A 64,363-nucleotide genomic window follows, 5' to 3' on the forward strand; every position below is an offset into this window, starting at 1 on the left:
TTGACCAATAGTTGGGTCAGGCAGAGTAAGACACTCCTCCAGGAAGTCCCAACTGTCTTCATGATAAAGCTTGGCTAGAGTAAAAACAACCATAGCTTGACAATATCTAAGCCTCCAGTATCCTGTGAGACTTTAGCATGTGAAAGTCCCTTTGGAAACGTCCCCTTGCTTTTACCGCCCTCCCCCAATGTAATCAGTCTCTCCTCACAATCCCAGGGAAGCTCCTCCTGCCCCTGGGCCCTGTCCCCATGCTTTAATAAAACCACCCTTTGCACCAAAGATGTCTCAAGATTTTGTTCTTGGCCGTCGGTTGTGAACCCCAACATCTTCCACATCAAATATCACCTCCAGATGGAAACACAATTGTAGGTGCACATTTCTCCAGTGGTACCCTCTTGCTGTGGTGATCGCGAAAGCACAGCCAGAGCATCCACGACATGGAAGAAGCCTGAATTCTCACCACTCAAAGCAATCACCCCAAACCTCGGTAGATTTTGCTTAAAAAGCTTTGATTGTTCTAAACTCCTAAGATTCTAAATTTTGTTCAAGCAGCATAATCTAGTTATTCTTTATGTGGTTTATCATGCCTAATTTGGGAGGGTGTTCATGTAAGCAGGAGTCCCACAAGTAGTATCTGAGCCCTGCAAGTTTTACGACGAGCTCACGGGTGTTCATGGTATTGGTGGACTTTCTGGTACGTGGAAGAGGCTTGGGAATATTTTGAGGTACTCATGATTCTGGGGCAGGCAGTTCTCAGCTCAAGAATTTGGAAAGAAGTGTAACCTCTCCTTTGGCCAGGTGTCTTTCTTTCTAATAAACATGTTGATATTGAAGTATATATAATGTAAATACAGATAAACGCACAAATCCTAAGTGTTCCTATCCGTGAATTATCACAAAGTTAGCAATTTCATGTAACTCTCACCCAGATCAAAAAATAAAACATCACCAGGTACACAGCAATCAAGACCCTTTGATCACTGCTCAAGTCTGTGTCAGCTCAGTCCACTTGAATCAGAGCCTGAAACAGGAAGACTGGGAGAGGAGTGTTCTGAGGAGAAGAGTGGACACAACATTTGAGAGCGAGGAAACAGCTACAGAATATGGTCCCAGATTGCTCCAATCTAATGATTCAAAACTTGAATCACAGCTAATCCCATCTCAAGGCAAAGGGACCAGCTTTTGTACCCCTGTGTCCTCAGTCATCAGCCGAGGTCTGGTTTGGGGGGGTGGGGAGGGTGCATAGCTCCCAGGCAAGATGGCTTCTCTTTGGCAAAGAAATGGGACAACTGAGAATTGCAAGCCACCAACTCTTGAAGAAGCAGGAGGATGGGCACACTGGTGCTAATGGGGGTCTGGAGACACGACCAACCGTGTGTCCAGTACATTCTCCATTTCCCAGAGGCAACCCTCATGCTGACCTGGAACATCTGAGATTAAATCTGCCTGTTTTTGAACTAAATTAGATCCAGTATATATTCTCCCGTATCTCCCTTGCTGTGTTCAACATCATGTTCCTGCACTTCATCCACTGATGATGGACTTTGATTTGTGACCATCTGGGGGCTCTCATACACTACTGCTCTTATGTAGGCACTTCTGTTGATTTTATACCTAAGAGTGCAATTGCGGAGTCATCCAGATTCCCCGTGCAAACACCCTCTTCAGATTCTCCCTTGGCCTCCTGTCTTGTGTTCCAGCCACAGCAGCAGTGACTGGTTCTGTCCAGGTTTTAAAGCAGCTTCTAAGCCTCTAGCTGTTCTCATCAGGCCTCTGCTTTCTGCTCTAGGGCTCCTGGCCTTTCCTGTTGATGTTGCATCAAGCACTGCTGTGGAACTCACTCAGAACACAAGCAGTCTGTGCAAAGAGCAGTCACTCGTGGAACAATCATAGTACCAGTGTGACAGACACAGATGAGTAAGTGGATCTCCCTCTTTCCTCAGTGGGATGTTCCCAAGATGGGTTCCAAGTGGGTCCTTGGTGCCATTCTGAGCAAGATATTTCTCATCTCTGCCTGGCTGACAATTCATCTTTGTATTGTCTCTTCCACTTTCCCTGTTTTGCTCTCCCCAACCCTCAATCCAGCCCTCCCTCCACATCACATGCCTTAATAGGCACTTATCTTTAAAATTTTTTTCAAGTTCTGCTTTATGAAAATATCAGATTAAGTCCATTTGTACTAGAAGTGGGGCAGTGATAACCTTGGTATGTAGTGTCATCACAGTGGTGGAGATTCTCATCTGTGGTTGATTGTGAAGGAATAAAGGTGAATCATGAGTAATGGGTGATCAGTTGGCCATAACCCCTGAATGACATGGCAGGAGTGGTGGTTATAGGAAGTGGGGAGCGGGCTGGTTAACCACCCTTGGAATTTGATAAAAAGGAAGTAATTAGTTCGGGGCAGCTAAATGTCAACTGAAGAGCCACTGTGAAAGTCAAAAGACATTAATGACATTTAAGGAAATTCTCATCTATTGCAGGCTGTGCTGAAAATCAACCCCAGATCTCATTGCAAATTTGGGCACTTCCTAGCTGGAATAATGGGGGTACCAATCTGAAAATATGGAACACCTAAATTCTCCTGAAAGTTCCACATGGGCAGCAGTCCCTTTGCCAGAGGAAGGCAACGTCCCCTTGCATAGGGAATCAACAAAGCCCTTACTGAGTCAGTACCTCACAAGATAATGTTCATCCTCCTCTCAAATTCCTTCCTTCACTAGTTCCCAAGCAAATAACTAGGGTCAGGTCTCAGTATAGTTCAAATTCTAGCTATGGCAGGAAATTGCTTATAAACCAAAGGCATTAGAGGATATGGCCCTTGAGTGCCATCAGGAACTAGGGGAACATGCATGAGAATGGACTTTAAAGGCATTGGACCAGGGTGGGAGGATGTAAGCCTGGACTGAGAAGAATTTATTAACATGGTGCACTCATTCTGGGCTCAAGAGTCAGTTTTCTGGCAAGGAAACTGGGACTTTGTCCAATACTCAGCTGATGTAAAGTCTCTAATCTTGAATGCAATGATGTCCTACAGTGTATGAGGTAGAGATGCCAGCCCTTTTTGTAGCACGGTGTTAGGGAATGAGCCAGAAGGCACAAGGAGATGGGAATCTTGAATGGATTTCCCATCCATTCATTTCCCATCCCCCATGAGATTGGGGGACTCACCCCCAGATCCTTTCTGGTCCACATGGCTCTCCATTCATTGAGGCTGTACAGAATGCACTAGTGAGGGGATGTACTGGTGTCTGAGATACACAATGATGGTTGCTCTCTGTGGGCTGGGGTGACAGTATGAGGTGTGGCTTGGCATTGGGCTCTCTAGCATCATAGGGATGCTGTGATTTCAGGATGTCAAGGGCAGGTGTCCCACCTAACCATCAAAGGCAAGGTAAACTAAAGCAACTCTCATTAACGTGGAGACTAGACTAGGACTAGAAGGCCTTCATTTCCACAGATCATGTGTTTCTAGCAGTAAGTAGATGAGTACACGGTAAAGGTGCTGCTGAACTGATATTTTAAAAATTAAAAACTGCCAGTATCAGTTACTGCAACAGAAAAATCCTTCTCAATTTCCAAATCTAAAAAGATTTACAAACTCAAGCTCATTGATTGCAGAGGAGTCTAGGTCTCCTTGAAGAAGGATCCTTCTTCATACTTACGTATTTGTATGGCTTAAACAACACAAGTTTACTTTCTCATGATTCTGGAGGCTATGATTTTTTTGTTGGTTGGTTCTATTTATTTTTGAGAGACAGAGCGTGAGTGGGGAAGGGGCAGACAGAGAGGGGGACAGAGGATCTGGAGCGGGCTCTGCCCGTACAACAGAGAGCCCGATGTGGGGCTCAAGCTCACAAACCAAGAGATCATGACCTGAGCCGAAGTCAGATGCTCATGTGACTGAGCCACCCAGGTGTCCTGGAGGCTGTAATTCTGAGATCAAGGTGTTGACAGGGTTGGGTTCTTCTGAGGCTTCTCTCCTTGGCTTGCAGATGACCATCTTCTCCCTGGTTTTTCCTGTGGTCTCTCCTTTGTATGCACTGGTGTCCTAATCTTCTCTTCTAAATACAGACCCCAGTTATATTGGATTAGGGCCACCCTAATGATCCCATTCTAACTCAATTGGCTCTTTAGAGACCCTATGTCCAAATTCAGTCCCATCCTGAGGCATGGAGGGGCTAGGACTTCAACATATAAATTTTGGAGACAAAATTCAGCCCACAATACGCAGCCTGTGTGCCTGTGTGTGTGTGTGTGTGTGTGTAGTAAATTATCCCACAAAAGGACTTGTGTCCATTGACCAAGGTAACTGTGCTCTGGGGAAAGAGAAACATCCAGATTTTTCAAAAACAACTGGATACTAGATCTGAACTGACAATGACAAAGAGGCCACAAAATAGCAACTTGATCTTCTACTTTAGAAAGGAGCCTTATGATACACCTGAAACTAAGAGTACACTGTATGTTAACTAACTGGAATTTAAATTAAAAACTTAAAAAAAACTAAAGAAGCCTTATGAAAGTTTAATGAACAAAGTTCTGACTCAAGCTCATCGTGGGTCCAGTGGGTCCATGGACACATCCTGTGGCCATTTTCTTGGTCAAACTTTCCTCTTGGTTTGCTTACTTGTGGCATCAGAACCTTATGTGGGAAGGATCAAATGAAAGCCTCTGAAACTGCTCCTCCCTAAATTCTCTGGCAAGATGATAACTTAGAAACACCAAAAAAAAACAGTACCACATCCTGGAGGATTGCATAGACAGGTAATAAAATCAAAGACTTCAAAACAACAAGGAGAGTGGTCCCTATTGGAACTCCATTCGATTTCTCCCTCTGGCCCCGGCACAAAGTGGATGGATCATGGTGGGTGATGGCAGACTTCTGTAAACTTAACCAAGCAGGTGGCATGCCCTGTGGCTCTTGTATCAGACACAATTGCTTTACTGGAGCAAATCAACAGAGCCACAGAATCTCAGCATGGAGTGATTTAGGAGGAAGGTTTGAAGATTTCCCTTCTTCTATGAGCCCAGATGCACTTTGAAAAATAGAGTATTTGCTTCTTAGTGTTTTGGTTCGGTTTTAGCCCCAAATCTAACTTTTCCAGTTGGAAGCCTTGGGAGAATTTAGAATTTAGAATTTACCATGATAAGGGGCAATAGTAGCTTTTTTTTTCTAGACCTCTTCTATGCGTGTTGAAGAGGCAGCATTCTGGCCAAGAAATTGCAGCGAAAGCCAGATCTGCTCTACTCAACTCTCTGTGATGTTAAGCAAATGATCTGGCCTTTCTGAATCTTCATTTCTTATCTGTGACAAAAGAAACATAATGCAGGGTTTTCCTGAAGATGGACAAGTCTACATTGCCCAGCAGAGACCTGTCACATAGAAAATATCAAATAAATGAGAACTGCCTGTTCCTTCCCACACCCTCCTAAGCCCAGAGTTTTTCATCACTGTTACTTGCATCACTAACAAGTTTCTTTCTACCAAAAAAGCGCACGATACTAATGACCCAACCCAACAATGAACCAGAATCCAGATTGAAAATACAGTAACATTATTTTGCGTATCCAACAAGTATTAATAATAGTGCTTATTATAGGTCACCATGTATAATCATGCCTCTGAATATTTACAAGAGGCACTGAAGCCACAATTCTGAAACTTGTCTAACCCCTGCTTTGACATTTTGCCTCCTTAGCCGATAGTCTTTATCAGGTCAGAAACTTGTTATCTAAAATACTTACCTAAATACCAGGAAGGAAATACAATGGGTGAAAATTCAGCAATAAACTATGTTCCCACTCTGCAACAAAGTGCTATTTAAAAGCATGGGAAAGGAAGTGGACTTCTCATTGTCCTCACCTTTGACCCAGAATGATAACCCCAACCTGTAATAACATCAAGACTTTCCAATGAAAGAAGAAATTGCACATTATTGTAGCTGGTATCATGACACAGCTCACTTAGGGTTATGTGTGTATCTACAGTCTTGGAATCAGAGGTTGCTGGATGTTGAAAATTGATAGGTAACCAGTTTTTCCAAGAACTGGACCATTTCTAAGTGGGGAGCGTCCTACATTTCTCAGGCTTGGTTACAGGACAAGATGAATCATAGACAGGTTCTATCTGGATGGCATCCGTACAACCCCCACATAAGGGTGCAGGCCACACTGAGTCCATTTCTCGCCCCCCCACCAGTGCACAGGTGGCATCCACCTTAGAGAACTACCCTGTGACTGCACCACTGTGCCCCTCGCTTCCTAAGAGCTGGGGATAAGGAGCAGAGAATGGGAGAGAGGAGGGAGGGGAGAATAGCTGTGTGGTAGGGCCGCACGGTACCTCCCACCTGGGTCATCCACCCAGCTGCCTTGTCAGTAAGTTACCCTGAATAAAACTCCACGTGAATGGTGCGCAGTGGCTTGCCTTGTTTTTCGGCATTACAGTGACTTCTCAGGCTGGAGGATACATCACTGGCCTCCCTCCGCCTTCCGGCACCAGAAGGTCAGGTGATGGAGCAGGTGGACACAGACCAAAGGAAAAGCCCGGATTCACAGGATGGTCAGAGCATTGAGAAGACAACACAAGCTACAGAGGTCAGTTGAAGGCCCTTTCCCAGGTGTCGAGAATGAGAAAAACCAACAAAAAGTGTACAGAGGTGAGAGAAAGGCATTGGGGGCAGAGCCAAGGTTCAAGCCGAAAGGCTCGTTGATGGAAATGTAAGTTGCAGTGGTTAGGATTCTGAGTAATCACTTATCACTTGTTTGCTGGTTTACTTCATTTTTCTGATACTAATCTACACCACGGCATTGTTTTGAGCATGGGAAATAACACACTTTTAGGGCCTGACATATCCCTAGAAAGGTTTCTCCTTTCTTTAAGGAGCAGTTCTATACTTGCCTGACCATACATACGCTTTAAGAAGCTTGACAAAGCCACGAATGACTTACGGACAAACCTATAGCGCTCTTCCCGCCCCAGGTCATCAATTCCTTCGCAGTGTGGTGGGTGAGTGGAGGACACGGTACATACCAGCACCGCTCGTGTGAGGCCTGTGCTCTGGTGTTTCGACTGTTGTAATCACAGCACTTACCACCACATTAATTCTCATTGTGTCATGACCACATCATAAGATCCATCAACAGGATGCTTGACAGCAATAAAATTATGACTCAGATAAAGACGAGGACTCCCAGAGTGTGCCCCATCCGTGCCTGGGACCATTGCCACGGAGCTGTCAGGCCAACAAGCTTTGTCTGGTAAGAGACTTGTTCCAAGCCTAAAACAACCTCCCTGCGAGTCGGGTTACATCCACCCTGCTTCTACAGAGGCCCAAACAGTGGTCCACAAAAATGATACTCTAAGTCCCACTGACTTTCTCAGAGCCCCACGTCCCTCATTCTCCAGCTGAGGTCCGTTCCATGCCACTGTGGTAGAGCCGACCCTGTGGCTCCATCAGCCACAGGTGGACGGGACTGGCTCAGGGCACCCCCACGCTTCTTCCAGCTCTGTCTGCCTCGGTGGGGCTTAAATGGCAGGTGGGCTGATGGGTGATTCCTGCACACTCATGAACTTAGACTCCTATCATGTAGAGTTAATTTGTCTGTAGCGAGAGAAAATCCTAATTCTACTCTACAAGAATTTTAGGGCTGTCTGTATTAATAGGTTAACTGGGTAAAAATAAGGTGTTGCAGACGTACTATGTGAAAAACACTGCATTTGGCTGAGAAAAGGAAAGAAAGAGACAAAGTGCTGTTTGTGTGCAGAGGTGAGTGGCTGCATGGGGAGGGTCTGACATCATTCCCCGTGACATATCTCAGTCCGTCTTCTTGCCCTGTGTACTTGCAGACGAGGAACCGAGGAGATTTTTCTTAAAGCCAAGAAGGTAGGAGGTATTTCCGTTCCAATTTAATGGGTTTTTACGGACTGGTTTCTGTGAGCGTGTCTTTCCTTCTGAAATCCACAGCCTCCATCCAGCACAAGCCGGGCCACAGGGGAATCAGTACGTGCTCCGTCCTCCCCTCTGCGGACCTTCCTTTCCACCACCTGCTTCCTTCCCAAGCAAGCCCCACCCCAGGGACAGCAAATCCATCTGAAAAGCAGTGGTGACTGGGTTTTACGACTCAAGAAATGAAATATCTCTTCTAATATCTTCTAGATAACAATGCCCACATTTAGACCAAAGCGGTGTCTGTCCTTTATTTCCATTCATCTACTTCTACCTAACCTGCTTATATTTGAGTTTAAAATAAAGTCTTTTTTTTTTAACGTTTATTTATTTTTGAGACAGAGAGAGACAGAGCATGAGTGGGGGAGGGTCAGAGAGAGAGAGGGAGACACAGAATCTGAGACAGGCTCCAGGCTCTGAGCTGTCAGCCCAGAGCCCGACGCGGGGCTCGAACTCACGAACTGCGAGATCATGACCTGAGTCGAAGTCGGACGCTTAACCGACTGAGCCACCCAGGCGCCCCAAAATACAGTCTTTTTAAAAGAAAAGGTCACTGCTTCCAAATGTCTCTACATATGATGTGTTACTAGGCTTTTCAACTACTTCTCAGGAAACACACAGAGGTGAACAGTCCTTTATTTTTCCTCTTTCCAAACACAGAAACCATTTCTTGAAAATTAATCACGATTACATTACCCAAGTTGAAAAGTTGAAGGGAAGGGAAATTCTGATGTAGACCAGATCAGCTTTACATTAAATTTTTAAGAATATTCTTGATGTTCAGATAAAAAAAAAAAAACAACAAAACACGAGCATGAATCATGCTCTTCGGATATAAGCACCATCACCCTAGAAAGGGACAGCCCCTGGAGGGTAGACACCCAAGCCAATAGGCAAGATATTTTCCTGAGCTATGAAGCATCCTGCAATCCTTGTGCTGTTTTGTCTGCCAGTCTGCTCTGCTTATCCACTGAATGGAGCAGTGAGGGAAAAGGACCCGAGCACGGATCTTGTCCAGGTACATCGTGATGGCGGCCACTGCAGCCGCTGGCCAGTCCTCCAGGGAAAAGGAAGCTGCCTGCTTGGTCTTGCAACACAAACTAGGCTGGTTTGATTGTCAGTCACTGTGTTGGACTAAGGTAGCATCGGGCACCTCGAGTGCTAGAGGTGGGTGTCCCTACGTTTGAGCAGAGAGGGAAGAGAGGTGCAGGAAGGGAACAGGGACTAGAAGTCTGAGCTCCTCGAGGTTGTAGGAACACACCGGCAGCTGCTTTGGCGCTAAGGGGAGGAACAAATGGGAAGTGCTCGAAACTTCTCTGGCTTTAGAATTTCTTTGGTGGAAATAATTAGGGCCAAGGAACATGCTCATTGTGACTTTCCAATAATTTCAGGTAATACTGTTCACATCGTTACTCATCATGTTTAGGCAAAAGATTTTATCCCCGTTAAGTCTTGAACCAGGAGTGGAGTAACTGTATATTTCTGCCCCCTTCCTGCCTTTAACACCGTTCCTTTGCTCTAGGTGGACAGACGTCCTTTACACTCCCTGGATGGGTTGCTGACTAACTCATGACCTGTTCAATAAAGCCAGTTTGATCTTTTCAATTCCTCAGTGAAGTTTTTGTTGTTTAACATCCCACTGGCAATGCCTGGAGAACTACTACGACCTCGCCAAGGATGTGAAACAGTGCGTCAGAAGAAGGCACAGCGGACCTGTCGTTAAGAAAATCCGAGAAATGCAGAAGTGCCTCGGGTTGGAGGTGACGGGGAAGCTGGACGCTGACACTCTGGCGATGATATGCAGGCCCCGGTGCGGCGTTCCCGACGTGGGCCAGTTCACCACCTTCCCTGGCCTGCCGAAGTGGAGGAAAACACACCTCACCTACAGGTAACGGGTCCAAAGAGGTGTTCACATCACACTGCGATTTTACCAAGTACCATCGCAGGAGAAAATGATCTCTTCAATTTTTTTCTTAAAGGATTGTGAATTATACACTGGATTTGCCGAGAGAGGCTGTTGACTCTGCCTTTGAGAAGGCTCTGAAAGCCTGGGAGGAGGTGACACCACTTACTTTCTCCAAGATTTACGAAGGAGAGGCTGACATAATGATCTTTTTTGCAGTTAGAGGTAAAAAAAAAAAAAAAAAATTACATGGATCATTTATCCGGCGCTTACTGGAAAAGGGCATAAAGAAATTCTAAACGCTTGTATTACCATTATTTTTTTTCCCCTCTGCCAGAACGTGGAGACTTTATCCCTTTTGATGGATCAGGAAACGTTTTGGCTCATGCCTATCCACCTGGCCCTGGTGTAGATGGAGATGTTCACTTTGATGATGACGAGCTGTGGAGGGAGGATAAATCAGGTGGGCACCAGGTTCCCTGGATGGTTTCAGGAACAACGTCTAACGCTATCCAAGAATAGTTAGATCATTCATCATGAGCAGTAAATGTGACATCCTAATAACTAAAATTTGTGACGGTTTGGGTGCTAACAACCAGAAGCACTGGTGTTTCAGTCATCATTGATGAACATTTTCTAATGTCTGCGTTTGCTTCTTTGCTCCCAACAAGCACAATATGGGAGGCACCATTCAATCTTATTTCCACAGCTCAGGGTCCCATGGAACTTTTTTAGGATCAGCATGTTAACAAATGCTTCTCATGCCTTTAACTAGCAATGACAAAGGTAGAAGGAATTGCACTGAATTGCTTCCAACCTAAAATGTGCCCTGGGGTTCCTTCTTTTCTTTCCATTTGCCTCCTTTTCTCTTAAAAGATCAGGAAAATGCCAGAAAATAAAGGAAACTGTTAAGTCATCTCTTTAAGGAAACATATAACTATCTTTAGATTAGGAGCCTTTTCTTTTTCTAAATTAATTCTGAAAGACTTTACTAAGTTTAAACACAATGACCAAAATTAACTACATTTTTTTTCGAGGGGCTTCTAGAGTTTGGAAACACACAGTTGAACAACTGTTATTTTCAAGGTGGGTTGGGATGATGTTCAGTGCAAATGCAAAGAGCATCTTTGCTGAGGGTACACACGTGCCGTGAGCAACGATCTTGCTTTATTGGAACGACCATTCTTTTCTGCATAATCGCTTGGAGACTTGCTTAAATAATTTCTACTATTAATTTCAATAAAAATTTTTAGAAGGTAAAGAAAAGCTGAAGCCAGCTGTGTTTGTGCTGCCGAAAGCCGTTATTGGACATATTTCTATTCTAAGCTAGAGATTGTACCTATCCATTGGCACTGACTACAGAAGACGTTTGTTAACCACCAAAAATTGTGTGATTATGTTTGAAGAAGAGGAAGGACAAGTCAGATTAAATCCTCACAGGAAATGACCAGTTTTGTTGTGTAAGAGTGGAGGAACACGGCGAATACCCTGTGATTAATTTGAACTTAGGTTACAGCTGGCACATGTTACTAAATTTGAACAATAACTAACTTTGTATTTGTAGAGACAATGAAGAGTTATGTGTATTGACATGTAGTCTTGGTACCTCCAAAAAATTATTTTGGAAACAATGTTTATCACCGTCAGTCCAGGCGAAATGACCAGGTTTTCCTGGCTAAAGAGAAAACTGGGGAGGAGGAATATGGTGAAACCCTCTCTTATTATATTGACTTCAAGTCAACCTTGAAAAATAATTAAATTTCTATGAAGTATGGAATATGCCAATCAACGAATGAATCCACAAATAAGGAGAATAGTACCACGTGGTCCCAAGGATAGTCACTGGCATGTGTTCATACGTATGTGTTCACAGAACAAACAGCTTTTCGATTCTGAACATTTATGGTTTTTCAAACAGGAACCAACTTATTCCTCGTTGCTGCTCATGAATTCGGCCATTCCCTGGGTCTCTATCACTCGGCCGACCCCACAGCTTTGATGTATCCCGTCTACAACCCACTCACAGACCTGACCCGCTTCCACCTTGCCCAAGATGATGTGAACGGCATCCAGTCCCTGTATGGTGAGTGATGCTCGAAAAAGGAGGCATTGGAGCTTTGCAGCCATGGTCTTCGGGAAAGCTTTAAAATGCTGCATAAAGCATTTGCAATTCGTCTCAACGCACTCAGAGAGTGTTTGGGAAGCATAGAAATCGACGGAAGCATCCCATTTCGCCTCACGTTCCATCCCCACATCTGTTTCCTTTAGGACCTCCCCCTATGTCATCCCCTGATGGCCCCGCGGGGCCCACGGAATCTGTGCCTCCAGAACCTGGGACACCAGCCACGTGCGATCCTGCTTTGTCCTTCGATGCCGTCAGCTCTCTGAGGGGAGAAATCCTGTTCTTTAAAGACAGGTCAGACCAGAAGATTCTATTTCCCTATCTATTCTTTTAATGTACAATGCTTCGAAAGGAAAACAGAAACTTGACAGAAATATTTAAATAAGATATTTCCTCTACACTTTACAATCATTCAGATCTGGCTCTTGTTGCATTTTATCATCTCCTTAAAGTAGCCTGGATCATTTTTTTTACAGATGTACGAAGGATGATTCTGGGTCACTAGAATGTAAGCCAGGTGAAGGCATGGGGTTCTCTCTGTGTTGTTCGCTCTTTGATCCTGGGGGCCTATAACGGGCCCAGGACATGCAGTGTGTAAGGCGAACAACTGAATGATTGATTGGTGTATTTAACTATCATAAACCAGGTAACTTCTACTTCTGGAAGTCGAGCCGTACCTTGACCTGTGCTAACAAATACTACTATTTAAATTGATTAATTTGAGAAAAAGTGATATATGTTTCTGGCACAATATTAACATAGCACCAAAAGACACAGAAGGAAAAGCGAAATCTCTCTCCCGTCTCTGACCTAGGTAGTCCCTATTCTCCCTGTAGGTTCAACCACTGCTAACAACTTCCTTCGTCTCTTTACAAAGCTATTCTATTCACATACAAACATAAATGGGTATTTTTTTCTTACTTTTTAAAAAAATACTAATGAGGGCATAATATACATACCATTTTATGGACTTCTAGAGCGGTGTAGCTTATCGATTAAATAAAAGTTACTTAAGAGACAGCCTGTGCAGGAAATAAATCTCCAGGGGAAAGGTGCCGTCTCTGTACCAAGCGGCAAAGACACATCTTCATCCCCAGAGATGGGACGTTTAGAGCCAAGAAGGCTGGGTAAACAACCCTTGCTACTTTTTACTATGTGCTCCCCCAGCCCAAAGTCCGTTGAGGATTCCTTACTAATTAAAGATCCCACAGTTCAGTTCTCCTTGCTCTGTCCATGCCGCACAGATTTATGGTTTCTTTGTCTCGAAACTACGACAATTCCCTACGTCACTCACTTCTCTGGGTCCCAATTTCATTATTGGGCCTCCATATGCACGTAATACAACTTCGGGTTTTTTTTCTCTGGTTAATCTGCCTCACATAAATTTAATTCTACCCGAAGGTAGAGCAGAATTCTCCTTCCCTTCAATGGGCACTGAGCTAAGTAGTTATATTACCATGGATTTCATCACCTCGGATCATAGGAAAGAAGATGGCCCAGTACAGACTTCTGAGTTGTCATTGATGGAAAGAGAGAGAATATGTTCTTTTATATACACACTGAAAGGAGAAAAACAATTGTAATTAATTTTTATGTTTTCCAGATATTTTTGGCGTAGATCTCGCTGGAACCTTGAACCTGAATTTCATTTGATTTCTACATTTTGGCCCTCTCTCCCATCAGGCTTGGATGCTGCCTATGAAGTTAATAACAAGGATACTGTCTTTGTGTTTAAAGGCAAATAAGATATAAGAATTTTAAGTTGTTGAAAAAGTTCTCTTGCCAAAATTTCACTGACGTGAATTTTCTCCATTATGTTAAATTTTATATGATTTATTACTGCAAAGACCTAGTGCCAATACTTAGACAAGATGTGTATAAGAACATTCTAAGTTTTACTTTCCATTATTCAATGACACTGGGGCACCTGGCTGAGCGTCCAAATTCTTGATCTCAGGTCAAGTCTTTTTGTTAAAACAATTTTTTTTTAATTTTTTTAATGTTTATTTATTTGTGAGAGAGACAGACAGACAGACAGAGTGTGAGTGGGGGAGGGTCAGAGAGAGAGAGGGAGACACAGAATCCGAAGTAGGCTCCAGGCTCCGAGCTGTCAGCACAGAGCCCGACGTGGGGCTCAAACTCACAAATTGTGAGATCATAACCTGAGCCAAAGTCAGATGCTTAACTTTGGCTGAGCCACCCAGGCTCCCCCCAATTTTTTTTAATGTGTACTTATTTTTGAGAAAGAGAGACAGAGCACAAGCAGGGGAAGGGCAGAGAGAGGGAGACACAGAATTGGAAGCAGGCTGCAGGCTCTGAAATGTCAGCACAGAGCCCAACACAGGGCTTGAACCCACGAACAGTGAGATCATGACCTGAGCCAAAGTCTGATGCTTAACTGACTGAGCCACCCGGGTGCCCCTCAGCTCAGGTCTTGATCTCAGGGTCATGAGTTCAAGCCCCACGTTGGGCTCTATGCACCGGGCATGAAGCCTGCTTAAAAAAAAATTCAATGATACCTAAATAATAGAAGCTACCCCACGTTCATGAACAGGGAAAGAGTAATAATGTAATGTAGGAAACATAGAGACCGTGTAGTAAAAATGTCAACTTATCTATAAATACAAGACATTTTCCATTCAAATGCCAAAATAGTTTTCATGGAACTTGACAAATCGGTTCCCTAACTTGCGTGGCAAAGCAAAGGCCGAGAATAGCCAGGGTACAGCTGGAGGAGAATGAGCCAGGGAGGACAAGCCAAGGAGGACGAGCCGGAGACGATGGCCGCATGCTGGAACCGGAGTGGAGAACACCGTGTCAGCGTGTTGACAGTAACAGGCGGCCAGGACTCTCTGGCCCTTTCTCAGATTTTACACCTGCTGGTTCAGTCTCTTCCACTGTGAATATGCTCTTTGAGCTCTTTTACTTCTGGAGTCAGCGTTGCTAACGTATCTTTCTAGGAATGTGTCCATTCCGTCCATTTTCAAATCGACTGGGATGAAGCTTTCTGAGCATTATTTTGTTATTTCACTTATCGCTGAAGTTCTGTTCCCTTTCCCCTTCCTGCTCTTGGGTCTTTGTGCCTCTCTCTTCGCCCATCTCATCGGATTACAGGATACTTAACAATTTCATTCGGCATCTCAAGGGACTCTCAGCTTTGCCGTCCTCTCTACTGCATTTTGATTTTCTGCCCACCTCACTACTGCCCATGTTTTTGCCGTTTTCGAATGTGTTCTGTTACTGTTTTTTATAACTTCGGTTTGGTACTCCCGGCCCTTTCTTCTTTCCTGGTATAAACATTTATGCCTAAAAATATCCCTTTCTTCTCAACTTTTGTTCCATTCCTACAAGTCTTGATGTGTAGTAGTTTCATTGTGTTCATTTTTGAGTTTTTAAAAAATTTTTTCCATTTTTGATGTTTCCCCTTGCTTCAGAGTTGTTTGGGAGTCTTTGTAAACATCAAACTGTGTGGGGATTTTTAAAAGTCAGGTATTTCTGACAATCTCACTTTTATGAGGAGGAAATGAAATCACCTGAAGTTGCATTGGCTACTGTAAATGTTCTCTAACTCCGAGGCGTTGCTTTCACCCGGGAATTTATGTGACATTTATTTATCCTTGCGATGTGCCAGTCAGGGTACTCCTTAGTGTAGTTCAAACCCGAAAGAGGCTCCTATTCCGGAGAGGGCAGCAGGGCTGAAATCGAGCGCGTTAGGAAAGATAAGAGCTGGGATTGAGGGGAGCTCGCAGGTGCCGTGGGGGACAGCGCTGGCCCCGCATCCAGGGCTCAGCAGAGACCCTGGGACGGGATGAAGGTCAGGATGAGTGCTGAAGGAGAACTTTGTTGTGTGGAAAAGGACCGAGTGTGTAGAGTGGAAAGGCCTTCAAGGAGGAGGGACAGTCTACACAAAGGCAAGAGAACATCTGGAGATGCCCAGACAGGTGCAGGTCATTCGGGTGACGCAAGACAGAGACAGGACAGACTGGTTTAGGTCAGTTACCCTGGCAGTAACGTTAGGGAGGGATTCGGGGCATGGCAGGGGGTGTGATGAAGTAAAAGCAGAGAGACTGATGAGCATGCAGTGTCCTGATTCACTCACATTTGGGTGGCTTCCTAGGCTACTCCTAAGAAGCACAGTCTGGACTAGTGACCACGCGGGACCCAAGAAAAGTATCCAATAAGTACCTGACTTTGTGATGTGCAGTTACAAGAGGGTTCCTAGGTAGAAACTCAGACCAAGGAGTCACCAGCAACCATAAGAGATGACCAGGACCAGTCACTGTAATTACAAACTGCAATCAACTGTATTATTTATGGATAATAAATATAAGACCCAGAAAGGACAGAGACCAGAGTTAACTATTCATTCATTCATTCGCTCATTCAGGGAATGTTTGCTAAATACTATCACCTGGGCGTTGGGTTAGTGGCTGGAACTAAAACCAGGATTTCCTGGTTCCCACAACAATGTGCTAATAGCTTCTCTACAACCACAAGGCTTCACTAAAATTTCTTGGCTTCCTTTTTTCAAAAGGAAATCACTTCTGGGCCCTCAGAGGAACTGAGGTACAAGCAGGTTATCCAAAAGACATCCACACCCCGGGTTTTCCTCCAGCCTTGGGAAAAATAGATGCCGCTGTTTCTGATGAGGAAAAGAAGAAAACGTACTTCTTTGTAGAGGACAAATACTGGCGGTAAGACGCGGTTGGAATGGCTCTGTATGGAGCCTGATTAGGGACATTAGGTTCTTTCTTTACAGATATCCTCCCTCCAGTCCCACCCTCTAACTCGGTCTAACCTCCAACTTCCTGATTATGAAGAAGACGACTTAGAGTTATCCCACTTCTCAGATATAATACAGGGCTCTCAGAATGGCTGGTCCCCGGGTCATATATCCAGACAGCAGAAGACATCACGAGAGGCCACCTGAGGTCCAGACAGCAAGCCACCATAGGAAGCCCAGGTGTATCAGGCTGTGGAGACATGATCTACAGGGCAAGTGTGATAAATAACCAGAGTTTGTTTTTAGCCAAATGATTAATTCACTTCGCATCTTATGTGTATGCAGTCCTCATGCATTTGTGGCAGAAAGGCACTTGGGCTCTGTGTTGAGGCTCAGAAACTTGACCTCAGACATACAAATGGAGCTCCGATGGAATAGCATGATATCCTTGCCTCTGGAGTAAACGTTGGTTTGTGTGCTAAGCTTACGGTCTAGGAAAGTCGCACATTTTTGTAGTCCTGAAAATGCTTACCACTTCTTTACCCTACCTGAGAATTATCTGGGATTCCACACTGGAGCAGTAACATTATTTCCTACTGTCGTATGCAATGGGGCCTCTGCTCGATGTTGATATCACACTGTCGTATGTAATGGGGCCTCTGCACAATGTTGAGCTGTATTTCTTTCACTTGGTACAGATTTGATGAAAATAGCCAGTCCATGGAGCGAGGCTTCCCCAGACAAATAGCTGACGACTTTCCAAGAGTTGGGCCGAAGGTTGATGCTGTATTTCAGGAATTTGGTAAGAAGGCACCCACTTCATCGCCAGTGGGGACACTATGGGGCATTTTATGGAATCAAAATGATGTGGAGAGTCAATCTTCAAATCATTCAGTCTTATACCCTTTATTCTCTAAATTTTTGAAAATTTTAACTTTTAGCTTACATTTATGTTTCCTGGATACTTTCCAAGTCTCTGTTTCATACCTGCACATAAAATGAAAGGGTGCTTCCTCACACCGTAGTCAGTATTCCTCAGGTCACTATTTGGTAAAAAAACACAAGCAAGTTTGAGCCAGATTACTGATGGCAGGCTGCCATTCTCCTCTCTCCCGTCCCATCCCAGGGGGCCTTGTGTGGCCTCGTGTTGAAGTCTGTAGTTGCCTACATTGAGTAATTCATTTGTAAATAAATAGCAGTCTTCCCTTATGCTCAAAATACACAAAATTCAATTCCTGGTCTTGGCTAGGTGGGATGGTGACGTGTGTGCTTGTTCTGAAGGCATTTTGGAGGGAGATGCTGGGGCTCGACAGTCATGAGGCGTGTGATCTTATTGCTAAGGTATCTTGACCTTTGTGCATACAGAGTAGGAAATGACCTCCAGTGCTTTGTGTTGTTGGCCTGATTCTCCTTGGTCCAGTTACCTCCCAACCTGCGCTTTAGGACCTAGAGGGGGAAGTGGGGTATTTAAAATACCATAGAATGTTGTCAGTATGGAGGCAGTACAATCCAGTGTTTTAGAGCCCTGGCTTTGAAGTCAGAAGAGATAGAGTTCTCTCTCCACCTTTCATTAGAGATGTTACCTTGCAGAAATTGCAAAATCTCCCTAGTTCTCATTTTTACCCCCATTCATGACATCTCACACTTTTTTAGTTAAGAGAGAAGACATAAAGCGTGTAAGCACTCAGCACAGTGGCTGGCGCAGAGTAACAACTGAATAAATGCCGTTCATTATTAGTTTCCTCTCATTCTGAGCTTTGCATGTTACAAAATTGATTTATTTGAAGAATGTCTCATCATTTTCCTCATCTATACTTACAGGATTTTTCTATTTCTTCAGAGGACCGTTACAGTTTGAGTTTGACCCGAATGCCAAGATGGTGACACATGTATTGAAGAGTAACAACTGGTTATATTGTTAAGTGAGAAGTGAAAGAGATAGATTCATTTTAAATGAATCTAATAATTATTCACCTATTTTATTTTAAGTCAGAGGGATGAATTTTTCCTGTGTGTGCAGTGGCCAAAGAAGAGGAGACTTGCAGGCACTTTCACGTGTCATGGAGCATTTATCTGGGCCACTTCACTTGCTGTTGGATTACATTGACTAGAAGTTGGATACATCCATGTGCACTAGTCAGAGAACGTATTTCCGTGGGTGTTTTATTTGCTACTTAATAAAGATTTCTATTTTTGACCTGTTCCTTCTTTCTAGAATAATTCATTTTTAATATAAGGACCACAGGGTGGACTGAGCACTTAACAGCTGTTCTGCTGGTAGGTGTAATGGAAACACACACTCCAGGGATGTGGCATATGGCGGTCATGTGCCCTCTCCCATTCTCTCCACCAACAGGATCTTCATTTTTACCTCCCAGATATCGTAAACATTCCTTACACATCTAAGGAAGAAAGAGCTTAGTCCGTAGTTGTCCAGTAGGACTGGGTCTGAACAATGTTGGAAAATAGAATTCTAGAATATTGGAGCTTAAGAACCTAGCAAATCATCTACTGCATGTTATCACTCACAGGCATGGAAACAAAACTAGTTTGGAATCCAGCCACCATTTTTTTTTTACTTTTCTCTCCTCAGAGAGTCCCCCTTAAAATTTCTTGAGGGCCCATTTAGTGGTCACGGACTCCTTTAAGTTTTGTTTGTCTGGGAAACTTTTTTTATCTCTCCTTCTATTTTGAATGACAGCCTTACTGGATAAGGAATCATTGGCTGCATATTTTTCTGATTCAGCACATTGAATATATCCTGCCACTCCTTTCTTACCTGCCATGTTTGTGTGGATAGGTCTGCTGTGAACCTGATCTGTCTTCCCTTGTAGGTTAAAGACTTTTTTCCCTTGCTGCTTTCATGATTCTTTCCTTGTCTGAGTATTTGGTGAATTTGACTATGATATGCCTTGTTGATGGTTGGTTTTTGTTGAATCTAATGGGAGTCCTCTGTGCTTCCTGGATTTTGATGTGTGTGTCTTTTCCCAGGTTAGGAAAGTTTTCTGTTATAATTTGCTCACATAACCCTTCTACGTCTTTTTCTCTCTCTTCATCTTCCGGGACCCCTATGATTCTGATGTTGTTCCTTTTTAATGAGTCACTGATTTCTCTAATTCTTATCATGCTCTTTTCCTTAGTCTCCCTCTTTTTTTCTTCTTCAGTATTCTCCATAAGTTTGTCCTCTATATCACTGATTCATAGTTCTGCCTCATCTGTCCTTGCCACCATGGCATCCATTGGAGATTGCAGCTCAGTTATAGCATTTTCTATTTCATCCTGACTAGCTTTTACTTCTTTTATCTCCACAGAAAGGGATTCTAATTCATTTTCAATGCCAGCTAGTATTCTGATTATTGTAATTCTGATTTCTGGTTCAGACATCTTGCTTGTATCTGTGTTGATTAAGTCCCTGGCTGTCATTTCTTCTTGCTCTTTCTTTTGGGGTGAATTCCTTCATTTTGTCATTTTAAAGGAAGAAAAGGAATTAATAAGGTAAAAAAATTAAAATTAAAAAATTAAAACAACACACACACACACACACACACACACACACACACACACCAAACAAATGATGCTAGATCCTAGGTTTGTTTTGGTCTAGGTGTTGAAAGGACCTTGATAGATTAGAGAAAAAGAGGGGTAGAGAAGGAAAATGTTTGAAATTTTGAAAAAATGAATACAAGGAAATAGAATAAAATGAAATGATGGAAGTAAAATACAATTTGAAAAATTGACAAAAAAGTAAAAAATATAGTAGAAAAAAATTAAAGAAAAATATTTTAAATAAAAGTTGGAAATAGAAATAACCTTTTTCTCTTTCTGTATTCAAAAATAAGAAAAGAAAAAAAGGAGAAAAAAGAAAATTGAATAGATGGAGTAAGGAAAAGACTGAAATACGGTTGGAATTACATCTGTTTCCCCTAGAAGTCAGACTGTGAAGTGCTTTATAGTCCGTAAACTAAGCAGGCTGGAGAGACTCATGTTCCTAAAGAGAGACGTTGGCCCAGTCAGGCGGGGCTTAGTGTAACTGCTCCGTTCTCCACTAGATGGCGCTGCTTAGTTTACAGGGGTGGATTGTTGCGATGCCTGTAGGTGCATATGCGCATGTGCGGGAGTGGTGAAAATGGCGTCACCCAGCTACCCAGTCTCTAGTATCGGAACTCTGTTCTCCACGACCAGCAATCCGGCACCGGTCCTTTGTCTCCAGCTTCCGTTCATTCCTCGCTTTTACACTGTCCATGACCAAGCCTTCAGGCTGCCAGGCGGCACCTCCCTCCTGAGTTTTATCTCAGATGCAGCTGTGTTTCCCGCCCCCTCGCTTCTGAGGGACTGCGGCTTTGACCAGCTCAAATCCTCTGCCAGAGGGTCTCACTGAGCAGTGGCTGGAGCCAGGCACCCCCAGGAACATTTGCACGATCCTGTTGCAGCAGCGCCTCAGGGATTATGGAAAATCACAACACGCATCTGGCACCAGCCTTCCCCTTCCCACCAGAGCACCGCCAGGTATCAGCTGTGGAGTTGCAGACTCTACGCTCCCCCTGTTTATAGTCTGAATGGAATTTAAACCCTCTCCTTTCTCCTTTCTCCCTTTTCAGTTCAGTCCCTGTGGCTGTTCCCACTTTTCCACTTTCTCTGTGGCTGCTTTTGAGGGGGGGCGGTGATTTTCCCAAACTCTCCCCCCAACCCCATCTCCATCCTCTCTCCACAAGCAGAAACAGCTTCCAGCCCTCTGTGGCTTCTCTCTCCCCCAGTTCACCTCTCCGCACCATGTACCTGCTGAATTCTGTGGTTCAGGTTGTGCAGATTGTTGTGTTAATCATCAGATCAGTTTTCTGGGTGTGCAAGATAGTTTAGTTTTGGTCTGGCTGTATTTCATGGATGGAAGACACACAAAAACTTCCATGCTGTTCCTCCATCTTGGCTCCTCCGGCTCCAGCCACCATTTTTGAACTCAAGTGTTATTTCAGTGGTGCTCCCTGACTGCCCTGGAGACCAAATATCTCATTTCCTTCTCATTCTTTCATTAAAATATTCTCTCATTACCATTTTGTAGCTGGCAGCTCCTGAGCGATAAATAGCTCCTGTAGACCTGCCAATTGTATGGTTTTGCTGAAGTGGGTTTATCATCACTCAGTTATATGTGTCACACCTTTCCAGTTACCCTACAGAGACTTGGTCATTCTTTTATTGATTCACCTACATGACAGGCACTTTCTTGAGTACAACATGTAGGACAGTGAGGAAAACACATTTGACCCAACCTCTTTGAGTTCTGCCTGGTGGGAGTAAGAAATCAAAGAACATGAACACAAATTAATATATAATTATAAATAGTAAAAATATTATTAAAGGAATGACAGAATGATAAGGGAGAGTAATGTTAGGGGTGGGAGGGAGCTACCAGCTAAAGCCCAGTTGTTCAAAAATGTCCCTCTGGGACAAGAACGAAGAAAAAAATGCATAAATTCCGTTGGCCAGGCCACTGGGTGGAAGGAGATCCAGCATTCTAGGAAGAGAAAATGCACAATAATGTCAAGGCTCAGAGGTGAAAGAATCTTGCCACGCTCCCGGAATTGAAAGAAGATGGGCGCCTGAGTAGTGTGTTGGAAAGTGGCTGTGGAGTAAGAAGGTATCAGGCAGGTAGGAAGGATCCAGTCACGTCTGACATATTAAAGAGCTGTATTGTATTTTAAGTGCATTATGGATTTGCTGAAGGAGTTTTTAAGCAAAAAACTGACACAAGCCAGTGTGTATGCTGAGTGAGTTCCCTAGCTGGAGAGAATTGGAAGGAAGTCATTTTGCAAGTTGGACAACACATTAAAGGAGGTGATGGGGGACTGGGACATGTGATGGGCATGAGCTGTGTCTTAACATCATCTGATTCAGCAACAGGCTATCCCTCAGGGCAAAGAAGGTGTTCACAGCAACCGCTGGGTTCCCAGCATGAGTGCCGGGAGTAGCAGTGACTCCGGGGTAGTTGAGGGGCACTGGGAGGGGAGCAGTTTTGTCAGAGATAGTGAAGAGTGAGGAAGGACGATCTCATTTTCCAAAGTTAGAAATTCCTGTGAGATAATCAAGTAAAGGCATCAATGGGCCTTTTGATGAAGGAGTGTGGAGCCCAACACAGAGCAGATGATGCTGCAGGAGATGGGGGTGTCTGTGAAGTCATGGGAACAGGTGGGCATGCTCGGAGAGCTGCAGGGAGGAGAGGGTGGTAAGGGACCAAAGTCCGTGGCATGAGTGTCACCCAGGCTAGACCAGGCTATGCTGTGCTCACGAACAGCTCCCAACTTTCTGTGGGTTAAAGCTAAAAGCCCACCATAATGTCCTGTTGGGATGTCTACTCCAAGTTGCCCCCTTCCAGACCCAGCAGATGGAATGGCCACCCCCTCGAGCTTTGTCTGTTGCTGTGCAGAAGGAAAGGTTGTTGCTGTGTCTCGCCGACTCCCAACTCTGTGCGGATATAACCAACATCCTTCTGTCTGCATTTCATTGGCCAAAGGAAGTTCACTTTGCCTCATTGAATGCCATGGATCCACACATAACATCCTGTCATGCGCCTGAGGGGAGTCGGAAATACTTAGTAATTAACCACAAATCACCACCACAGGGGATTGTTTCGTTAAAAAAATGTAACATTTACATTTTTTCTTCAAGTATTTCACATTAGACTCTGAACTGGAATGGACCAAAGTCCAAAGGAAGAAAGCATATTTATTGAGTATAAAGTTTTTCTCCCTCCAACTTCCCCAGTTGTCTTTCCCAGACGTCAGCACCACTCCCGTCATCCATGCCTCTGTTTTGTGCCCCTTACTCCATGCAGTGTGGCTGCGGTGTCCCAGGATGGTTCAAGTGTAGACGGATTGGTAGGTTTTAGGGCCATCTCCAGTTGTGGTGTAAGAGTTGTGTCCCCTACTGTTTGGGCTCCACGCTCAGAATAACAGCCGTATCCTTCAGGCCGGATTCTCTCGTGGGGCCCAAAAGCCACTGGCCTTATCTTTCCTCCATCTGTTATCTCTGTCCATACCATCTGTGAACTGTGCCTCATGGGCCACGCTACGTCCACCACTGTGGGAAGGAGAGAGGACCCCACACCCGGGACTGGCTCAGACCTGCGAAGGTGGGGGTGCTCAGTCCCAAACTCATCGTGCCGCAGCCAGCGAGCAAGTGAGGGCACACTTGATGTAGAGATGACAACATTGACGTTTTCCACTGAGAATGATATGAAGTGAGAAAGTGGAAAGTGGGCACAATCTCGGGGAGGTTTTGGCAAAGAAAAATCTGCTGAAGCTGTTTTCTCTTATGCTTCCAGGCTAATGGATGCCTTTTTTCGGTTGAGGGGTAAGGAAAAAGTGGACTTTCAATCTACAGGCCCCATATAAGGTGCTTTATTTGTGCAATCCATTCAGGCTTCATAAAAACGATAGTAAACAGTAATGTCTAACTATTGCAGGAATCAGGCTCTGGGGGATAGACTTTCCCGTGATCCACAACTAGTCAACAGTCTCACCGAGATCCTATTCCAGACCTCTGTGGGTCAAACGTCTTGCTCTTCTTGAGGCTAGATCGGAGACCTCAAGTCAACCCACACTAGTTTAGCTTTGTCTCCATCATGTGCTAGTTAACGTCTTTGCTTTTAAAGGCACACAAGTTCATCGAGATTGTGGTTCTCTGAGATAGCTGCACTAAACGCACAGGGTGTTCCTGATTGTGTAGACCTCAGCAGATCAAAACAGGGGAGGACAGTTAGCCCTGAGACAAAACAAGATTCAGACTCACCCTCAGAACTGGCAGATAGGTGTTGGGCTCATGGCCCTTTGTGCCATGTGTGGAACCCTTTAGATTCTTGGAGACAGGAGAGACTTGACTCCTATGGTTCTGCTGTTCCCTTAACACAGGTGGCCTTCCCAGGCTTGTTCCTTCTTCCGCCTTCCCTGGTTCAGGTAACAGCGCAAACTTCTTTTTTTTTTTTAACTTTGTTTATTTATTTATTTATTGAGAGAGAGCGCATGAGCAAGGGAGGGGCAAGGAGAGAGGGAGAGAGAGAGAATCCCAAGCAGGCTGGCCACTGTCAACGCAGAGCCCGACACGGGGACTGTTCCGGTGAGATCATGACCTGACCTGAAATCAAGAGTGTCACACTTAACTCACTGAGACACCCAGGCGCCCCACCACCTTCTTCTTACATATTCATCTTGGAATCTTCTTCTCCAACTCACAGGCCACATTCTCTCAGTTGCCGTGCCATCTGGATTCTTCATGTGCCATGTGTAGAGAGAGCAAAATAAAGGGCGTCAGCCGGAGAGTGGCAGATGGGATGGGAGGAGGCCACGTGGGAGATGTTGTTCAGCCTTTGTAATTGTCTAACTGCATGCTGTGCTCACGCTGCCCTGATTCTCAACCCTCTCCCCATCTCTACTTGCACAACACCGACCATCCCTCATGGCCTGGACCGTCTTCCACCTTGTCCATGCTATCCTCCCACGCAATATTAACTTCTGACGGAGATTCACGCGGTCTTGAAATCAGTTTAAGCATAACCACTCTCTTAGAGCGAGACACAGCTCCAGCAGGTGCCGATGAGGAGATTCAGTCCAGGGCAAAAAACACACATCCAAAAGGGGTATCAAACCGAGGCGGGGCATAACCTAGTCAAGCGCGTGAGGTTTCAAGTTGTGGTGGAGACACCGGCAGCAGGAGGACCGCTGGGCAGCGCAGCTGTAGGCAAGCGGTACCAGGAAAGCCGGGTGGCAATCAATTAGGACCCCCCGTCGGCCAGAGTCCAGCACTGATGTTCAGCTGGCAAGGATTCCCAGAGAGAGGCGCATCGGAGGTTACTGACTGACCTCTGGCCAGTTTTGGTCCAGGCGATTGGAAAAAGGATGCCCTCGTCTGCAGGAAAGCTTTGAGGAGACCAAGGAATGTTGGGGTAGTGAACGGGCCGGAACTCGTCAAGACATGGCCATAGGATGGGGCAATGAGATGGCAGAGAGAGGAAGTGAATACAACCTGAGTAAGCTTGGGAGTAGATTCTCCCCCATCTCCAGATGAGAATGCAATGCAGCTGATGCCTTGGGATTTTATGAACCCCACTACGCCACGATCACAGAAACTAAAATAACAAACTAAAATAAATAATGTTCTAATCCACCAAGTTTGTGGTAAGTTTAAAAGCAGCAGTACATATCTAACATGGCACATGATTGTAGGTGGGGTTACAGGCACATAGCAATTATCCAGAGAACTCAGGCCAAAATCCAGTTCTGCTAAAGAAGGTCTGGAGGCAGAAATGTCTTACCCCCTTTTGGAGCTCACAATACCCTTGACATAGACAGACATGTGACTGTGTCTAAGGGGAGCTTCAAGGCAAATTTTGAAGTAGGGAAAATTGGTCAATGATGCCCTTGTTTGATTTGGGGTATCTTTCTCTTTCTCTTCCTGCATTTTTTACTCACCCCCTTATCAGGCATCAGGCAGCACTATCACACTGCATTTTCAGTCATTAAGGAAATTATGAATGATGACGAGTTTGATGCGTTTGAGTTACAATGTCCCTGTCTTGCTATTGAGAATTATGAAGGTACATGTGTTAAATACACATGTAGAGAGAAATAGTAGAGTCAGAGTAAAACAGAGAGAGAGGGAGGGAGAGAGATGAGAGACAGTGAAACAGACAAGGGAAGACAGCGAGAGGGAGAAAAGAAAAGGTGACATGGTGGAGATCCAGGACGTGCGAACAGTATTTGAAATGCACAGAGGTGATCTGGTCATGAGCAGACCAAAGAAGAAGAAGTCTGAACTGGTGGAGAGAAGGAGAGGCACCGTGAGTGGAGAAGGAAAGGGTTGGGATGGCATCGTGTAGGACCACGTGAGGAAGTTACACTGGGGCCAGGCCACTACAAAGTAACCTGGGGGTCGGAGAGGGGAGAGCAGCCTGGGGAGCAGTGTCACCCCAGCCCTGAGGTGAGACAGAAAACCTGGCACAAGGTCTTTATGCCTCACGTACCAGGAACAGAGAGAGTGGAGCTGGTCCACCTACGAAGCCGGCCTTGACTGCTCTCCAAGTGGGTGCCACACCAGGGACACAGACACAGAGCACTGCAGACAAGGCTGTGCGTTGTGGATGGAGAAGTGAGCGGTCTGGCTGATCTGGTACCAAGCACCCCAGCCATGATGGGGGAAGCCCATGGAGCTGTGGAGTCACCTAGAAGGGGCTCCATCCCAATATCCAATACTGGAGGGTCACTGCAGGTCACCGAGAGGAAGAAACACCCACATGGAAAACCAAAGAGCAAGGATTTAGGAGCCAAGGGGAAGGGTGGTGGCCCAGGTAGGGAGCAAGGAGAGTCTGGGGAGGCGTTAGGACCTCACACTCTGAAGAGGTGCTTCTTACAAAACCTGCAGTAAAGGACCAGTTTCTTCAACTTTCCACAAATTACACACCAATATTTTTGTAAACAGGCACTGAAAAGGAATTACTAGGAAAGCGAAATGTCAAAGATTTTAAGAGGGCTCAGTTTTTAAACTACTTGATTCAATAGACATAACTCGCTGTCGAACCGCGAGAACTTCAGACACTCGTTCTCCTTTCCTGTGTTTAACGACAGGAGGGTGACCGACAGTTCACGGGCACAAAGGACACTTGGAGCGGCCCTGACCTACGGTTTGCAAGTGAAGAGATGTATCACGGACAGGGCGACCTCGGACTCTCCTGCCGAAAGCACTTCCCGGGTGTAGCCGGTGTTCAGACTCTTGAAAACCAGGTCTGGAAACTACCCATGCACAGTTGACAACTACCCATTGTCACAGTTGAGTCTTCCAGACCCCTCCTTGCTAACACCAGGGCAAATATTCTGATAGAGAGAGCGGGGCCCTGGCGACCGGAACGGGGAGAGTTGGGGAACGAGCTGGAAGAAGTGATGGGGAACGAGCTGGAAGAAGTGATGGGGAACGAGCTGGAAGAAGTGATGGGGAACGAGCTGGAAGAAGTGATGGGGAACGAGCTGGAAGAAGTGATGGGGAACGAGCTGGAAGAAGTGATGGGGAACTCACTCTCCCTTTCTACCCCTTCTTCTAAGTGCTTATCACTGGGTGCCGTGCAAGTCTTCTACTGACTGACAATAAACCCTCTTTTGTGCAATGTGACGGACTTGATTAAAAACATAAACAACATAAACTTGATTAAAAACAAAACATAAACAGAAGCTCAAACACATCACAAAGGCTGTCCCCACGCCTCTCTCCCTTGTTCTCCACAGCTCAGCTCTGTTCTCCCACGTGTGTTACACGCATCGAGCCCAGGGGCTCCTAAAATACTTCTCATGTTCCACTGTAACTTCTTGCCTCAAATTTATCCCATATCAGGCTGCAACCTTCTTGAATTATTTACTACTCTAACCTACTCAAGGGCACAAGGATTGGCATGAAGCAGATGGTCAATACCTGATTGTTGACTGAATGCAGAAATGGGTCCAAAGGAAATAATGCTGCCGCTTACAGTAGAGACTGGGAGTTGTCAGGCCACAGATCTGAGGGGGAAGGGCATTCCAAGGGCAGGGAACAGCATGAGGAATAGCATAGAGGTGTGAGAGGACTCGGAAGATGTTTGGTTAGAGTCCAGAAAAGAGTAGGCCCTTTTGATGCACATTGTGGAGATAAATGTTTGAAGCATTCAACTTGTCAACTTATAATTAAGAGCCTGAGATTTTATTCAATATATGAAACAATTGAGTTAAAAGTTTCCACAGAGTTCATGTCTGGCTTTACCTTTTGTTTTCTAGGATTCATTTACCACACTCATTCATTTGTTCATTCAATAATCATTTAATCACAGCATCAAACCCATTTTTTTAAACAAGCAAAACTTAAGCTGAAAAAGAAGGTGCTCAGCTAGGATGCACAGCCTATTCCATTTCTTCAATCCCCCAGTGCACACACACTATTTTGGTAAGTGTGCAGGGGAAGGAATGGCCTGTCCTCTGAAAGACGTGATCAAGGGAGATCATCTGGTTATTTGTTGTTGTGTACAAATAAACACACTCTAGCCTGGGTGGCTCAGTCAGTTGGGCAGCCGACTTCGGCTCAGGTCATGATCTCACAGCGCGAAGGCTCGTGGGTTCGAGCCCCGCGTCGGGCTCTGTGCTGACAGCTCAGAGCCTGGAGCCTGCTTCCAATTCTGTGTCTCCTTCTCTCTCTGCCCCTCCCCTGCTCATGCTCTGTCTCTCTCTCTCTCTCTCAAATCTCTGCCCCTCCCCTGCTCATGCTCTGTCTCTCTCTCTCTCTCTCTCTCTCTCAAATCTCTGCCCCTCCCCTGCTCATGCTCTGTCTCTCTCTCTCTCTCTCTCTCTCTCTCAAAAATAAATAAACATTAAAAATAATAATAAAAAATAAATACACTCTAAACCTTAGGAGCTTAAAATGACGATCCCTCACGGTTGTGTGGGTTGACTTGCAGCTCCCTACTTCTTGCTCAGGCTCATACGTGGTTCTACTCAGATGATTACTTGGGCTGGGGTCATTGCATGCGTCTTCCATCGCTTGTCCGGTGCCTGCCTGGAAGGGTGGAAGTTACCAGATCCCACGCCTGCAGCCTCTCTGGCTGGGCTGGGCTCCCTCAGGGCATGTGACCTCAGCAAAGACACATCTTGTACACGGACGCTCAGGGCTCCCAAAGCAAGTGTTCTCAGACAAAAACCAAAGGCTACCAATCTCTTACGGCACTGCACCATTTCTGTGTTATTCTGATGGCCAAAGCCACCACGGAATTCATCCGGATTCAAGATCAAGGACACAGACCCGATCTCTCAAAGGCTGGGGTGGAGGAGAGCTGGAATGCTAAAAACTGAAGGCCCTTGTTTATCTGCCACGCAGATACTTAAGGATTCGTGCAAACTCGATCCCTGAAAAGTCAGTAGAGCACACAGCTGTCTGGGGGAGAGTCTTCCCTGGAGTCTGGACTTGATAAGAGATAGATCAGTTGATACCTGAACCTGATTTGTAAATGATTGTATCAGTAAGCTTTCCTGAAAAGATTCGAGGGGCGGCATTGCGCTGTCATTAGCTAAACCACAGGCTTGCTTATGTAAGATACGTGACTCAAGGCACAGTTTATCTCTCTTGGAAGCATGTTATTTTGGAAAGTATTCCTAGTATCGCATTCCACTTGTGGTGATGATGGTGATGATGAAGGAACACGTGACCACACGGCTGTTTCTTGGGCGAGGCTCCCAAAGTCCTAAAGGAGATGATTCAAGGCAGAGTCTATAATGTGGATACAGCTGAAAGTATTTTGTCTTTGTTTTGTCTCGCTGCAGAAACAATTTGTTTCAGGGTCACACCTCCTTTAAGGGGCTGAAATCCACCTCGGACGATCTCACCCATCCCTTGAATTACTTCCAGATCTCAGTTTTCCCTTCTGTCATGTAAGGAGGTTTAATTGGGTTATTTTTTAACAGATATCTTTCCATTCTAAAAAAAAAACCCATCAGTACTCACTGAGCAATGTATCTCAGTGTGACAAGAACTGATGCATACACATCACACACATTAGTGAGCGGGACTCTCCCGAAAACCTTTTAGGGAGATATTATTATTCTTGTCTCTGTTCTCCTGCAAAGGAAGCAGGCTTCACAGGAAAATCCGCCAGCCACGTTCTGCATGCCCAGTAGAGAAGACAGTCAGGGTTCACACTCCTCTCTGCCTCTCACCAAAATCTTAATCCTTCCAGTTTATTTTTATTTGAGTACAGTTGTGCACTACTGATGGGAATGCAAACTGGCGCGACCACCGTGGTAAACAGTACGAAGGCTCCTCAAAAAGTTACAACTACAAATACCCTGTGATCCAGCAATTACACTACTGGCTATTTACCCCCAAAGTACAAAAGCAGTAAGTAGGGTTACACGCACCCTACTGTTTACAGCAGCACCATCAACAACAGCCAAACTGTGGAAGCAACCTGAGTGTCTATCGACTGATGAATGGATAAAGAAGATGTGGTGTATACGCAATGGAATATTACTTGGCCATCTTGCCGTCTGCAGCGATGTGCATGTAGCTAGAGACGATGATGTTAAGTGAAATCAATCCTTTCCCTGTAGAGGGCTGCCTTCCATCCAACATCCCATGAACCCATGATCATGAAATTATTCAGATTTTCAGTGAAGCTACTTAAGGTCTCAATCACTTAAGGGTTGTGTCAAACTTGTCCTGTGTTTTCACTACTTTAGTTTGTACTCTCTCTTTTGATGTCAGAGAGATGCTTTGTGAGCAACACTTCGCCTTTGTAATTCGTGATGATAGGGGAAATCTACCAGGGAAATAATAATTATCACAATTTCATCAGTACAACTGAGGGAGGATTCATTAATATAAGTTCGCTTTTAATAACCTGGAGGGAGAAGCATTATAATTTCCTTGTTTATAACTGAGCATCATAGACGTTAAGAAGATGGTCCGTGTGCTCAGTTTACAAGGGATGGAGCTGGGATTCAAACCCCAGCCCGCTGACTCTCAGCTGGGCTTCATCAAACGTGCTGCTTGGAAGGTATCAAAGTGCCACCTCCACCCTCACCCGTGTGTGACTGTCTTCAGACCCCAGGTTGTCACTCTAGGAAGCAAACCACGAAAACCAGAAGGAACACTGACTTAGAAATCCATTCATTCTGGTCCTAAATCTCAGGTATGTGTCACCCCAAGGAGGGTCATCTAAGTCCCAATTCCTTGTCACTTGTAGGTGTTTGGGAAGGGATTGTCCTCCCTCATCATTGTACAGATATCGTCTAGGATCTTGATAAAAAGCAACGCAGCATGAGCTGAAGTAACAGGTGAATCGCTGAGATCTCTCTGCAGGACTGCGGCGCCCACGTGAGGGAAACCGTGTGCCCTGATTTGGGAGACATTTCAACTTTCAAATATTGTGCTTTATGGTCTGCCTTTCCTCCTGTGGGCTTGTTGACATCACGAGCCTCGATTAGGAGTACACTAGATGGATTCCCTCAAAGCGTAGACACTACCTGCAAGCATCATGCGTTGAGCAAATTCTGGGCCAAACACTCTACTTTAGGCTGATGTAATGTGCTCCAAAGAGACTTGACCTTTCAGTCATCTGTGTGGGAGAACAAAAGTAAAACCAGTCAGTTCTCACTAGTCATAGAATACAAAGCATGCTTCTAGATCTGTGTCAATAAAATTAAATAATATAACATCATGGTTTGGTTGGAGGCCCTGTGAATATTTAATAATGACCTATCTATCTACCTATCTATCCATCCAACTATCTTTCTATCTGTCTTCTCTCAGTAACTCATTCAAAAGCCAAGATGTCTGCATCGTTCGCTGATATGTACTTAGAGCTTGGTTGCCTGTTTTGTGTTCGAAAGACCTGGGTCGCAGATCCTCCCCAGCCATGTGGTGGCTTTGCAACCTCAGGCCTGTCCCCTTAATTTTTGTGAGGAGCTAGCCTCCTCATCTATCAGGTGGAACTAATGATATCCACCCTAAGTGCTCTATAGAAGTGTGGCGAAGATGAAGTTAAGCTCACGTTGTAAAAGTCACGAAGCTCTGCGGACGTTACGTGTGGTACTTTTCATCCAGTGCGCATTTGACCAAGAGTTGACTAATTGACTAAAAGCAATAGATCAAACTAGTTGGCCTCACAGTAAATTAGGACAGAGGCATGAGTAACCTAGATAAATAAAACAACAATGCATCATGTGAAAATTCCTCTGTCCAAATTGAGGCAAATTCAGCAAAACAGAACATAATCTGTTTCATAATCAGAACCTGATTCACAGAAAAGGGATCTGAAGGCAGGAAATCAACACACATTAGGGAAGTCATAGTCTGGATTGCAGCATGACTAAGAGCCCACGGAGATGCCCCGGGCATCCCCATACATCTCAAACCTCCACGCGGGGGCAGACAGGTGAGGTCCTGGCTCGTCCCCGCTGAGGCTCTTCTTCAGAAGAGCCGCACCTGCCAGAGAAGGTCGGCTCGTGTGAGGGCAGCGCCCTCATCAAGGGTGTGCCGTAACTCAGAACACCTTCCAGATTATTTCATAAGGCACACCCGCGAGGAGACGTTTCTGGCCGCACACGAATAAAGCATGGAGACAGCGCGGAAGCGAAGTGACCTTCCCTTAAAACACCAACTCAGCAGCCACTCACACTCTCACTGGCGTCTCTTAAAAAATTATTCCTCCCAAGGAGAGTAAAACACACTGAATCTCATCATCCAGGGAAGTGTTTTTGCAGAAAATTGAACCTGTGATCTTCAGCTCCTTTGCCCAGTCCACACTTGCGGGTCCTCTCCGAAGGGGCCACGGCGGGAGTGACTGCAAACTGTCCTTGCAAAGAAATCAATAAGAGAACTGTGGGTGGGGGGGTGGGGAGTGTGTCTCTGTCGATGTCCTGTTTGATCGCAATCACAAGATTGTAAAGACAAAAGGAAAGATGAAAGGTTACCCCGCTTGAAGTCATGATTTTTGAAAGTTGAGCCCACCCGTTGCAAATCAAGAGGATGCGGCTCTTCTGGGCAGATGTGAATCAGCTAGCCTTTGTTTTTCTGGGGCTGCAAGGACCCTACAAAAGGGGGAGCCCTAAGGCGAACACCCTGGAGCAGCAGGAGGTGGGGGGCGTCGGAGGTCTTCAGCAGAGAAGGACAACCTAGGTGAGCATGCCCAGCCTTCCCCTGCTGCTGCTGCTGCTCTGGGGCGTGGGGGTTCACGTCTTCACAGCGCCTGCTGAAACACGAGAGCGAGATGCCACGATGGTCCAGGTAAATGCTGATTCCCACACGCCATCCTCACGTTTCCAAGGTCAAGGTCTAGAAGCTCAAGCAAGTCTGGGATTCATTCTGGGGTAACTACTTTCTCTGAAACAGGTTCCCTCATAACAAAACGAAACATCTCTTTACACATCTGTAGACATTTCTTTGGAAGATAGAGGGAAACAGAGAGAGAGAGAGAGAGAGAGAGAGAGTCCTGACTACCTTAACACTGACTTCACAGTGTTATTATTTATTGGTAAGCCTCATAAAGGCTATGAAATCATCACAGATGCAGACAGGTTTTTTCCCCCCTCTTTGCCTGAAATCTTCAAGACAAAAGAACTTTTTATCCCCACAGTGAAATCCTGAAGATTTTCAGGCAGTAAATGAGAAAGGTTTCACGTTTCGTGTTTCGATATTTGCCTCCTTATCAGAAATACCTACAAAAGTACTACAACTTGAAGACTGGGACCAACAAATCTGGAAGGCAGAGAAACAGCGGTTTAGTGGTTGAGAAGCTGAAGCAAATGCAGAAATTCTTTGGGCTGAAGGTGACTGGGTGGCCAGATGCTGAGACCCTGCACATGATGCAGCAGGCCAGGTGTGGGGTGCCCGACGTGGCTCCCTATGTCCTCACTGAGGGGAACCCTCGATGGGAGTGCACAGACCTGACCTACAGGTAACCAGAACGGGCACCAGAGCGAGGACTCTATTCCCCATCAGAGCCATGGTAGAGGAGGTCTGACATGTCTCTCTTTTATTTCACGTGAAGGATTGAAAATTACACACCAGACCTGCCAAGAGCAGAGGTGGACCGTGCCATTGAGAAAGCCTTTCAACTCTGGAGTGATGTCTCACCCCTGACCTTCACCAAGCTCTCTGAGGGTCAAGCGGACATAATGCTATGCTTTGTGTGGGGAGGTAAGCCCTTCTTATCTCCCAAATCCATTCTGGACTTTACCTCCTGATGCTCGCAGGCCTTCTCCACTGGGGGTGGAGGGGTGTTGATTTCATGGGCCAAAGAAAGGAAGCTTCAAAGATCAAGAATAGCTTTGGGGGGCGCCTGGGTGGCTCAGTCGGTTGAGCGTCCAACCTCAGCTCAGGTCATGATCTCACGGTCCGTGAGTTCAAGCCCCGCGTCGGGCTCTGTGCTGACAGCTCGGAGCTTAGAGCCTGTTTTGGGTTCTGTGTCTCCCTCTCTCTCTGCCCCATCCCCACTCATACTCTGTTTCTCTCTTTGTCTCAAAAATAAATAAACGTTATTATTATTATTTTTTTAAGAATAGCTTTGGGCTCTTTGTCACCGCCCTCGCCTTTCCCGGGGAAGCCAGACATAACGGGGATATGCCCCTGCTGTCCTGCTCTTCACAGATCATGGCGATAAGTCCGACTTTGGCAGAATCCGAAGTCCGCTTGCTCATGTGTTCCCGCCAGGAAGGGGCATGGGAGGAGGTGTTCATTTTGATGAGGAAAAAACATGGACCGATGACTTCAGAAGTGAGTCCACAAATTCTTCCTATTCCCCCTTTTGTGGGTCAGTGTTTTCTCTACAAGAATGCCTTTAGTCAAGTGGGCCAGCTTTGTGATCAGCCTTAAATACTTTAGTAAACATAAGCTTTTACTTATTTATTTTTTATTTTATTTTATTTTTTTTTTTTTTTAATTTTTTTTTTCAACATTTATTTATTTTTGGGACAGAGAGAGACAGAGCATGAATGGGGGAGGGGCAGAGAGAGAGGGAGACACAGAATCCGAAACAGGCTCCAGGCTCTGAGCTGTCAGCCCAGAGCCCGACGCGGGGCTCGAACTCACGGACCGCGAGATCGTGACCTGGCTGAAGTCGGACGCTTAACCGACTGCGCCACCCAGGCGCCCCATAACATAAGCTTTTATTAAAACTATAATTGCTTAGAAAGCCAATGGGAACTCTTTGATCTCATTTATTTTTTTTTAAATGTTTTATTTACTTTTAAGACAGAGAAAGACAGAGCATGAGTGGGGATGGGGCAGAGAGAGAAGGAGACACAGAATCTGAAGCAGGCTCTAGGCCCTGAGCTGTGAGCACAGAGCCAACACAGGGCTCGAACGCCCGAACAGTGAGATCATGACCTGAGCCAAAGTTGGACGCTTAACCAACTGAGCCACCCAGGCACCCCTGGTCTCATTTATTTAAAATAAGGGAATATTATTTCTGCAAGTAGTACCATTTTACCCATAAAAGTACGTTACTCTAAAAATGTTGCTAGGATGTTTTAAATCACACCGTCACATATATTATTACATACCCAAATGGTTATTTTTGGTAAAGTGATTTGGGGGAAGTTTTCTTGGTGCTTTCCTACGTTATCTAAATTTTCAGAAGTAGACATAGAAGATAATATAAGATTTATGAGCAGAAAACAATAATAAATGTCAATAGAATCCTATTATTCCTCTAGAATATAACACTTTCTACCTTATTTTATGATAGTTATTTATCAGTGGGATTTTTCTTTGTCAGTTGAGTTTCTTCCAGGAATTATACTAGTCCAATCTCAGAAATTCAGACTTTCCTCAGCCCACCTAAAATTATGAAGACACTCTTCTTTCTTTGACGAAACGTACACACACACGTATACCCCACACAGACATACCACCAGCTACACACCAAATCTGCACAAAGAAAGTCAAAAATAAAGCTTCTGAGGTTTGGATGTTTATATTTCCCTCTTGGGTTCCTCAAAAGTGCATTCCAGTAATTGCAAACATGTTCTGTTGGTCTTTTTAGACTACAACTTGTATTATGTGGCGGCACATGAGTTGGGCCATTCCCTTGGACTACTCCATAGTGATGACATTGGCTCTTTGATGTTCCCCAGATACATCTACTATGGTGATGCCCTGCTGTCTCCGAAGGACATTGATGCCATCCAGGCCATCTATGGTGAGCACAAAGTAAAAATACTGGACAATTAGGGGTCTAGATGTGGGTTTCAAATAAACAGCTTTCAGCTGCATCCTTTAAGAAAGAGCCTTCGTTCTGTGGGGCAACTGGATGGCTCAGTCAGTTGAGCATCTGACTCTTGATTGTGGCTCAGGTCATGATCTCAGGGTGGTGAGATCGAGCCCTGGGTTGGGCTCCGTGAAGAGTGTAGAGCCTGCTTGGGATTCTCTCTCTCTCTCCGCCCCTCCCCTGCTTGCTCTTTCGCTCGCTCGCCCTCTGTCTCTCTAAAATAATAAAAATAGAGGCTTCATTCTAAATGTTTTTGTGTTAACATAATATGCCAACTTAACTTACTTCAGAACTTCTATTTATTTTTTAGGACCTTCCACAAATCCCATCCAGCCGAAAGAACCGCCAATCCCACGAGCCTGTGATAGCAAGTTAACATTTGATGCTGTCGCCAAAATTCGTGGAGAATCATTCTTCTTTAAAAACATGTAAAAAAGAAAGAAAAAAAGAGGGGCTCCTGGGTGGCTCAGTCAGTTAAGCATCAGACTTCAGCTCAGGTCATGATCTCACGGCTCATGGGTTTGAGCCCCATGTCGGGCTCTGTGCTGACAGCTCGGAGCCTGGAACCTGCTTCAGATTCTGTGTCTCCCTCTCTCTCAGCCCCTCTTCCACCCATGCTCACTCTCTCTCTCTCTTTCTCTCTCAAAAATAAATATACATTAAAAAATCTAAAAGAGAGAAAGAAAGAAAGAAAGAAAGAAAGAAAGAAAGAAAGAAAGAATTGAAGAAAGAAAGAAAAAATCACCATTAATACTGAAATGCTTTTAAGTTGTTCTGACATTTTTGTTGAACGGTCTCTGTTTCTTTAGCAATATATTTTAATTGGTCATTTTCATAGTAGTGCATTTGCATGAAGTGATTTATTCTTCAAAAATTTTTATGACAGATAAGGGGCACCTAGCTGGCTCAGCCAGAAGAGCATACGACTCTCGACCTCAGGGTTGTGAGTTCAAGCCCCACGCTGGGTGTAGAAATTACTTAAACAAAAATAGAAAGAAGAAAAACAAATTTTTATCATAGGTAAGTCATTCAATCGCCAGAAAATTCATGAAGTCAAAGGCATTATAAGGCTTCCACTCCACACTGGCCCACAGGCAAACTTGTGGGTTAGGCAGACAGACAGATCACAGGCTTGTCAGTAATGGAGCTGGAACTCGTCTTCCACCTCCTTTCACCAACCCCTGAGCTGTGAAACTCCTGGGCTCGTTTCTGCTGTCTGGGATGATAAACGTGTTAGTGAGTTGGAACAAATAGGTTCTTCCGAGCAGCACTGCTCAAATCAGATGTCTACACCGCGCTGAGGGCAATGTAGTCTAGGGCCCGAAAAGGAAGGTCCAGGGGACGTCAAGAGCTGAGAGGGACTGATGGGGGCCAGTGCCGACACTGCAGGGGGCTTGGTGGTGGGTCCACGGACTGCGAACAGCGGCTGGGCCTGCTAGGAGGCTAACAAGGAAGGTTCTTTCCGGGACATGAGCCCTCTGGTCCTTCCCAAGGCTAGTGGCTCACCGTATGCTTCCATTTGGTGTCTATGGTCTTGAGAACACTCCCGTCAGCCCACGTAGGAGCCTGTGCTGAGCTGTCACCCTGGTCCCCGGGACGTGACACAAACGTGGCAAAACCCCCAACCGGAAAACCCTACGACGGAGAAGCTTGGTCGGAGCCTCTCACACCTTCTTTAGCCTCGTCGGTCGGCCTGTGTCATCTGCTGGCACGTAGGATCTCTGTGAGATGAGACATCCCGCAGGCAGAGGGCCCAGCATGGGGGGGGCAGACTCGTGTCCAGGGAGAAGAGCTGGTCATCAACCCAGGCTGTTGTGCTTACAATCTTTTCCTCTCTTCTGAATCAGGTTCTTCCTACGCACAGGTGTCTTCTATGAAACAGTGGATCCCGACGTCATTTCTGACTTAGGTAACGGAGTAGACGCTGCTTATGAAGTTGCTAGAAGAGATGAAGTTTTCTTTTTTAAAGGTAACGCTTCCGGGGGTTTTTTTGGTTGATGGGTTTATGAGTTACACGTTTCATCAGGTTTTTGTTGCTTGTTGAAAATTAAGGGGGCCATTTCCATAAGTCAAGAATCTTGAAACAGATCTAACGTGTGTGGAGAAAACAGGAGGGTTTATATACACACGAGGTCTCACACTGCCTTCTTGTGAGGCGGTCGCGTGTTTGTGCTCATACTGCGGCATCATGACGTGCGATGCGCTGATGTGCTGGAGATGCTAAGCGAGCACGTACCAAGTCCTTTGCCAGGAGCTGAGAGGGGCCTCCCGGGGAGATGCCATGGCCGCAGGACCCCTGTGCATCTGGGGAAGCCAGCCGCCTGCACCCCGGACAAATGCCTGGCTCGGGGACACCACACTTGGGAATAAAACCCTGTATCCACCTCTCATGAATGAGTGTCTGTGGGAAAGCCTGACTACTGTCCTCAGAGCCCTGGGCACAGTGTTTTCATGCTCGATTTTTCTGTTGACAGGTGGTAAATACTGGGCCATCAAGGGGCACCGGGCACTGTATGGCTATCCCAGGGACATCTACAGCTCCTTCGGCTTCCCCCAATGAAGAAAATCAATGCTGCCGTTCACGAGGAGGAGACTGGGATGACGTACTTCTTTGCTGCCAGCGAGCATTGGAGGTAAAGACAGGCAGATCACTCAGTGGAAGGAGTTGCCTTTTTAAAAATCATTCTCAAACCTTGGGGCGCCTGGGTGGCGCAGTCGGTTGAGCGTCCGACTTCAGCCAGGTCACGATCTCGCGGTCCGGGAGTTCGAGCCCCGCGTCGGGCTCTGGGCTGATGGCGCGGAGCCTGGAGCCTGTTTCGGATTCTGTGTCTCCCTCTCTCTCTGCCCCTCCCCCGTTCATGCTCTGTCTCTCTCTGTCCCAAAAATAAATAAACGTTGAAAAAAAAATTAAAAAAAAAAATTCTTCATGTTAACAGATTAAAGAAAAAAAAACATATAATTTCAATAGATGCCCAAAAAGCATTTGATAAAAACAAAGATTAATAATGTTTTTAAAACACTCTTAGCAAGTAAAAAGTTGAAGGAGAGGCGCCTGGGTGGCGCAGTCAGTTAAGCGTCCGACTTCGGCCTGGTAGCGATCTCGCGGTCCGGGAGTTCGAGCCCCACGTCGGGCTCTGGGCTGATGGCTCGGAGCCTGGAGCCTGTTTCCGATTCTGTGTCTCCCTCTCTCTCTGCCCCTCCCCCGTTCACGCTCTGTCTCTCTCTGTCCCAAAAATAAATAAATGTTGAAAAAAAAAATTTTTTTTAAATCATTCTCAAACCCTGCAGAACCTCCATCCTCCCTTGGTGAATGGACGCAGCTAGACCAAGAGTCACTCGAAGCCTCTCTGTTATCGTCATGCCATGTCTGTCCTTGCGAGGCAAGGGACCTGTAGGATGGAGTTGAAAAGGGCAATAGAAAGCGGGAACAGAAAGGAACCTTCTTTCCCACGGTGGTTCTCCTTGATAGGGCAGACAATGGAGTCCGAGATAAAGTTTGAATCAGATTTTAGGGTTGATGCTGCTCTAGTCTGTTCCAGTCTCCCATAACCCTATTGAACTGGGACCCTTGCCAGTTGAAACCTATTATCTCCATGCTGACAATGCACCCACTCACAACTGTTTACAGCGGTGGTTTTCCACAAAATGAAAATGAAGGCAGCCCCCACCTCTCAGACTTATTGTGAAGAGTTAAGGAAGCAGTATACTTAAACCACTCAGAACAGTGACTTGATACTTAATGCTGAGTATTACTTATTGCTATTAATCACACATTCTGAAATTTCTAATATATTTTTTTTTACCGGGTATGATGAAAACACGCAGTCCATGGATGCGGGTTTTCCCAAAGAGACAACTCAAGACTTTCCCGGAATTGGCAAAAAAGTTGATGCTGTCTTCCAAGATGGAGGTAAAGATGTCTCCCTTTTGTGCACATAGAAATGACACATGTACTGTTCCTTAGATATGAAAGCAAAATGCCTGTGTGGAAATGGATATTTTTTTTCAAGAGTTCATATGTAAAATCACCATCTATTTGTCTCATAGGATCGTTACCTTTCATTTTCTTCCTAGGATTTCTATTTCTTTCATGGAAAAAGGCAGTACAAATTTGATCCTAAAACCAAGCAAATTTTGACTGTCCTGAAAACCAACAGCTGGTTCCACTGCAGAAGTAAATGATGATTGACTATCACAAAGGAGAAAAGAAAAAATACCCCTGATGAGCCCAGGGGAGGTGTTTCCCTGAGGACCCAGATATTTCAGTATTTTATTCTTGTCTCTCGGCGATACTGAGGCACAGGCGTATGAGTACAATCTGATTTAACCTCGATCTGGAGATAGTCTGGGTTAACGAGATTGTACTCCTTCACGAACTTCCACACCTTAGCTTGACCTGAGTGCTGAGGGTCTCATGGCTGTAGCTCATCCCTAGGCTTACCTACAGAAAAGCTTTTTGTCAATATTCTATGATATTTTAAGTAATTATGCTTCTCAAGATAACACCTCCTCACGTGTTATGTCTGTAAGGCTAGGCAAGTTCACCATGAAGTTTGTGGGAGGACAGGATGTACAGAGTTTCAAGCACATTCCTTTCTCATGGTGGAGGCATCACCTGAGGGGAAAGGGCTGGTTATTGACCCACCTCTCTGGTTTTGACTACAAACTAAGCCTTAGGTCAAATAATGGAAGGGATTGGGGGTGCCTGGCTGGCTCAGTCAGTAGAGCACGTGACTCTTGATCTTGGGGTTGTGAATTCAAGCCCCACATTGGGCATAGAACTTACTTAGAAATATATATATAAAGAAAAGAAAGAATAAAAATGAGCAGTTTTTTAATAAATAATCACAGTGGAAGAAGGGATTTACTGAGCTTTGGCTGGGGGTCCCGGAGAGAGCCCTGGATTCGGTAGGTTTATGTATATTCCCTCAGCCCTATTGAGGTGACTTCTCTCCAATTTCTCAGTGACAAAGTCCAGAGCCTGAAGCCAGCACATAGCCTCAAATTTACTGCAGAAGCATGAGTGGGCTGCTTAGACTTCTCCGCTATCGTCCTAGCCATCTTCATCAGGTTAGGAGCTGGTCCCCGAACAGTAGCCTGAGGGCTCTTGTCCTCCAGGGGGTGTTCCGTGCAGAGCACTCTGGGTGGGTCACATTATGCAGATACACTTTGCAGAGGCTAGTGATTGCTGCTGAAAAACAATCGAGGCCGTGCAAATCCTCGCTTCTGCTCACACAACTGATTTCTCTTAGGTTTCCTGAGGCTGCTCTGTGCTCAAGGTGCCTCGATTTTATAGTGAACTATTTGTATAATGTTTGTGGTTGAGTATTTTCTTTTTCTGTTTACCAAGATAATAAATGCATGCTCAGTAATTCTGGGCAAGATGGCAAGCCGCCTGCGGGCTCCTTCCTGTGAATCAAAGGCGCAGAAGTAAGGGGAGGCCGGTGAATCCTAGAATAGACGCAAGCGGGGAGAAAGCCTGAGTGGCATGGGAAGAGGAAACAGCACCCCGATGGGTGAGGGACAGCTGCCTCCATGCGGGGGCGGGATTGTGGAAGTGGGTTCTACTGCTGCCCCTTCTCTCACGTGTTGCTGTGGACCCCGCATCCGCACGGCAGGCCTGGACGGGGCAGGATGAGCGAGAGACGAGGGATGAGGTCAGGGCAGTGACCCTATTTCACGCTCAGCGAAGGCTCAGGCCCCTACAAGGCCCTCCAAGCCTGCTCTCTCTGCACCTCGTTGTCTAGCGTTCTCCCTCTTGGTTGCTGCATTCCAGCTGCACTGGCTTCTTTGCTATTTGTGGAGCGTGTGACATGTATTCGGACCTCAGTGCCTTTTCACCACGATTCCCCCAAATACTTGCATGGTTGAGTCCTTCACGTCTCCTGCAACTCTGCTCAAATGTCCTTCTCAGGGGGACCATCGCTGGCTGCCTCTGTCAGTAGTACAGTGTGCACCACCCCTCCACAGAGACGCGGAGTCCTGACTGTCCTACACCACTCTACAGTGGTCACCTTCTAGCATATTCTGTAATTCAGTCTCTCCTTACATCTGCTGTTTACTGCCTGTCTGCCCTCTACAAAGCAGGCTCGTGAGGACAGGGGCCATTGTTAGTTTCTGTTTGATGTTTGTCATTGTTATAATTCGGGAGCCAAGGAGGTACATGCAAAAAATTAACAAATTAATACAGAATTGAGGCCGGATGCCAGCGGAGCCGGGACGCCAGTAACAAGGTGTGGGGTCAGCTTGACCAGCTCCTGAAGGACCCGGCTCCCCATCCCCCCAGCCCGGACACGGCAGCAGCTCCCAGAAATGCTCGGAGCCGGACACAGAATTTCTGAGCGGTTCCTGGTGGGGTGGGACCCACTGATGAGGATGAGAAAAATGAGAACAGTGGAGTGCAGACTGTCTTACCAAACATCTGCCCCAAGCTGCTTCCATTCTATCTTGGTCCAGCTCACAGAGAACACGCCAGGACCCAGGTCTTAAAACCATCCACAGAGTCCAGGGAGACTGACAGTTTCGTGGAAATACGAGATCACGGGGGAAGTGCGTATTTCTAATACCTACATCTGACCAAGGACTTGGACCCAGTAGAGATAAAAAGTTCCTACAAAGCAATAATAAAATGACAACCCAAGTAAAAATACACAGAAGTCTTTTTTTTTTAAATTTACATCATTATTGCCTATAGTGCAATAATGATTTCAGGAATCGAATCCAGTGATTCATCACTTACATATGACACTGAGTGCTCATCCCGACAAGTGTCCTCCTTAATGCCCTTTACCCATTTAGCCCATCCCCCACCCACAACCCCTCCAGCAACCCTCAGTTTGTTCTCTGTATTTAAGGGTCTCTTATGTTTTGTCCCCCTCCTTGTTTTTATATTATTTTTGCTCCCTTCCCTTATGTTCATCTGTTTTGTATCTTAAATTCCTCATATGAATGAAGTCCTATGATATTTGTCTTTCTCTAATTTTGCTTAGCATAATCCCCTCTAGTTCCATCCACGTTGTTGCAAATGGCAAGATTTCATTCTTTTTGATTGCCGAGTAATACTCCATTGTATATATAGACCACATCTTCTTTATCCATTCATCAGTCGATGGACATTTGGGCTCTTTCCATACTTTAGCTATTGTCAATAGTGATGCTATAAACATTGGGGTACATGTGCCCCTTCAAAACAGCACACGTTTATCCTTTGGATAAATACCTAGTGGTGCAATTGCTGGGTCATAGGGTAGTTCTATCTTTAGTTTTTTGAGGAACTTCCATACTGTTTTCCAGAGTGGTTGCACCAGTTTGCATTCCCACCAGCAGTGCAAAAAAGATCCTTTCTCTGCATCCTCACCAACATCTATTGTTGCCTGAGTTGTTAATGTTAGCCACTCTGACAGGTGCGAGGTGGTTTCGACTCGTACTTCCCTGATGATGAGTGATGTTGAGCATCTTTTCATGTGTCTGTTTGCTGTCTGGATGTCTTCTTTGGAAAAGTGTCTATTCATGTCTTTTGCCCATTTCTTCATTGGATTATTTGTTTTTGGGTGTTGAGTTTGATAAGTTCTTTATAGATTTTGGATACTAACCCTTTATCTGATATGTCATTTACAAATACCTTCTCCCATTCCGTCGGTTGCCTTTTAGTTTTGCTGAGTGCTTCCTTCACCATGCAGAAGCTTTTTATCTTGATGAGGTCCCAATAGTTCATTTTTGCTTTTGTTTCCCTTGCCTCCAGAGACATGTCGTGTAAGAAGTTGCTGCGGCCAAGGTCAAAGAGGTTTTTGTCTGCTTTCTCCTTTAGGATTTTAATGGCTTCCTGTCTTACCTTTAGTTCTTTCATCCATTTTGAGTTTGTTTTTGAAAAATACACAGAAGTCTTAATCAAATCAAACTCTTCATAAAGGAAGACATATAAATGGCCAATAAACACATAAAAAAAGTACTTAACATCATTAGTTACCAAGAAAATAAAATTCTTATAAGACATTACTACAAAACCACTAAACTTATTAATATGAATGACTGAATACACTCAATGAGGAGCTAGAATATCTATACCTTTCCTACGATATGGAAGTCACTCACAAAGTTAAATATTTACCTACCTTATGACCTCTTCAATATATTTTCCTGGGATAAATGAAAACACAAACCTACAAGAAGCTTGCTTGGGAAGGCTCGTAGAAGCTTATGCATGTAGCCCAAATCTGGAAAGAGTATATTCACGCAGTACAATACCATAGAAAATGGAGTATAAATGATCTACGAGTATACACCACCACACAGATGAAGCTAAAAACTATTATTCCAGGCAAAGACTACATATGCTTGGTTCCATTTGGATGACCTTATTGATTAGGAAAAGTAATCTGTAGGGAAAGAAATAAGAACAGTGGTGAGTCTGGGGAAGGATTCAGATCGGGTGAGAAAGCCATAGAGATCTTTCTAGGGCGATGGAAATGTTCTAGTTCTTCGTGGGGGGGGGGGGTGGATTACATGGGCAGGTACATTTGTAAAATTCACCGAATTATGCACATAAGACTTGTATCCTTCACTGTATGTCAGTATCTCAAAAATATTTAAACCAAAAAGAAACTAACAGAAAAAAGAAGTCTTAATCATTAGATAACTACTAAAACAATTAGTGATTTACAAATCTTCCCCCAAACACTGGCCCAGATATTTCTATGGATTTTTTTGTGCAAAAATTCATTTCAAGGAACAGATGGCTCCAATATTACATGAACTCTTTCAGAGAAAACAGTGTATATTCTACTATGACACACAGCGAATACGGACACACTTCACTCATTGTCCTATTAAATAAATGCAAATAAGACAAAACAGCCTACATCATTTATGCTTATTCCACATAGTCTTGGATACCTGGCTGACAATTTGGACAAGAAAAAAAATGAGAAAAAAAATAACATGAGGTATAAGGATCAAAAGGGAAGAGTCCAAATTACCATTATTAGCAGGTCATTTGATCACTTCCATAGAAAAGCCCAAAAGAATCAAAACTCCTCAGACAGGACAGACCTTTCAGTGTTCCCAAATATAACATCAACACATCAAAATCACTTATGCTCCTACACATTCACAATAAACAAGTAGATAACATATAGAAAATAAAATACTGATAGCTACAGGAAAATCTATAAATCTATCTAGGAAGTAATCTAGCAAAAACAGAGTAAGACCTCAATAAATAAAATTTTTCAGACCCTATTAAAGATAAAACAAGAAAAGCTAAAAAAAAAAGAGAGAGAGAGAAAGAAAAGAAAAAAAAAGAAAAGCTGATGACCTACAACTCCAAAGATGACCAATTTTCCCCAACTTAATTTGTAAGTGTAATGAAACTTCAATTAAATCCCAATGGGATTCTTTAGGAAACTTGAAAAACTGATTTTGAAGTGTTTACAAAGGAATAAAAGCAAAGACAGAGAGAGTCCCCCCCGCCAGACATGTTACAAAACCACTACGTCGCCAGGCGCAGAATGGATACAGAAACAGAGACAGAAGGAAGCTAACAGAACCAAATATGAGTCCAGAAACGCGTCCTTGGTGTGACAGAGGTAGCATCACCAACTCGAAGGAAAACAACGGATTATTTTACGATGCCTTGGAGAAGACTGCATGGAATCCAGGAAAAAACCCAGATGCGTTAGATCTCTCCTCAGGTGTTCATGATTTATACATTTCACCACGTGTTTCCGGGTCCTCTCCTGCTGGACACAGGGAAGGGTTACCCGTTCCAGCCCATTTGCAGTGTTTTGGGGTCAGATCACTCGTTCTGGACAGTGAATTGGCAGTGTCCACCAATGGCGGATATGTGGCATAGGCCAGAGATGAACTTCTGTTGCTTCGAGAGACCTTAAAGAATTCAGGGCTTCTAATCTCCTAGAATAAGTTAGCCTATCCTCTCTGATATAAACCACGTACAAAATTAAAGTTCGAATGGATTTAAAATCTCAACGTGAAAGACAAAACTCTAAAAATAATTGTAAAAAGGATAGGCAATTTTTGCCACCTTAACGTGGGGAAGAAGGTCTCAAACAACACCAAAAACGCTGAAGCTCTATGGGGTGGGGCTGATAGGTTTGACCACATCAAAATTTCAACCGTATACCCGGGTAGCCAAGAGCAGGTAAAGGCATATCCAACTGTGCAATCAGAAAAATAGGAAATGTAGACAGGTTGTAGATTTCTACCCATCGAAATGGCAGAAATGGGAAGTTCTGGTAATCCTAAGGGCTCGTACAAACATGGGGGGGGGGGGGGAAAGACGTTCATTCTAGCCGGTGGCACGGCTCTGCCCGAACCCCAGTGATTCCACTGCTGGGTGTTCATTCTGATCACGGTCTGCAGGAGAATTGTCGGAGGGTGACCGTTAGAGCAGGGTCGGTGACAACAGGGAGCTAGCCGCGGCCTGGGGGCCTTTGCTGGGAGCTGACCAGGGGGATGGGACCCATCCCCGCACGCGATCGAAATATCAGAATACCACGCAGTGGTGGGGGGCCGCACACCAAACGGCACCAGACCAGCAGGGACTGACTCGAAGGCCAAGTGTGAGAATGAAGAGCCAAGGCCAGTGCCATTTATAAAGATAGAGAGTTTACACACAAAACGGGGCCATATGCTTTTCAAGAGATACGTGCAAATTTACATGAACCTTTCGAAGGAAACTGGGAGGATATATATTAAATACATTAGGTATTTGGTTTTTGTTCGGTGGCAAATCCTTTTTTAAGTTTGTATTCAAATTCCAGTTAGTTAACACAGTGTAATACTGGTTTCGGGTGCACAGAACGCGACTCAACACTCTGCACGTCACCCGGTGCCCGTCACAGCAAGCGCCCCCCTTAATCCCCATCACCTGTTCCCCATCCCCCACCCCACCTCCCCTCTGGTGACCATAAGTCTGTTCTCTATAGTTAAGGGTCTGGGTCTCAGCTGGCTCTCTGTTTCTTTTATTTCCTTCCATTTGCTTGCCTGTTTTGTTTCTTAAATTCTGCGTACGAGTGAAATCACGTGGTATCTGTCTTTCTCCGACTGACTGGCTTCACTTAGAATAATCCTCTGTAGCTCCATCCACATTGCTGCAAATGACATTTCATTCTTCTTTTTTTTCCTTTTTTTTTTTTTTTTTTTTTAGGTAGGCTTTACTCCCAGCAGAGCCCGACATGGGGCCCGTCCCGGGGCTGGAACCCACAACCCTAAGATGAAGACCTGAGGTGAGATCCAGGGTCTTTATATCTGAGTAATAGTCCATGGGGGGGGGGGGGGGTTTAGGTGTGGTGTGGGTAAAGAAGAAAACTGATAAAAATAATAAAAGGAGTAACATATAGACTAGTGAGGATAGTACGGCCTGAGGGGGAGAAAAAAAACAGAAAACAAGAAAATGGAAAAAATGGAAAAGAGAGGGGAAGAGGAGAAAGAAAAATTGAAAGAAAACTTAAAAAACCCTAAACATTCCAAAAATAAATCATTTATAATGTTACCACCCAATGTTAAGCACCGTGAATATTTTGGCTCATAAACTTGTACTATTTTGATGCTTACGTTTCTCTTTATGAATATGAAAACACATTGTACCCAGGTTTCTATCGCCTGGATTTTCCTCCTAGCAAATGTCATGATATCAAGTAGCCTCTATATCGTATTAAGTGAAAAAAGTCCTTACTGACCACCTACTATGTGGATGCGGCTTTATGCGCTTCGGCGGCATCGGCAACATAGTGAGAGCTGTCTTCGTGGGGTTCACACTTCTGCTCAGGGAAGACAGACACAGAGTCAACGTAACTTAAAAAGAAAGCCTGTAGGAGGATGATACACGTTACGGGGGAGCACGCAGGACGAGCGAAGGAAGAGTGTTGGGCACGGGGGTCCGCCGATCCCCGTAGCGTCGCAAGCAATAGGGTCAGCACTCACAGACCAGGTGTCCCTTGAGGAGAGACTCGGAGCACAGGAACAGGGCACTGATCGCCTAGGGGAGCTTGCTTGGCACAGGTCACCAGCCAGGGGGGACGCCCCAGGACGGGACAGGCACCCCGGTGCACGTGAGAGCCACGTGGCATCGTGGCCCCGGCTGAGTGAGGAAGCCAGGCGTGGGAACTGAGGCAGCAGACGGGCCGAGTGGACTGGTCACCGTGGGCCGGTGTGAGGACTTTGACTTGGGAACCCGGACGCCAGGAGCCAGGAGCACGCTGACCAAAGCAACGCATGCTCACACGCCGCAGGGCACCAAGAATACAAACAGGAAGCCTGTTGTCCGGGCACGAGATGACGGCGGTTCAGACCACGGTGGCAGCAGGGGACACACATGACAGAAGGCACTTGTAGGTGTCCTGTTCTCCTCACAGACATCTCTTTTCTCGCAGGTTCTACTGGGCCCTGTCCTATCGGTGGTAGGTAGTTACTAAGCCTTCAACTGTTATTTGACGGACAAAATGTTTTCCTTTTACCATTTCCAAAGCAAATTGTGACTCACTGGGCCTCTGGGGCCCTGCATATGAGGTCCACCTGTGACCCAGCATCCACTGACTTCGCTGAGCAGCTGCTCTTGGTGAGAAAGCTGCGTGGCCCGGCAGCTGGGGGGACAGCCTGTGTGAAGCACGTTCAGGCGCTGAGTGCTGGCCACTGTGTGACCACGTGCGGCCTCTCAGTGACCTTGTACAACTGCTACCCACAGCGTGACATCAAGAAGATGCTCTTCAGTCCCTGAGGGACTGCTTCAGGACTCCATGGCTGCTCCGTGAATTCCCTGCCCTGTGCTCTCACCCACAGCAAACTGCGTTTGAACGAGCTTTGGCTGAGTCCCTAGTGCCCAGTCGTCCAGTGACCCCGCCTTGTTCAGAGCCTGACCCGTCCTCCCCAAATGAGATGGTGGCAGTCCGTGCTTCCGTTCCCATTCAGGGGCTGCCCGAGTGGACTCTGGGCGCCCTCTCCTGGCCTCGCACGGGCGTGACCAGCTCCAGCCACACCAGGGGGGACATGTGTCCAGCATCCAGGTTTCCATGGCTTCCACGAGCCCAGCTCCGGGGTGTCTGGCATTTTACACTGAATACACCGGAGTCCTGGAAGCTCTCCCGTAACTCATGGCAAGCTCCCGTATGTGCCACGAACACACAGAAAACTCCCTGCGTGGAGAGAACGCACGTTGACAGCTGTCACCTCTGGCGGAGGCTTAGGAGGGTCACATTGACCTGTCGTGCTTAGGAGTGTTTGAAATTGCTTTTCACAGAAACGTGTGTAGTCCTGTATTACTAGAATATTTTCAACGATTTTTTGTGAGTCCTGTGAACTTCAGTTTATGACCTGCTTTCCATCCGCTGCCTCTAGGACGCACGGCTGTCCTGGGAGATCGTCTCTTACACGACTGACGGAAAACAGTCACTCTCGCTCTGGGTGCCGGGCAGTGGGCTGAGCGCCTCCCGTCACACCTGCACCTGCCTGGAGTCTTTACAGCCTTCTGGCCACGGGGGCACCACTGAGGAGACCCAGGCTTCAGGATGGGACCCCGCGGCAATAAGTGGCTCATCAGGGATGTGAAACCGAGGCACAGAGACTGAGGAACCTGTCCAAGGTCAGGTGAATGGAGGTGGGGGGTGGTGAAAGGTCAAACTCAGGCCTCCAGACCTTGGCCCCACCTACAAAAGAGAGACTGGCCGCCTGTGAGGACACCAGGCTCTTCAGTTCGGGCTCCACCCCCTTGCCCTAGGCAATCACACTCGCAGAACTGGGGAGAAGAAAGAGCCAGAATGTCCCCATGGTGACCTCAGTACAACATTTAAACAATACTGAGATGACAGGTCAACTCTGGTCCGTGACTTCGCTGAGCTCCAACAGAAATAGCTTCGGAGGTGGGATTATAAAACCAAACCTGGGCCCCCAACTCCATTTACCTGTTAGCTGGGTGACCTTGAATCACTCGCTTAACCTGTTTACATGAAAGTGATTTTGCAAAGGCTCTGAGGACAACACCTGGCCTATAACGTTTGTCCAGTAGACATTTACGTGACACAGTCTTCCTATCCAAAGTCAAACTGAGGGCCAGGGTGGATGCAGGTGGTCCTGGGATTTTAGGACATAATCTTCTCAAACCCCATGCCAACCCACAGATCCTCAGGCGCAATCACTCCACACAGTTACTAACCACCTCCCGCTGAAAATGTTCCCGTTGAAAATGATGGCCTGCGGGAGGCGGACAAGGGCCCCCAAACGCCCCAATTCCAGGATGCCTAATCCCTGAAATCTGTGAACACGTTTGCTTACGTGGCTGAGCAGACTTTACAGGTGTGAATAAGGTTGAGGACCTTGACATGGGGGAACGGCCTGGGTTATCCAGGTGGCCTCAATCCAATCGCGCAAATTCTTAAAGTGGAGAAACCCTTGCTGGTCAGGGCAGGAGGTGAGGCACGGAGAAGGGGTGGGGAGAAGCAGGCTGGCTGGCTTTGCAGCCGCAGCAAGGGGCCACGGCCAAGGTGTGCAGGCCGCCCTGGAAGCTGGGAACACCTCCTCTGGAGCCTCCAGAAGGGACCGGAGCCCTGCTCACAGTTGGGTTGTAGCCCGGAGAGACCCCCAGCAGATCTGTGACCACAGAACGGTGAGATGATCCATCGTCTTGTTTCAAGGGCACCGAGCTCGTGGTAACTTGTTAAAGCAGCCAGAGGAGGCTGGGGCACTGCCCGGGACACACCAGTCGTCAGGGGGTAGGCCGTGTTTTTCTGGTATTTTAGGCCGAAAAAATTAGTTGAGATTCATTGACCCAGACGAGAACAGAGTCTAGTGGGGACTTTGCAGGTGGGAGGCAGAGCTAGTCCAGAGGGGCTCCCCTCCACCCAGGCGGGGATGGGCTAGGGGGGTGGGGGGCAGGAGGTGAGGAGCAGGGGCGCCGTGTGATGGTGTGAGGGTGTACGGAAGGGGGCGCACGGAGCAGGGGCGCGGTGTGAGGGCGCACCGAGCAGGGGGCGCTCAGAGCAGGCCCCAGCCCCGAGGAAGGCTGCATGCGAGGACAGGAGCTCGGGGTGCGGGGGGGGGGGGGTTAGTTTTCCACCCCAGGGGACACCCGCTGCTGGCAGACAGGGACAGGCCGTGTGGCAGGGTGCGTGCTACTGCAGAAACGCGGGCACGTCCGCGGACACCGCGGGGCGGTTCCCAGGGGCCTGGGGTGACGGACGTCACAGGTGACGTCATCTCGCGGGATAGCTGGGCGGGAGGCTGGACGCTGGATGGGAGACGCTTCAGGAAAGACTCTGCTCCGGAAAAAGGAAATCAGAAACCGCAGCCACAGGCCAGACCGGCTGACGGGAGGAGAGAGACTTTGGGGAGATCCACTCCGCGGCTTCCTGCCTCCAGCAGAGCCCCCTAGAGAAGTGGCATCGTGCCCCGGTGGGGACAGGTACTGACCATCCGTGCGGTCTCACCCTCCCCGTGCTCCGCCTGGGAGGAAGCACAGGCTGGAAGACCGGGCAGGGGTGGGGGAGGAGGCTGCCGCCTGCAGCCATCCTGCACGTGCATGGCCGCCACAGCTGCTCCTGTGCCCCACCTGCCACCCGCGGGACCACCCCCTCACTCATCGGGGCCCTGGATGTTAGCGGTGTGGACGCCCCAGGGCACGTGTGTGACGCGATGGTACCTCCGGCCTCCTCCACGTCCTTCCTCCCCATCCAGCCTGCCCCCCAGAGCTGTGTCTCCTCGTCCTGGAGGAAGACCCAGGTCACCATGCCCCTCACCCAAACTCCATCCCCCCCGGGTCTGTCCTGGAGGCTGTGGCCAAGGTTACCTGCACTGACTCGCTCAGGAACCGACGGCGGCCGCTTCTCAGCGGCCTGTTGATGCTCAGTCCTGTCCCTCCACCGCTGGGTTCCAACCACCACTGCAACTTGCTTGTCTTAATAAGCTGGACACACATTCACCAGGAACCGTGTTAACCCCCAACCTTCCTCCTCTCTCCGCCCTAACCCACCGCAACCCATCCACCCCAGCCCTGGAGGTGTGATGGTCCCCTCTCTTGTCATATGTTCTCAATCCTCTTTGCAGCAAAGATTTTTTCTTTTCTTTTTTAAGTTTTTTTTTTTTTGAGAGAGAGAGAGAGAAAGTGGGGGAGGGGGCAGAAAGAGTGAATCCCAAGCCAGCTCGCTGTCAGCACAGAGCTTGACCCTGGGCTCCCGCTCCCTGAGAGCATGACCTGAGCCCAAGTTGAGAGTCGGACACTCAACCGACCGAGCCACCCAGGCTCCCCACCGCAAAGGTCCTGAACTCCTTTTCCGAGTCGCCCGGGATGCTCTCTAAAATGTCACGCCTGGGAACCGCCCGAGAGACTCGGGCGCAGCAGCCGGAGCGGGGTGCACCTGTCTATGTTTAATGCACATCCTGAGGGTCAGCCAAGAGGGAGAACGGTTGCCTCGTTTTGAGTTTTTCCTCCCTGGGAGCAAAGGGGAGAGATGCTTGGAAGGATCCACAGAAAGGCCCATTTGGTGGCATCTCTGAACCTCCTTGTCCTTAACTTTAAGATGAGGATGCCAACCCCTACTTCCTCGGGTGGTTATGAAGCTTACGGGAGGGGAGAGAGACTGAACACCCGAGACTGAGTCCAGACGCCCCACGCACACCTTTACCTCCGCCAACAGCAAAGACCGCTGGCTCGGCACAGGGGGTCATTCATGATGATCGGAGTGATTTCTATCCGAACCACTTGTGCTCTGCACAAGGAGTTACCACATGTCCTCTGGCTGCACCAGGCTCTGGACACAGACAGAAACCGCATGGAAGTTATTTCGTCACTCGGTGGCTTAACCGTAAACACTTCTCTTTCTGGAAAAGAAGAGCTTTTCGACACTGCGACCTCGGTTCGCAGAATGGAAGCGTGGCCACCGCATTCATCCCCCAAAGAGGACACCGCCCTGGAGGGTGTCCACAGGTTGTCACCTACAGCGTCTCCTCTAATCGTCCTGAGGCCGTGCGAGGTGTCCAACGTGCGGAACTCACGACAACAGAAGAGCTGTGAGGAGTTGCACGAGTAGGAAGTGGCAAAGCTAAAAGTCGAGCCCACTCAGCACAATGTCAAGTGCAATGTTGTTTACGCTTCACCACAACCGACCCCAACAATCACCCTGCTAACCGGCTCACGTGTGTAGACCTCCATCCTGATCACAGAGTTAAAATGCATGAGGCACAGGACGCGTTCCTTGGCTGCCGTGAAGCAGATTAGCCGTGTGCCACGCGGGGTATACTTCCAGGCTCGGTGACCTTGTTTCCTACCCCAGATCACGTTCCTGTTAGCAAACTCCCACTCCGCCTCCAAATTCAGGCACACATCCACATGTCCGGCTTTCCCTGCCACTTACACCCATCCCAGCTGCCTGGACCCATTTTTTTTTTTAATTAAACAGAAAACAGACTAAATCTTGCAGTTTCAGTTCTTTGGGGCTAAGATGCAAAAGCGAACCACAACAGTCCAACTTGCTGTCGCTGCTGGGGGACAGCATATCAGATCATCAGACGAGGTTGCTGCCCAAGACGGAAATAGGGAGACCCACCATTGCCTTGGATCGTCTGTCCAGAACTTAATTTCCTCCATCTTCTTAATCCCAAACGCCTCTTCTGCAGAAGAAAGCCTTCATTTTCTAACAAATTGTTTGCTTTTTTTTTTCCAAATAAGTTGACTTAAAAGGCAAATAGCCCCTAAATTCGCACTAAAGTGTAAATGACTGACAGTCGACCCTTCCACGTAGTACATTTTCTGAGGGTAGAGGGCCTGAAAGCAGTGTGGGCTCCAGGCATCAGAAGGGGTGAGGCACGGATGGCAGGCACACAGGCAGCGGTCACGTGTGAAGGAAGGACTCAAAACCTGGAGGCCCAGAAAACTTATATCGTCTTCTCCACCTCTTGTCACAGCTCCAGAAGCGTAGGTGACAAACGACAGTAGCATCTGGTGTAGAAAATCATGATTCTACAAGTCCACACGTAACCATGTGTTCACGGCATCGGGCCCTGCCACCCTCTGTCCCCACACAAGGTTATTACGGTATTACTGACTGTATTCCCCAACTGTACTTCCCATCTCCAACTCACCTATTTGATAACCATGGGTTTGTATCTCTTCCCCCCTTCACCCACCTCTTCTGTCTCCCCGTCCCCTCCCCTCGGGCCACCCCTCATCCTCCATATTTGAGTCCGTTTCTGTTTTTGTGGTTGTTTGTGCATTAGGGGTTTTTTTAAGGTTTGAGGTTTTATTTTTAGGTAATCTCCACACCCAACATGGGGGTCGAACTCACGACCCCACGATCCAGAGTCACATGCTGCATTGACTGAGCGAGCCAGGCACCCCTCATTTGGTTTTTTAGATTCCATGGGGCGCCTGGGTGGCGCAGTCGGTTAAGCGTCCGACTTCAACCAGGTCACGATCTCGCGGTCCGGGAGTTCGAGCCCTGCGTCAGGCTCTGGGCTGATGGCTGATGGCTCAGAGCCTGGAGCCTGTTTCTGATTCTGTGTCTCCCTCTCTCTCTCTGCCCCTCCCCCGTTCATGCTCTGTCTCTGTCCCAAAAATAAATAAATGTTGAAAAAAAAAAAAATTTTAGATTCCAAATGTAAGTGAAATCATATGGTATTTGTCTTTCTCTGTCTGACTTATTTCACTTAGCATAATACACTCTCGGTCCATTCATGTTGCCACAATGACAAGATTTCATTTTTTTTTTTATGGCTGAGTAATATTCTATTATGTATAATTATCCTATTATATATAATTTTTCACTATATATTAGATATATATCTGTATTATATATATCACATCTTCTTTATCCATTCATCTATCTACGGACACTTACGTTGCTTCCATATTTGGCTGTTGGAGATAATGCTGCAATAAACATAGGGCTGCATATATATATTACTGTCATCCTTTTCCTTGGGTAGATACCCAGAAGTGCATTACTAGAACATAAGGTCCTTCTATTTTTATTTTTTTGCAGAATTCTGTCTAGCATAACATTTATACAAACACCACGAGTTTTGGATTCTTGCATAAATCGCTGACCAGGATGTTCAGAAGAAAGTGCCTTTATGAACCTTGTAAACAAGCCAATGCATCAAAATATCTCAACACAGGGTAGACCAGTGTTCAGGCAACCTTAGTGGGCAGAGGATTTGTCACTAGAGATCTAAACTAGGGGAAGCGGGGCACCTGGGTGGCTCAGTCGGTTAAGTGTCCGACTTCGGCTCAGGTCATGATCTCGCGGTCCGTGAGTTTGAGCCCCGCATCAGGCTCTGTGCTGACAGCTCAGAGCCTGGAGCCTGTTTCAGATTCTGTGTCTCCCTCTCTCTCTGACCCTCCCCCGTTCATGCTGTCTCCCCCTATCTCAAAAATTAATGTTAAAAAAAATACTTAAAAAAAAAATAAACTGGGGGAAGCCACATCCTGATTAAGTTGTGCGCCTCGGACGGTTGACACGATCATGACCTTAGAACGGCTTGAAAAACCCAAGGAGGTTGCACACGCATTCAGGGCCTGGGCTTCTGCAACTGTGCACGTTTGCCTTGTGTTTGCCCTTCGAGGTCCAGTTCTAGCTCGATCTCGTCCGTGAAGCCTTCCTTGATTCCACCTTCCCCCACCATTGCTTTTTCCTCCAGACTCCCGTAGCATTTCATCCCAACCGCTCTGACCTTCTCTCCCATAATCGAGTACCCGTCACAGCACCTGGCATATGGTAGGTCACAGGAAACATTTGGGTGAATGCAGGAATCTACACCAGGAGCCTTAATCTGCTGCCCAGATATGTTTTAACCTGAGATGGATTTCTTTGAATTTTTCCAAAGCTCATGAGAAACTTCTAGAGGGACCCGAACTAAGTACTGTATAGCATCCCAAACAAAGGCCTATTTCCATATCAACACATGTCCTGTGTCGTAAACATTGGTCATGTTGACAAACACATTTATACACGCCACACCTGTCCTTGCAGGATACATGTAAATATATGTAAATGAACACACACAAAGACTGTCTAGTGACATGATCTACATGTACATCAGAATAACTGTGACCAGGTGACATGATTTAAAACCTGCCCAGGGGCCCCTCAAAACCAGTGCAGCCCATTTGCAGCCACAGGGGCTGAAAATCCTCTCCCCACATCTTTTCCCCTGGGGCACACACACCGTCTAGTCCTCCTCGGTGAACACAAGCCAGGGTCCCCCAGTTTGTCGCAGGCCTGGACCGGGTGCTCATCATGGGGCAGCCGGGCTCCCAGGTGTGGTTGCTGGAGTGCCTGCCCACTCGGAGTCTCAGGACCCATCGCTTGGATTGAGTCCGAGCCACCCCCCACCCCCCCCCACTCAGCGCATGACCTGTACAAGTTCTCTTCTCCGGATCTGATCTCCTCTGCAAAATGCAGGACATGACAGCATCCCGAGGCCGTGCAAGGATGGCCGGACACAACAGATGTACAGCAGGTACGTGTGGGACGTCATACGTACTCAACACACTGAGTACTCTTATCATCATCACTGTTGCTTTCTTTGTCCTTCCCATGGAAAATCCAGCTTGCGGCCTGGGGATTTTCCAACACACTGACGCCCAAACCCCATCTCCCAGAAGCTGCTCCAGGACCCCACACGGGCCCTGCTTGCTGACCACACGCCCAGCCACGCTCTCCTCACATCCAGAGAGGCTCTGGGATCCCCGGCCCCAAGATAACTACCATGAATCCAACAACACCCCTGCATAAATTAACCCGGCCCCAGCATCTGCCACACCTAGGAAATGGAAACCCACAGGTAACTGCTGTTCTCGAACTTCAGGATCAAGCTTCCCTTCCTTCCCCTAGACCAGACAGCTTGGCAAGAGTAAATCTCTGACCAAAAAACCCCAAGAACAGAGAAGAGCAAGTTGCAATTGTTTTTCTGTTGCGGGACACCGCCACCCCACCGTGGAGTCCCACATCGTGTTGTGGCATTGCACAAGTCTCCGAGCATCATTAACCCGTGTTGCTTCATGTTGCTGATGGGGCAATTGTTCAAAACACAGCTTTTATAAGAGACCAGAAGAGGACCGTGAGGGACATCTGATCCGCTGAACTCGAGGGTACCCAGGAGGAGAGGACCCTGCCCCAAGGGCCAGAGCAAGGCCAGGATGGCGGTGCTTGCGGGAAAGGCCATGTTCAGTCTGACGATGCTTCTGCCTCTGCTCTCATTCCTCCTGCACCTCTCCGGGGCCTTTCCGGTACGTTGGGAATCCCCGGAAGAGGAGACCACGCAAGTCGTTCAGGTAAGTTGACAATCCAGCAGGCGCGTGGTTGATGTGCCGCTTATTAGGAAATCGTGTGGGTTGTTTCTTCTTTCTAGTTAAATCAGCCCGAATGGAATTGTGCGGTTGCTTTGTTTGAGCTTGAACGTCTCGTGTCAGGGCTTTGGAGGGCCCCAGGCGGGGCTCTTCGATCCCAGGAAAAATATCGCTGTTGGGCTCCCTCCGGCTGGGGAGCCGTTGAGCAGGAACGGTTTTAATTGCAAGACTAAATGACTTTCTTTCTCGCAAACCTAAGATTCCCCCGTTCGCTTATATGCAGCCCAGTGACTACATGTCCGGTGTTGTCTGTATGGACTTGTCTTCGCAGCCAAAAATCTCAGGGGGACTAGAGAGCGTGAGGACAGGAAATCAGAAGGAACTAGAAAGCAATGCATAGTGCAGTGAGATTTCCTACTCCAGATTCTGAGGCTGTCTACGAACTATTCCGGGCACCATCAAAGCCAAACCCATAGCTTTTCCCCTCATCCCACAGTACAAGAGTCAGGCCACATTTTGAAGAAGCACCGGGAACGCTGTCACCGATTTGTCACGTGCAGTTTTCTTAGCATTGCAGTTGTAGAAAAGCATTCTTTCTTTTGCTTTTTCCCTTTGCTTTGTTCTTGAATATATCTTGCAGTGAGAATACTAAGCCCCAGGCTAATAGCTAGAGCTCACAGAGTGCTTACTCTGCACAAGACACCCCACTAAACGTTTCCCCAACACTGTCTCATGTCGACCTCACTGCAGCCCTGCAAGGGGGGATTATTGTTCCCACTGTGGACACTAAAGTGAGTCTTGAATCACTTCTGTGATGTGCCCAAAAACTCAGTTAATCTAAGGCAGAGCTAGTATTCGAACCCCAGCCTCTGTGAATCCCCCTTTCCCCATTTCTGTGCTCTGTCGTGTGCCCCTGGCCCCTTCCAGAGGATCTGCGGTGGATAAGAGGCTAATGCCGATGATGGTGCCGTTGCCCCAAACCTATCCGGAGCTCTCGTGAAACTGTCCGTTCTCACTTAAGAAGCATCCAGAAGGTCTGGGACTTGAATGGGCGTCTCGGCAATTTCCCTCCACGCACGCACTTGCGTGTCTTAGCGACAGGGACTAAACCTTCTCTAGAGGAGCAAAAAGATACGTAAGAGAGACTCTGCATTGATGCAACTGATACCTTAAAACATCAACAAATGCGGGGGCACCTGAGCGGCTCGATCGGTAAACGTCCAATTTCAGCTCAGGTCACGATCTCACGGTTCATTAGATGGAGCCCCACGTCCCACTCTGCGCTCACAGTGTCAGCAGCGTCTCGTTGGGATTCTCTCCCCCTCTCTCTCCGCCCGTCCCTCCTTCTGTCAAAATAAATGAACTTAAAACACTTCAAGAAATCGGGAAGGCCTAGCCAGTCTCCTGACTGCATACGAGCATCTTGCACACGGCCTTGGACCTCAACCCTTATGGAATACCTGTTTTTATGTTTTTTATTTTTTTTTAACGTTTATTTATTTTTGAGACAGAGAGAGACAGAGCATGAACGGGGGAGGATCAGAGAGAGAGGGAGACACAGAATCTGAAACAGGCTCCAGGCTCTGAGCTGTCAGCACAGAGCCCAACGGGGGGCTCGAACTCACGGACCGCGAGATCATGACCTGAGCCGAAGTCGGCCGCTCAACTGACTGAGCCACCCAGGCTCCCCATACCTGTTTTTATGTATAAACATTCCCGGGAGCGCTGAATGGAGGGGCCGTGCTGACCAAGGGACGGCGTTCTCTCAACGCCGGGCTGCGACTCTGTGTTTGCTCCTGTGACTACCAGCTTGTTAGACGGTTGGGAGTGACTTAGGAAGGACGCCGGGAAGCCCGGAGCACTGACGGAGGTGACTGAGCGAGTCCCCTCACGTGTGTGTCTCGGCCCAGAATTACCTGGAGAGGTTCTACCAGCTGCCGCGGGGCAGATACCGGTCCGGACGGAGCAACGGCACCAGTGTGGTTGTGGACAAGCTCAGAGAGATGCAGCGATTCTTCGGCTTGAACGAGACGGGGAAGCCAGATGAGCAAACGCTGGATATGATGCAGAAGCCGCGCTGCGGGGTGCCTGACAACGGGGACTTCATGGTGACCCCGGGAAACCCCAGGTGGAAACATACGAACCTGACCTACAGGTGAGATTCCCGAGCTTCGGGACGCGTTAGGGGTGTTCACGAGCGTGTGTGACGCACCAGGCGCTGCTCCAGGACACGGGGCCCACGGGACCCCGTGTCCCCACCCCGGGGAGACCAGAGTCTAGTGAGTGAGGCCAGGGGGTAAAGAGCAAAGACCCCACAGGCTCTCCTCACCCCAAAGCCTCCTCCAAGTCTAAGGGACGATGGCCACATCAGACTGTCCCTCTGTGAACCCCCTTCAGGCCCCGACAAAGGCTTAGTCATTACTCCCCGCGTATCCCGATGAGAACGATCTCCATCAAATACCACGATCTGCCGAGTCCTGAGTGGAAGGCCCTACATGTATTGAATCCCCCAACAGCCCTCTGAGAGGGGAGCTATGTTATGATCCTCCTCTTAGGACAAAGACACCGAGTTTGAAGATACGGAGGGACTTGTCCGCAGCCCCGAGCCCTCATTAGACCCTGTCCAGGGGCAGCGCATCATGTCACTGACCCCCAGGTGGATGAGCTCAGTGTGGTGACACCCCGTGTGCTCATTTTGAAGGATCCTGAAGTACACCACGCAGTTGTCCCAGGCCAAGGTGGAAACTGTCATTAGCACAGCCTTTCAAATATGGGCTAACGCATCATCCTTGACCTTCACCAAGATCTCGCAGGGAGAAGCGGACATCAATATCGCTTTTTACGAAGGAGGTAGGCCCTCCGCCCTCGAGCTCAGTTTTACTTTCCCGAGCTAACCTGAGACTCGGCAAGGACCTGATACGGGTTGTTCTATTTCAGATCATGGTGACAATTCTCCATTCGATGGACCCAATGGAATCCTCGCTCATGCCTTCCAGCCAGGCCCAGGTATTGGGGGAGACGCTCACTTCGATGAACAAGAAACATGGACCACAAATTATGAAAGTAAGTTAACCAAGGGCATGTCCACATGCAGCTTCTGAGTGAACTTTGTCATGTTAGCAGCACCACGTAGATACATACACACATCCAAGGGGTTTTAACATTTCAAACCCACACAAATGGACCTTTTTAAAATTTCCCTACCCCTTATTAGGTCAACTTAGGTTTTTGAAAAGCCTAAGGCTAAGTACTGACCTTGTTTCCTAGGATAGAAATCAAAAGGCTACAGACGACGGGTAAATCCAGCCAGTCCTGTTTGTATAAAGTTTTATTGAAACAAGGCCCCCTTGTTTATGTACCATCTATGGCTGTTTCCATGGCACAACAGCAGAGTTGCGTACCTCCTACAGAAGTACTCACAGAAATCACAAAGCCTAAAATATTTACTATCTAAACCTTTACAGAAAAAGTTTGCTGACCACTGCTTTAGGGGATATCTTTCTTTTCATATTCTGAAATTTAATGATGTTTGGAAAAGGTCCCTATTTTTGGAAATCCAGAAACAGTTGGGTTCATTTAGAAACCTATCCCACTTGGAAATGAGCCGCCATCTTTCTTGTCAAGTTATGTCATCTTTGTGGAGCTCTTCTTCAGTGGTGTGTTCCTGGGGACAAACTAAACCTTTCAGGAGAAGACTCATGATAAGAGTCAGATCACCTGAAGGGAAGGATTGAGAATAAGGACAGGTGTATCTGGACCATGTGGTACTTCACAAGGCCACAAGTAACAATACGCCACAGAACACATTCTAGAAAGTAGGAAAGGAACCTTTTATCCTTGCTTGGGACCTGTTCTTCCCACCATTTTCTCAAAGAACCAAGTTTCTCCCACCAAGTTCTCAAAGAACTTATTCTACCCAAGTCCCTGTGCTAGGAGCTGCCTATACCCTAAGACAGATAACACTCTCCGCTACTTAGAATTCCTAGAGCCCTCCTCACCGATCCACATGGTCATTCCCTCTTACCTGAACTAAATGACACAGGTTCCCACCTGGACTCTTTACCTCAAGTCTCTGCTCCCTCTAATTTTTCCTAGCACGATAGCAAAATTTATATTTGGAAAGCCTATCTTGGATTACATTACTCTCCTACTTAACCTTGCAGTGTTTACATTTTCTGCAACAAATAATATCCAAATACCTTTCCTTGGCATTGAAGCTCTCCGTAGTTTTACACCCTCATCTTTCATGGCTGTCTTCCTGTGTCGCATGCTGCAGCCACCTTGTGCATTCACCGTTCCCACATGACAGCCCCTGCTTTCCAACCTCCCTACATTTGCTCACATTGTGCCCCAAGCCCCCCCTTTCAAAATCTCTTTCTGTGCTATGTCACATGCCACCCCTCTGTTGTCTTGCAGCTGGAAATGAGGACATTCTCCTCAGAATCCCGACAGTCTTCGTGTCTCTTTCTCTAGCTGCTCTCCTCACTGTTTGGTGCTATCCAAGTTGTTGGCATTCATCTCTCCTTCTAGACTGTGCATCATGACAAATCCCCCACATTTGGTTGCCATTCAAGGCCCAACACTCAGAGATGTTTTTGGAGATGCATTCATGATTGCAAAAATACAAGGACGTGATGGTCAAGACAAAAATGTCTTGGAGCATGGGTAGAATTAGTGTAGGCTAATTGTCAACAGGAAGTTGAACGTTGTAGTTGGAGAATGGGGCTTGCCCTTGTACCTGGATTTGACCCCAGCTCTACCACTTATTATTGCAAGACCCGTAAGGAGATACCTGAAATCTGTGGGATTCAGTTCCTTTTCTGTAAAAACATTTCTAACAATACTTCATACAAATGTTGCGAGGACTAAATGGTATTATACTTCCTAGTATATGGAAAGTACTCTACAACCCTAGTTACTAATGTATAAGAGATAGGTGTGTAACAAAATGCTCAGCCTGTCTGTGAGATGGCCAGACTGAGAGATTCACATCACGAGTCAAATCCTCATGTGTCTGCTGGGCAAGTGAGGAGGTCTTGGACTTGGCCAAGGAACTTGGGTACTAATTGCCAGGAGCGCGAACCTTGGAAGTTTGGGTTCCCAACTGGCAAAGTCATTGTGCTCCTGGAAGTTAGAGATGGGGGAAGGAGCAGTGTTTGTCTGTTTCTGGAGGGGAATCCTTGAAGCTGCTTCGAGAATTCAGAATCTGGGAAGAGCTGGTGCCCGCTGAGACTCTACTGAAGCTGAGGGCTTGGGAGGCTGGAGAGGGCTGCTGAGCATCAAGAGACCATGGTGGCAGCCTCAGGTCCACACTCATGGAGTACCGGAATCAGAATGAAGGCAGCTTTTCTTGGTCCTAAGGTTTGATGCGAAGCTCACTTAATCTGAACGTGTAACTCCTACCTTGACTGATTCCAATCTCCATTTCTCCAGAAGCCTGCAGGAGAAATGCAAAAGAAGGCTTGGGCAGTGCTGTTTCTCCAGGAGCTTTTGGCTTGGAAGCTGCATTCCTTGAGATCAGAATTTCCTCCACCCTTGGATCCACTTGGAGCCATTCACCACATGTGCTTGCATTGCAGATTATAATTTGTTTCTTGTTGCTGCCCATGAATTTGGCCATTCCTTGGGGCTCTCTCACTCCACTGACCCGGTTGCCTTGATGTATCCCATCTATGCTTTCCGTGAACCCAGCACCTACACCCTCCCTCAAGATGACATCAACGGCATTCAGGCCATCTATGGTAAGTTTATCGGAAGAACACTGTGGTACACGGCGAGGTGTGGCACATCAAGGATGTTCTTCCCGGTCTTGTCTGTGGTGGTGGAAGTTGGAGGGCTCCTGGGGTCTGTCGGGAAGAAGGTACTGGTCAAATTTGGTGGATGTGCGCCATAGACTAACGCCAGGCAGGGACACCACTGAATTAGAAGTGCGCGTGGCAACAACAGAGATGGGTCTTCAAAACTTTGTGCTTCGTGGAAAAAAAAACCAGAATGATGCATATCACACAGTGTTGAAATTACACAGTATATGATTCCACATACATTAAAGTGCATATAGACAAAGAAGGCATTTCAAGAAACATGCCAGCAAGCAGATACATATTGCCCATAATAAAAGTGTTGTCTGTGGAAAACAGAATGGGAATAGCAGTGGAGGATGCAGAGAAAGAAACATCTTTTAAGGACATGGCTGATGCTCTCAGGGAGGGACCTAGACAAGCCCAGATCTTATACATCTCCTCCTGCTGCCTTCCTGGTCTCTAGAGGCTGTAAGAACGAGAAACCCGTGAGATGGTAGGAGGGTCTGTAAACCAGTGTGGAGCAGAGTTGGGGACAGCAGCACAGAACCAGGCACACCAGGAACCCTAGCTCGGGAACCTTCTCATGATGATAGAATTTTCCAGAAGGATGAGACCTGCTCTATCCTCCCCAACTCCTTTCCCCAAAAAACACCTCCTTCCTTTTCCCATCAGTGTTTTAAATTCTCTCAGCTACTAGCATAGCCCTTCATTCTACAATGAAAAAACACATGAAAACGCAAATACCCATAGGAAAAAAATACTGCTAAAATATGACTTAGGTTTATGCTACAGGTTCAAGGACCAATACCAGTTC

General features: G+C 46.7%; 3 protein-coding genes across 4 annotated transcripts in view; all 3 read left to right on the forward strand.

Moving 5' to 3' along the window:
• The first annotated feature begins 8,859 nt into the window (after nt 1-8,859).
• Nucleotides 8,860-18,705, forward strand: MMP10 (matrix metallopeptidase 10). Of its 2 annotated transcripts, none has more exons than XM_025929195.2 (10): nt 8,860-8,969; nt 9,595-9,834; nt 9,926-10,074; nt 10,187-10,312; nt 11,768-11,932; nt 12,118-12,265; nt 13,575-13,708; nt 16,506-16,665; nt 17,393-17,496; nt 18,516-18,705. In XM_025929195.2, exons 1-10 carry the CDS (start codon nt 8,860-8,862, stop codon nt 18,614-18,616), a joined length of 1,437 nt encoding a protein of 478 aa, XP_025784980.2. In that variant the 3' UTR covers nt 18,617-18,705. The 2 variants fall into 2 exon arrangements, with proteins under 2 accessions (XP_025784980.2, XP_086532573.1); XM_086676447.1 differs by having other exon boundaries at nt 8,860-8,965; nt 9,591-9,834.
• A 14,666-nt stretch (nt 18,706-33,371) lies between these two features.
• LOC112865261 (interstitial collagenase-like) lies at nt 33,372-49,189 on the forward strand. Its single transcript, XM_086676444.1, is given in 13 exon segments — nt 33,372-33,473; nt 33,899-34,143; nt 34,237-34,385; nt 34,836-34,961; nt 36,232-36,387; nt 36,767-36,884; nt 38,304-38,425; nt 38,931-39,008; nt 39,011-39,088; nt 40,262-40,374; nt 40,531-40,630; nt 48,846-48,872; nt 48,999-49,189. Coding segments are annotated over 13 exon segments (1,605 nt in total).
• Nucleotides 49,190-57,437: 8,248 nt separating this feature from the next.
• MMP8 (matrix metallopeptidase 8) overlaps nt 57,438-64,363 on the forward strand; it is a 15,231-nt gene continuing 8,305 nt past the window's right edge. The window contains exons 1-5 of the mRNA XM_086679271.1: nt 57,438-57,733; nt 59,659-59,903; nt 60,450-60,598; nt 60,686-60,811; nt 63,328-63,489. Coding sequence (XP_086535397.1) covers nt 57,599-57,733; nt 59,659-59,903; nt 60,450-60,598; nt 60,686-60,811; nt 63,328-63,489 — 817 coding nt within the window. The 5' untranslated portion in view covers nt 57,438-57,598. The remainder of the gene's footprint in view (nt 57,734-59,658; nt 59,904-60,449; nt 60,599-60,685; nt 60,812-63,327; nt 63,490-64,363) is intronic.

This window comes from Puma concolor, chromosome D1, assembly GCF_028749965.1.
Source record: "Puma concolor isolate L17-30 chromosome D1, mPumCon1.1.hap2, whole genome shotgun sequence".
Classification (NCBI taxonomy): Eukaryota; Metazoa; Chordata; class Mammalia; order Carnivora; family Felidae; genus Puma; species Puma concolor.

What these genes read in the sequence shown, in the direction of transcription:
- MMP10 (XM_025929195.2), top strand. Translation starts at nt 8,860, where the DNA reads ATGAAGCATCCTGCAATCCTTGTGCTGTTTTGTCTGCCAGTCTGCTCT. An exon ending in GATCTTTTTTGCAGTTAGAG is followed by an intron (nt 10,075 to 10,186) that starts GTAAAAAAAAAA and finishes CCCCTCTGCCAG; the next exon opens with AACGTGGAGACTTTATCCCT. An exon ending in TGCTGTATTTCAGGAATTTG is followed by an intron (nt 17,497 to 18,515) that starts GTAAGAAGGCAC and finishes CTATACTTACAG; the next exon opens with GATTTTTCTATTTCTTCAGA.